The sequence below is a fragment of the Zingiber officinale genome, chromosome 3B (assembly GCF_018446385.1).
Source record: "Zingiber officinale cultivar Zhangliang chromosome 3B, Zo_v1.1, whole genome shotgun sequence".
NCBI classification, from domain to species: Eukaryota; Viridiplantae; Streptophyta; class Magnoliopsida; order Zingiberales; family Zingiberaceae; genus Zingiber; species Zingiber officinale.
In genome coordinates this window covers 95541676-95613764 of record NC_055991.1, presented here as the reverse complement: position 1 = coordinate 95613764, position 72089 = coordinate 95541676, and the positions used below count along the sequence as shown (strand labels likewise).

General features: G+C 38.3%; 1 protein-coding gene across 4 annotated transcripts; it reads left to right on the top strand.

The window, feature by feature from the left end:
* The first annotated feature begins 32088 nt into the window (after positions 1-32088).
* Positions 32089-47869, top strand: LOC121967133 (AT-rich interactive domain-containing protein 4-like). Of its 4 annotated transcripts, none has more exons than XM_042517174.1 (17): positions 32097-32160; positions 32239-32601; positions 32707-33016; positions 33101-33289; positions 35368-35421; positions 35601-35689; positions 35800-36076; positions 36152-36208; positions 42897-42928; positions 44834-44969; positions 45046-45219; positions 45593-46201; positions 46281-46418; positions 46525-46623; positions 46901-47001; positions 47075-47165; positions 47339-47869. In XM_042517174.1, exons 3-17 carry the CDS (start codon positions 32879-32881, stop codon positions 47462-47464), a joined length of 2310 nt encoding a protein of 769 aa, XP_042373108.1. In that variant the 5' UTR covers positions 32097-32160; positions 32239-32601; positions 32707-32878; the 3' UTR covers positions 47465-47869. The 4 variants fall into 4 exon arrangements, with proteins under 4 accessions (XP_042373111.1, XP_042373108.1, XP_042373110.1 ...); XM_042517176.1 differs by having other exon boundaries at positions 32700-33016; XM_042517175.1 differs by having other exon boundaries at positions 32697-33016.
* The last annotated feature ends 24220 nt before the right edge of the window (positions 47870-72089 follow it).

The window sequence follows — 72089 nt, the reverse complement described above, 5'->3', positions numbered from 1 at the left end:
CAAGATCTTGAAGCTTGCTTTAGTCCATAAATGGACCGATTGAGCTTACACACTAGATGCTCTTTGCCCTTTTCAATGAACCCTTCTAGTTGCTTCATATGGATGTTTTCTTCAAGACTTCCGTTAAGGAAAGCTGTCATGACATCCATTTGCCAAATCTCATAGTCCATATGAGCGGCAATGGATAAGAGTATCCGGATAGACTTAAGCATGGCTACCGATGAAAAAGTCTCCTCATAATCGATTCCCTCTTTCTGAGTATACCCTTTCGCAACAAGCCTTGCTTTGAAGGTTTCTACCTTCCCATCTATCCCTCTTTTCCTTTTGTAGATCCACTTGCATCCAATGGCTTTTACATCATTAGGTGGTTCTACAAGCTCCCAGACCTTATTAGAATACATAGATTCTATTTCGGAATTCATTGCCTTTTGCCAAGATACTGCATCTAAATCTTGGAGTGTTTCGTCATATGTTCGGGGATCTGGTTCATGTTTACCTGGGATTAAGTCCGAAGACTCACCCAAAAACATGAATCTCTCAGGTTGCCTCACAACCCTCCCACTACGACGAGGCACTGTCTCTGGCTGTGTATCATGTGTGACACGTGTTGCAGTTTCTTGTGGTACTTCATCTTGTACTGTTGGTACTAAAGTAGACGTGTCCTCTCTAATTTCTTCTAGAACTATTTCACTCATGGGTTTATGGTTCATTACATAATCTTCTTCTAAAAATCAAGCATTGGTGCTAACAATGATCTTCTGATTTTTTAGGATTATAAAACAAACCACCTTTCATTCCCTTAGGATATCCCACAAACAGACAAACTTCTATACGTGATTCCAACTTATTAGTATCTCCCTTCAGCACATGTGCTGGACTACCCCATATCCGGATATGATTCAGACTAGGCTTACGCTAATTCCATAATTCCATGGGAGTAGAAGGAACTGTTTTAGAAGGTACCATATTCAGAATGTATACTGCTATTTCTAAAACATATCCCCAAAACGAATTCGGTAATTCTGAATAACTCATCATTGATCTAACTATTTCCATAAGAGTCCTATTCATTCGTTCTGCCACACCATTCTGCTGGGGTGTACCAGGTGCAGACAATTGGGATTGAATCCCAACCTCTGATAAGTAATTCCTAAACTCTCCAAAGAGGTATTCGCCACCACGGTCAGACCGTAGTGTCTTGATACTTTTACCAAGACGTTTCTCCACATCAGCCTTATATTCTTTGAACTTGTCAAACCATTCAGACTTGCGGCGTATCAGGTAAATGTATCCGTATCTTGAATAATCGTCTATAAAGGAGACGAAGTATTCATAACCTCCTCTTGCCTGGATAGACATAGGACCACACAAATCAGAATGAACCAATTCTAACGCATCTTTAGCTCTATACCCCTTGGCCTTAACAGGTCTCTTGGTCATTTTACCTTCCAATCAAGATTCACATGTTGGAAAGTTTTCTAACTCTAATGAACCCAATAATCCATCGGCTACAAGCCTTTGAATCCTACTTAAGTTAATATGTCCAAGCCTTAGATACCAAAGATATGTTTGGTTCATTTCCGAATGTTCTTTTCTCTTATTAGAATTAGAAGATGTGTTATTAATTTCTATATTTTGCTTTGTGGGAGAAATTGGATTTAAAATGTATAAATTGTCAACCAATGCACCAGAACAAATAATCACCTTATTTCTCTTTATAACGACATTGTTACTAAAAGAGATTGAATATCCATCCAAATACAGTTTAGAAACTGAAATTAAATTCTTTCTAAAACTAGGTACATAAAGACAATTTCTTAAAATCAAATTTCTATTCCTATCAAATGATAAGTAGACGTCTCCCACTGCAACAGCCACCACCTTAGTAGCATTGCCCATGTAGACAGTTATCTCTCCATCAAATAGTCGCCGAGTTTCCTGGAACCCCTACAAAGAATTACAGACATGATCAGTGGCTCCCGTATCTACACACCAGGTACTGGTAGATAACACCGCTAAACATGTTTCAACTACTAGAGTATGAGATATACCTTTTGTTGGAACCCCAAGGTTGTTTTGGTGTGATCAACAAGTTAAGTTAGGTCCTGTGTGTATTTAACCTTGTGTCTAAGTGTGCAGGAGCTTAGGAGCACAGGTACTCGAGCGGAAGATGCAGCTAGCGAGAAGGACGGCACGCTGTGCATCCGAGGGACGAGGCGCTGCGGAAGAGTACACCGGCGGACGAGAAGGAAGCGCGCGGTGGTTCCGAGGGACGAAAGCCAGAGCGGAAGATTGCTCGGGGAGCAAGAGACGCAGCTAGCAAGAAGGTCAACGACCGAGGGACGAAGACTGCGGATGAGTACGCTGGCGGACGAGAATGAAACACGCGGAAATTCCGAGGGACGAGAAGCCGGAGGGAAGCACGCTCGAGAAGACCGGAAGTTGGGTTCGGGTGAGCCCTATCCGGATGGCAGAGATCACCCAAGCGAGCGGATCCAGAGGAGAAGAACCGGACCGAGGCGGGACTGAACCAGAGAAGAAGTCCCGGACGAAAAAGTCAACAACTGTTGACTTTGGGCTCCGGGGCGCCCTGAGCAGTAAAATTCACCAGATCAAGTTTTGACTCGATCTGAACGTTGGGGGATAAGTTTTATCCCCCCCAGGGCGCCCGGAACCCTTCCAGGTGCCCCGACCAAGGTTATAAATATAGCCTTGGTCCAGAAGCTTCAAATCAACTCAGAAATTTACATTCCAAACACTTGTGCGCTCCTGTTCTAGTTTAGCTTCTGTCTTTTGTGCTTTCACTGCTGTAAGAGGCTTCTCCGCCTGAAGGAGATATTTTAGTGCACGTTCATTCCTTGGATTAACAACCTCCTTGGTTGTAACCAAGTCAAATTGTGAGCCTCTTCTTTCTGCTTTTTATTTACTGCTAATTTACTTTATGCAAGTGTTCTATTGAAAGTTCGAGAAGGGTCTTTTCTGTTTATTTTTTTCAGGCTATTCAACCCCCCTTCTAGCCGGCCCAACGGTCCTACAAGTGGTATCAGAGCCGAGACACTTCAGGAGGACTAACCGCCGAACGAAGCAACGAGATGGCCGGATCTAACATCCACCCACCAAAATTTGAGGGGGACTTTGCAAGCTGGAAGAAGCACATGGAGGTATTTTTCTGTACCGATTTTGATTTATTACTAATAATGGAACTCGGTTTTGAAGCTCCCGAGGGCAAAGTGAAAAATCAATGGACAAAGAAAGAGCAGGCCGAGTACGTGGCAAAAAAGAAAGTAGAATTCCATTTGTTAACCGTACTTCCGCCACAAGAAGTCAACCGTGTCGGAACCTACAGCTCGGCAAAGGAGCTTTGGGAGAAGTTCCTTGAATTACACGAAGGAACATCCGAAGCCAAGCTTGCAAGACGGGACTTACTTCGCAACCAGCTCACCAACCTCCGTCTTGAAGAAGGTGAAACAATTGCACATCTACACTCGAGGATACAGGAGTTCATCACCGGACTTTCGAATCTCGGAGAAGAGCTAAGTAACCGAGATTCGCTCAGGTACGCTTTAAATTCCTTCCCTAGAAATTCAAAATGGTCATCACTAGTAGATGCTTTTTACATTTCGAAGGACTTAGAAAATATTTCATTAGAAGAATTTTTTTCAACATTTGAAGTGCATGAGTTAAGATGTGCAGGAATGAGGGAGCCAAAGAATAACATCACCCTCAAAGCTTCGAGAGACAAACCTGAATCGGAATCTTCTCTCGACGACGAGGAAATGGTAATGATGGTAAGACAATTTAAGAAGTTATACAATTCTAGAAAAACTAACCATCCACAGGGTAGAAAGAAAAGAATGATTCGCTGCTACCATTGCGACGAAGAAGGGCATGTCAAGGACAATTGCCCCAAGCTGAAGAACAAAGACAAGGAAAAGGGTAAGAAGCCTATCCAAAAATGAAAGGCCCTGAAGGCGACGTGGGACGATACGTCGTCCGAATCGGAAGTCGAAGCATTCTCCGGACTCGCACTGATGGCGAGTCATCAAGACGACGACTGCGATTCAAGCTCTTCCGAAATGAGCATCGAGAGCATCGATGAAGGGGGAGACACGTCGGAAAAAAGCAGCAGCTCAGGGGGAGAAACGGACAACGAGATCGACAAGGTAAGTCAGGTACGATCTCTTCCTCCCGATAAAATGTTTAAGTTCATTAAACTTTTAACAAAAGATTGCTGCAAATTAGAAAGTGAAAATAAAAATTTAAAAGTAATTCTAGCTAAGTCTTGTCCTTTAGAAGAATTAGATAAATTAAAAATAGCAAATGAAAAATTGAAACTTGAAAATGATGATTTGAAAATTCAAGTAGATAACTTGAAAAACTATGCATGTTCATCTAAAACCAATTTCAGAAGAATTAATAATTTAAATTGGTACTTTAAATATCACCCGGGATAAATTAGGAACATTTCAAGAAAATATGTCCATAAAAGCTTTTTAATTAATCCAGTAGGATGGAACCTATATTGGGTTCCTAAATCATGCCTAAACTAAATTGTAAAATTAGCGCTTTAAGTGAGAAAATTAAACAAAGAATTTCCTTATGAGGCTTTGTCAAGGAAGTGGTTGTTGCTCCAATAACCAAGAAGGCCTAGTGCCTCGCCACGACCTGGAAGCCAAAATATTGAAATAAATGTTTAATTAACTTACTAATAAAGCATTAATACAAAAATTAATTAGTGCTTTAAAAAGGTTATTCAAAACATTTTATTTTAGAAATTTACTTACTTAGAATCTTTTTTTCCCTAAGTCATTTTTTTTGTGCTTAAAGAATTCTCAAAAATTTAAGTTAGGATTTTTTTTAGGATTTTTCTTACTTAGAAAAATTCTCAAAAATCATTTCTTCCTAAGTTAAAAACTTTTTCCTGAAACTAGAAATCTCAGCTTAAATTACTTAGAAAAATTTTCTAGAAAAAATCTAATTTTCTTAAAAATCTAGAAAAAATTTTCTAAGTTTTAAAACCCTTAGATTGTTTTTCTTGGAACCCCATTTTTTTGTGATCAAAGGGGGAGAAGAGAAAGTATAAGTCTAGGGGGAGGTAGATAGATTTAATTTTTTTTTTCTATCTTTTTGCACTTAAATTGCAAATTAAGTTAATTTACTTAATTTTATTTTATGTCTATTTTAACCCTAGCTTAACTTAGGTTGATCACACCAAAAAGGGGGAGATTGTTGGAACCCCAAGGTTGTTTTGGTGTGATCAACAAGTTAAGTTAGGTCCTGTGTGTATTTAACCTTGTGTCTAAGTGTGCAGGAGCTTAGGAGCACAGGTACTCAAGCAGAAGATGCAGCTAGCGAGAAGGACGGCACGCTGTGCGTCCGAGGGACGAGGCGCTGCGGAAGAGTACACCGGCGGACGAGAAGGAAGCGCGCGGTGGTTCCGAGGGACGAAAGCCGGAGCGGAAGATTGCTCGGGGAGCAAGAGACGCAGCTAGCGAGAAGGTCGACGACCGAGGGACGAAGACTGCGGATGAGTACGCTGGCGGACGAGAAGGAAACACGCGGCAATTCCGAGGGACGAGAAGCCGGAGGGAAGCACGCTCGAGAAGACCGGAAGTTGGGTTCGGGTGAGCCCTATTCCGGATGGCAGAGATCACCCAAGCGAGCGGATCCAGAGGAGAAGAACCGGACCGAGGCGGGACTGAACCAGAGAAGAAGTCCCGGACGAAAAAGTCAACAACTGTTGACTTTGGGCTCCGGGGCGCCCGGAACCCTCCAGGGCGCCCTGAGCAGTAAAATTCACCAGATCAAGTTTTGACTCGATCTGAACGTTGGGGGATAAGTTTTATCCCCCCCCCCCCAGGGCGCCCGGAACCCTTCCAGGCGCCCCGACTAAGGTTATAAATATAGCCTTGGTCCAGAAGCTTCAAATCAACTCAGAAATTTACATTCCAAACACTTGTGCGCTCCTGTTCTAGTTTAGCTTCTGTCTTTTGTGCTTTCACTGCTGTAAGAGGCTTCTTCGCCTGAAGGAGATATTTTAGTGCACGTTCATTCCTTGGATTAACAACCTCCTTGGTTGTAACCAAGTCAAATTGTGAGCCTCTTCTATCTGCTTTTTATTTACTGCTAATTTACTTTATGCAAGTGTTCTGTTGAAAGTTCGAGAAGGGTCTTTTCTGTTTATTTTTTTCAGGCTATTCAACCCCCCTTCTAGCCGGTCCAACGGTCCTACACCTTTATTGTTCTGGTTCCTACGAGGACAGTCCGCTTTCCAATGTCCAGACTGTTTGCAGATGAAGCATTTGCCCTTCGGCTTCTTCATTCCACCTTTCTGTCCTGTACTCTGAGGTTTATTCACCTTCTTTGCTGAAAAGACCTGTTTCTTCTTCTTCTTGCCTTTCGACTTAGAAGTAGAACCATTTTCAACATAGTGAATCTGAGAACTGCGACGAAATATTCCTTCTGCTGCCTGTAGTTTTGTCAGAAGTTTCGCCAACGTATACTCTCTTTTGTTCATGTTATAGTTCAGGCGGAACTGCTCAAAACTTCTGGGTAGCGTTTGGAGAATTATATCGACCTGGGTTTCCCCATCGATTTCTCCTCCAAGGACTTGTATTTCATTCAGATAAGTCATCATTTTGAGGATATGATCCCTTATGGGTGTCCCCTCAGACATGGTGGCTGTCATTAGCTTCCTCATTGCTTCTTGCCTAGCAGTCTGACTCTGGTGCCCAAAGAGTTCTTTGAGATTGTTCATTATATCATAAGATGTTGGTAAATCTTGATGCTGATGTTGCAATACATTTGACATACATGTCAAAATGTAACACCGCGTCATCTTATCAGCTTTTACCCATTTCTTATGATACTCAATCTCCTCTGGGGTAGAGTCACCGTCAGGTGCATCAGGACAAGTCTCAGTTAGTACAAACTTATAGCTTTCAGCAGTAAGAACAATGTCTAGGTTTCTTTTCTAATCAATATAGTTGGGACCAGTAAGTTTGTTCTCTTTCAGTATAATGGCTAGTGGGTTGAAAGTCATCCTAAGAATCACAAAAATAAACTTTGGTCAAGACTCTAAATTTAGAATAATATTGATTCCTCAAACAATACTATTTTAAATTAACCAACGCCTCAAATCACCATGAATATTGCATGCCACGTTAGTGTGGACGTATACAAATTCAACATTTGTAAGAGAAGGGTGTAACCCATTAATTTTATTATCTTGTCATCCTAACTTTATGACAAATAAAATTAATAGTTGGTTTTACTTTGGTCACACAATACAATAGCAGTGACTCCGTTGGGGAGGATACTATTGAATGCGTCTAAGTGTATACCACTACTTGATACTAAGTCCATTAAATAGGATTGTGCCCCTTCAGTTGGAGAAGATCACACGCTCCTAAATAATTTCCTATAACCATCCATAAAAGGAAGTTTGATCTAGTGATCCACAACAAACCCATCCGTTGTGGAGGGAGGCACTCAGAGCCAACACGCAGGCTTGTTGCATCACTTACAAACCAGTAATGGAGACCATGGGATTTATTAAAATCCCTCTCCCACTTAGTTATTTAAAATTGAGGATTTTATCCTAAGCTAGCATACATCACATGCATATAAACATCACAGTAAATAAAAGCAATAAATTTGGAAATTAATTTTCCAACTATTATGGCATTTTCCATCACTATCTTCGGTATGCTCCAACCCTAGCTGCTGCCATCTTTAGCCACCGCCATCGGGTCGAGTTGTCACATCCATCTTGCTTCTTATTCCGCTGTGCCTCTGGTGCTCCAAATGTACCACGCCTCGCAAGAATCCATTTCACGACAAGAAAAGAATTTTACATATATCGATCCTATATTCCTCGAGGGAATGTACATGTAATCTAGATCAAAAAATAAAATTCTAAAAATAATATAGCTCATGTTGTATTTTATACATACAATCATGCATATAAATAATGCCCTTGACACGTCCAAGGGTCCAATCACACACAATATCAATAAGTCATAATAGTTGGAGCCTGCAACCAAAGAGTTAGCACATCCTACTATTTTCCTGCCTAAATTATGTATGACATGTGCATAACCTATTTGAATTCTAAAAATACACAGAGGCAAACCCTAGCTCTGATACCAATTGTTGGTTAATCCTAGGAGAACGTACTGGTTCCACTGTACAAAAATTTTTGTACAAGTGTCGAACCTTTCCTTAAATAACCTATTGTGTTCTTTAGAAGTTAAATTAGGAATCGCAGACATAACTTAACATCATTGATTCCAAATTTAACTTATCTGTTCTTAATGGTTTAGATTTGAATCGCAAGCGGAACTTAACACTATTGATTCAAATCTACCTAGATTATTAATTCCATAAATATTAATTTCCAAAATTGGCTTCCAGGACTGCATGGCGAGGTACATGGCCTTCTTGGATATGGGAGCAACCACCACCGCCTAGGCAAAGCCTTTTAAGGAAAGCTAATATTTATTTCCTTAAATAACTCTAGGTTATCCAAAAGGAACAATCGAATCACAAGTTCAAAAAAGAAGAAAACACAAACTCAAAAAACTATTTCGAAAAACTAGATCTAATTGCCTCTTGTATTTAGAATTCTTACAAAGAGAAAAACTAGCATGATGAGGAAAACAATTGCTAATTATACCTTCTCTTTGTATGCTAATGACCTCTAGATCTTCTGCCGTATTCCTCGCCTCGCCTTGGACGTCGTGTGGGCGACGATCCTCCAAGATGAACACCACCCAAAAGCTTCCTCCTTCATCTAAAATCCGGCCACCACCACCACCAAGGAGAAGAGAGCAAAGGGAGAGGAAGAAGGGAGAGAGTCGGCCACACCAAGAGATCACCCAAGCAAAAGAATAAGAGTTGTCTCTCATGAAGCCCCCTCACCCCTTCTTTTATATTACTTGCCCAAGGCAAATAAGGAAAAACCTTTTACAAAAAATAAAATCATCCAAGAGTTTTTCTTTTTCCCTTTTTATTTTTCCTTTTCTTTCCTCTTGATTGAATCAATCATCAATCAATGGTTGAGATCAATCCTATTTGGTTTAGGATTAAACTTGGCCGGCCCCTTGCTTGGGCACCAAACAAGGTGGTCGACCACCATGTTTTAGGAAAGGAATAATAATTTTTTTTAAAAAAAAATTACAAGAGAAAAACTCTTATAAAATTTTACAAGCTCTCTTTCCTAAAGTAGAAGTTAAAAAAGGAAAGTTTCTAAAAATTAAAACCATGTTTTAAATTTAAAAACTCTCTTATAAAATTTCCTTTTTTTAACATGGTGATAGAAAATTTAAATTTTAAAACTTCTTTTCCCTTTTTTCTTAAACCATGAGGATGGTTAAAAAAGAAAAATTTTAAAATCTTTTAAACTCTCTATTTAAACATGTGGCCTAATTCAAATAAGGAAATTTTAAAAAATTAAAATCTCTCTTTTAAAACTTATAGTTTTCTACAAAGAGAAGATTTTAAAAATTCAAAACAACCTCACTTTTTGAATTATTATGGTCGGCCCCTACAAGCTTGGTCACCAAGCTATAGGGTCGGCCCCTACAAGAGGATGTGGCCGGCCATTGCTTGGTCACCAAGCAATGGTCCGACCCCCTTCTTGGACACCAAGAAGAGCCTTACATTTGGATGGACTTGAGGCTATAATGAGGCTACGACAGGGACCTATAGGAGAAATTGGTTTTGGCTTTCCGATGAGCTTGAGTATCCCGTGCTCGCCCCGAACACACAACTCAAGTTCATCGATAACAACTCATTCCACTAAAGAGTTATTACCGCACTACCGTACCAATCCCAAATTACATTATGGGCTCCTTCTTATCATGAGTGTATTAGTCTCCCTGTGTTTAAGATTACGAATGTCCACTAATTAAGTAAGTTACTGACAACTCACATAATTAATATCTTACTCCAAGAGTAGTACCACTCAACTTTATTGTCATGTCGGACTAGGTCCACCTGCAGGGTTTAACATGGCAATCCTTATGAGCTCCTCTTGGGGACATTCTCAACCTAGATAACTAGGACACAGATTCCTTCTATAATCAACAATACACACTATAAGTAATATCATTTCCCAATTTATCCGCCATATTGATTTATCGAGCTAAACCTCACCCTTTGATAAGTCAAAGAAATAAATATTAAATATATGTGCTTGTTATTATATTAGGATTAAGAGCACACACTTCCATAATAACTAAGGTCTAGTTCTTTTACTAAGTCAGTACAAAAAAAATTTACCTAAATGATCCTACTCAATACACTTAAAGTGTATCAGTGTAATTTATTAGTCAAGATAAACTAATACTTAATTACACTACGACTATTCTGATGGTTTGTTCCTTTCCATTTTAGTCGTGAGCAACTTGTTTATAATTTATAGAGAACCGACAACATGATCTTCTGAGTGTGACACCACACTCCATGTTGTCTACTATATAAATTAATTGAACAATTACATTTAACAAATAAATGTAGATATTGACCAATGTGATTCTTTTATTTCAACAAATAAATGTTTACAAAAGCTAGGCTTTTAGTATACACTCTAACAAATAGCTGTTGCAAGGTGTAGCAGTTATGAGTCGAAGTAGCCATTCACAAGGTATAGCAGCACAACAAAGCAAAGGTGGTGAAGCATCAGAAAGACTGAGCAAAAATGATTTTTTAATCAAGTTGATATACACAATATGAAAACTATAGGTACTGGGTTAATCTTTGCTAGAAGATAGGGATGCTAGAAACACGACTTACCAAATTTGTAAAATACCGAAAATAGGCGAATATTAATAAGGGAATTTTCCAAATTTTTTGGAAATTTTTCGGGAATTTTTCGGAGCTCGTATGGACGTGTTATCGGGGATAAAAATGGGGTCCGGAAAAGCCTGTTTAGACTACCCCATTTAAATGAGGAAAAGTTGAATTTCTTAATTCCTTTTCTTTATTTATTTTCCTTTTTTTATTTTTTTCTTTACTTCCTCTCTTCCTCGCCGAAAACCCCTACACGCCCGAGCCTTCTTCTCGGTCGCCGACTCCTTACCCTAACCGCACTCGGCGGTTCCATCTCCTCCTGCGTGCTTAAGCCGTGACAAGGGGAGAAGCCGACGTCCATTTCTTTTTCTTTCCCCTGTCGTGCTCTACCCAATTTCTTTTCATCCTCGCCGAGCGACAGCGCCGAGCGCCAGCCACTCCTCCCTGTGCCCTAGGTCTCCGCCACCCTCTTCTCCCTACTCGAGCTGTGATTTCGGCTAAGAGGCCGAGCGCCGGTGCTGATTTTTCCTTCTCGCTGCGAGCCCTGCCGGTTGAACCCTTTCCTCACGTCGCCGCCTCTCCTCTGAACGCCGAAGACCACCACCTGCAGTGTCGGCCATCCTCCCTTTACCCTAGCGTCGTGCCCTAGATTGGGACCAACTGATTTCCGACGCCAGCCAAGGGTGCAGCCGACAGGGACACCGAGCAGACCATCCGTGCCATTTCCTCTGTGCCCTAGTATCAGTGGTCGATCCATATTTGTCATACTCTCTGATCTCCGACGATCTAGTAGGTAAGGGAGTGCTGGATTGAAGTTGGAATAAGAATCTATATTTAGTTGGAAATTTTAATCTCTTCCTGTTATGTTCAGTGAGGGATTTCAGTTGGAAGGGGGTTTTTCTGGTGGGTTTTTCTAGGTTTCCAGCAGCGGCTTTGGCTATTGGGATCCGACAACAACGCTACTGGGAACTGACTTCATTGACCTATCTGGTTGTAAATTAACAGAAGAGGGTTGTGAGAGGTGAAGGAGCAGTAAGGTATGATGTAGAGATCTTGATACATTTTATATCTGATGTGTTCTACGAATCTAGCATTATTTCTTAATTAGATGATCATGTGAGTCTAGGTAAGGAACATGATTATGATACATGTTGATTAGGTTTATGTGCTTTTGAATTAAGGTTTTTGCCCTAACTTAGGATTAAAGAATTTATTTAGCTATTTATAGGAATCTAGCTAAATAATCGTATATCTATTGGATACAGGACTTTGACGCGAGACGAGTATCTCGAGTCAGATTTGGATCATTTTATCGGAGGCGGGTACTTTTGACTTATGTCATTTGATATACATAGTAGTGAATTTAACAAGTTGTATTAATTATGTCCTTTATTTGTTTCGGTTAGTCACTACCCAATATCTGATACATGATTGATTGATTGCTTGATTTGCATCCCATGTATACTTTATTTGTTTATACATGCTTATAGGGGGTAGTGATATACCATGCTTCACCATGTTCAGGACCTAGGTTTTTATACCTTCTGTGTACCCTTGGATTGATTTGATTCGTTGACCTATGATGCACTATTATATATATGTGGATTAGGTCAGGATATTTTGTGGTTAGTGTCATGCACCATTTGCATGATTGCATGTTGTGCGATAGTCCGCTCCATTATTGTTGAGCACATCGCCAGTTACATGGATCTGCACACACCACCACTCATGGGTTAGTGGTCGATTCGGGCTGAGTGTGTTGCAGCAGGGACTCTGTTAGGCATCGTTGGTCCGCTCATGGGTAGTGTGACACAACGTGTTATCCGGCAGGGATTCCTCCCCGTCATCGTGTACCGGGAGTTGAGAGCATTGCGCTCCCCCATTTATGATTTGGGGTAGGAGGATAGGTGTACTCCGACAGCATCCCGTCCACTCGGTCACTCATCAGGAGTAGTGACGACAGAGTGCACGGTTGTCACAGCCCTACCCACTCGGCCTCACTATTCTGTGAGATGATCGACTGGCGTCAGGGGTGACCAGGACGCATCATTGGCATCATATGCATGATGCATTTATTGCTTGTGTTTGTGTTTTCTGCATTTATATGCTGCATATTGTTTGGATACCCATGTTTGACATGCATACAGGATTTCCCTATCACTCGGACTGTTTTTCCTTACACCCAGGTCCTGGTTAGTACAATTTCTCCCTGTTTACTTCAGATGCATTTTTATCCTTCTTATATCAGGAGACTGTACGCATGATTAGTGCTAGGTGTTATTTCCTTACTTTGTATATCAGTTGTACCTGCTGAGTGTTGGACTCACCCCGCCTCCATTGTTGATATTTTCAGGTTGATGCTGTCAGGAGAGAGTTCCAGTTGCTGGTCCCTGCAGACCTCGAGGATATGATTGGTTTTCTTTGGTTTCTTTTCTGTTTTAGACTGTTTTGAACTTGTTATGTTTTGGATTATTCTACTTATGGATATTGTATGGAATCCTTCCGTTTGATGGACATTTGGTATGATTTGGATTTTATTCTACTACATTCCTGCCTGGACGGCAGAAGAGGTGAGTTCGTCGGATTTGAGCTTTACGAGTGTAGTTGAGTAGGGTGGATTTCGAGTCAGAGTACTATTGTTTGTGATTACTATTATTAACTGCGTGGTTGTGATAGCCAGAGGCTGAATATCTATATAAACTGCGTGGTGATTGTTTTTATTTATTGTTATTATTCCAGCCGCCTGTGGCTGAGGTATATGTGTTATGTAGAAGTTTCAGATTGTCCGCCGTACAGGGGAGATGCTGCCGAAATTTCTTCGGACAGGGACTCCTCTGGGGCGTGACAATTTAGTGGTATCAGAGCACAGGTATACTATCTTTTGTTTTCATATTTTTGATGTTTGGGATAACCTGATACCAATTTATTTACTTGGTATCAGAGCGCCAAGTTTGGCGATACTTGTTGGATTTTTGTATTTTGGATTTTCGAGATTTATCTGATACCAATTTATTGGTATCAGAGCAGGTTATGGATACCTACTTTTGGTGTTCTAGATTTTTTGATGTCTATTTCGGTTTGTACGGATTTCCGTTATGGTTATGTTTCGGACTTCCGTTTCAGATTTATATGGATTTTGAGGTCAGAAGTTGGGGACTGGACAGCGATGGAACATCTCCAGACGGCAAATAGGTATGATGTTTATTTTATGGTAGTTAGGACATCTATTAACACTTTATCTTTATTACCTGTCTGGTTGTTGTAGCCATATTACATATGATGGGTTAGCCACTGATCTTAGTCGACCTTAATAGAGATCAAGGATTATAGTCTCTGGTGATTTTTCATATCATACCATCAATAGTTTTAGCTTCTGTTACTACTATTAGGAGATGGAGGCACATATCAGCCTCTGCTATTGTTAGCTGGGTAATGAATGATACCTATATATTCCTGTGGACTTAGCCAGTAGAGTTTTTATACTCGTATCTTTTGGATATTAGGGTACCCGATACGATGAAAATTGGTCATTGGGGAGTTATCATGTTTGATCATTGTTGAGAAAGGTTTGAGGTTGAGGGATGTTGTGATAACAGATATTGTGATATGCTGATTTCTAATGGTTTGTGAGAGTAAATGTTATATGGTTGTCTGATGATCTATTACTGGATATTTGTTTTGATGATCTATTAGTGTCAACTATTTTGATGATCTATTATTTGGGTTGTCGTTGATGGTGACATAGTGAGTGTCATGTATGATATTCACAGGTTGATGATTATAGTTGGTGATCAGATTATAAATTGGGTGCTAGAGAGTTTATGGTTTAGAGTGCCTATGAGATTTTAATAAATCTGGTTAGTTGTGGTTAGTTAACAGGATGATAAAATTGATGTTTACTTCCTCTGATATTGGACTATGTGGATAAATAATGATTTGATGTTTTGAATGTTAACTTGCTCTCATGGAGAGTAGAGACTGATTCATCTGATATTATGTGGGCTGATATTTTTGAAGATAAAAATGAGAGTGTCTTGATGTTCTTGAATTCTGACTTTGTCTTTTGGGTCGTACACATTTATACATATGATTTTTGAGGGTTTCTAGTAGATTATACCCGAGTGGTTAGATATACATGTCTGATTGTTTATTGGAGGTATTTGTCAATTAAAAACTATGTTGTGGAATGTGCACATATGTATGAGTGTTTTATTGGATGTCTTATCAATCTAATCTGAGTTGTGATATGTGCAGATGTGTTGGGTGTAATATTTGAGGTATCTTGTTTATTATATGAATGTTTTGAGAGTATACTCGTGTCGATTATGATTTGTTGGAAGTATTACGTTGATTATACTCTTGGCATAGGTGTACATTTGTCATGTGAGTGTTGTTGAGGTGTATTGTTGATTATACCTATGTTGATATATGCACACGGGTTTGATAGGTATTGTTGGAGGTATCACACTGATTTATACCTGTGCTATGAGTGTGTTTGGTGTGTACAAATTGGAGGATTATGTCGATTATACATATGTTGAGTGTGCATGTGTACCAGGTGTATGGTGGGTAGCATCATGATGATTCTACCTATGTTGAATGTAGAATGCTGAGTGTCTACATTATGTTATTGGTTGTATAACCCTGTCAACTAATTCTCCTATTAGTCGGTGACCAACCCACTAGGATGATGATAGAGTTGACTATGGATTTGATTTGTTTACTAGGTTGTTTATACCTTTGGCTGCCTATAGTGAAATGTGGTTGAGTGATCTCGTGCAGCCTCTAGTTGGATAGTTAGGTGCCTTGGACACTTATGGATCGTTTGTGGTGGAGCGGAGTTCCCACATATACATATTTTGGATTGCTTGTAGCGGAGCATTGCTCCCATATCTATTGCAGATACATGTTATGGATTATTTGTAGTGGAGTGTTACTCCTACATATTGAGGATTTCTTGGGGTAGAGCGTTGCTCCCACATATGTGGTATTTTATGTGATAGAGCATTGCTCTCACACTGGAGGATCTATGCTTAGGTGATTTATATCGTTGGTGATCAGATCTGTTTATTGTCGAGGATCTTATGGATTGGGAATGTCTGCGATACGGATATTATGTGTATTGATTTTACCATAGGGCTAGCGGAGCCTTAGATGTTTTCATGGACTAGATGATTTGGGTATCCCTAGGATATTGGATCAGAATTCGTTATCGTTATTGACGACGTGGTGTTTTATTCCTGATCTGAGGTGTATCACGCACATCATCTTTGCATAGTTCTAGAGATGTTTCGAGTGAAACGTCTAGATGTGAAGATCAGTAGTGCGTATTTTGATTGTCTTCTGTGAGATGTTTGAGACACACGGTCACCAGTAGGAGTATACCGTGGTTCCACAGGAGATCGAGGTTGTTACCGTTGGAAGTAGACGGAGTCTATAGAAGAGGCTCGCAACTTTCTTTGTTTGACTCGATATTTCCGGAGATACGTTAAGGGTTTCTCTCGGATAGCTATGTCACTGACACGCCTGACCTGGAAAGGCGTGAAGTTCACTTGGACTGAGGATGACAAGACCAGCTTCTAGGAGCTGAAGTGGAGACTAGTGTCGGCTCCGATTTTGAATTTTTACCTTCTAGAGAGGACGGATATGTCCTCTACACCGACACATCTATTCAGGGTTTGAGCGTTGTTCTGATGCAGCACGATATAGTAGTCTCCTATGCTTCTCGTCGGTTGAAGGAGCATGAGAAGATCTACCCTGTACATGATCTGGGCAAGTCGTCATTATTTTTGCCATGAAGATTTGGCGACATTATTTATATGGCGTTACATTTGAGATTCTACCATAAGAGTCTCAAAGATCTGTTTACTTAGAAGGAACTTAATCTCCGACAGAGGAGATGGATGGAGTTCCTGAAGGATTATGACTGTACGATTGACTATCACCCGGGGAAAACTAATATGGTTGCCGACGCACTTAGCAGGAAGTCCGGAGGGACTTTAGTTTGCCACCGAGTTTTGTTTACAGACTTGGTTCAGAGTTTCTCCGAATTAGACCTTGAGGAGCAGGGACAGACAGAGCAAGGTATTTTTGGTTACCATGGTTGCTCAATCCTCGATCAGGATGAGGATTCAGGAGGCCAGGTTGGAGATCGGTATTTACGGTCCATTGGCAGCCGGATAGTTTCCAGGCAGCAGACTGAGTTTCCCGAGATGAAGCGGGTATTATATACTTCCGAAGTAGATTGTGCGTATCTCAGTCTCATCTGGTCTTACAGGAGCTACTTCAGGAGGTTCACCGCTCTCGATTTGCTGTCCACCCAGGTGGTACCCGTGTGTACCAAGATTTGAGGTGTTTCGATTGGTGGAACGATATGAAGGAAGACATCGCGGATTTTGTAGCTAGATGTCTTGTCTGTCAGCAAGTGAAGGCCGAGCACCAGAGACCTGCCGGCTTACTTTAGCAGATTTCTATTCCTGGGTGGAAATGAGAACACATTACTATGGACTTTGTTATGGGATTGTTGAGGACACGACGAAGTCATGACGCGATTTAGGTAATCGTTGATCGATTAACCAAATCCGCGCACTTTTTAGCGATCCGGAGGACTGATTTCCTGGATCGATTGGTAGATCTGTTTTGCCGGGAGATTATCAGATCACGTGGTATCCCGTTGACTATTATTTCGAATAGAGACCCCGGTTCACGTCTCATTTTTGACAGAAACTGCAGCAGACCTTGGGCACGCAGCTCTGTTTCAGTACAACTTTCCATCCGCATACAGATGGACCGTTAGAGTGGACCTTTCAGACTCTAGAGAACTTGCTGAGGTCTTGTGTATTGGATTTTCGGAGGCAGTTGGGAGGACCATTTGCCATTGGTAGGGTTCGCCTACAACAATGGTTTACATTCGGCTATCCAAATGCCACCCTTGGAGCGTTGTATGGTAGGCCTTGTCGGACACCCACCTTCTAGATGAGGTTGGAGAGACCCAGGTGTTGGGACCTCATAGAGCTTAGCATGAGGCAGAGTTGGTCCGTACTATTAGACGGAGAGTGTCAGAGGCACAGGACTGCCAGAAGAGTTATGCTGACCCGAGTTGGAGACTCTTAGAGTTCTCCATTTGCGACCATGTATTTCTGCAAGTTTCACCCACGAAAGGGGTGAAGAAGTTGGCCTCAGAGGTAATCTAGCTCCGCGGTACATTAGCCCTTTCGAGATCTTGGAGAGGATCGGAGCGGTAGCTTACCGACTGGCACTACCATCGTCCCTGTCAGGCGTTCACGATGTATTCCACGTATCGATGCTGAGGAGATACGTGCCCGACCCGACGCATGCGCTGACAGATGTTTCAGTTCCTATTCAGCCTGACGTCACTTATGAGTAGATTCCGGTACGGATTCTAGACCGAAAAGAGCGTCAGTTGTGGAACAAGACTATTCGGCTGGTAAACGTCGGATGACAGCATCATTCAGACGAGGAGGTTACTTGGGAGCTCGAGGATACGATCCGAGCTCGATATCCCCATCTTTTCACTTGAGGTATGTGATTTATTTACCGTTCAGCATATATACTCGATATCTGTTGTTAGTACTGGTTGATGGTAGATAACGAAATTTGGGGACCAAATTTTTATTAGTGGGGGAGAATGTAAAATACAGGGAAATAGGCGAATATTAATAAGGGAATTTTTCGGAATTTTTGAAAATTTTTCGGGAATTTTTCGGAGCTCGTATGGACGTGTTATCGGGGATAAAAATGGGGTCCGGAAAAGCATGTTTAGACTACCCCATTTAAATGAGGAAAAGTTGAATTTCTTAATTCCTTTTCTTTATTTATTTTCCTTTTTTTATTTTTTTCTTTACTTCCTCTCTTCCTCGCCGAAAACCCCTGCACGCCCGAGCCTTCTTCCCGGTCGCCGACTCCTTGCCCTAACCGCACTCGGCGGTTCCATCTCCTCCTGCGTGCTTAAGCCGTGACAAGGGGAGAAGCCGACGTCCATTTCTTTTTCTTTCCCCTGCCGTGCTCTACCCAATTTCTTTTCATCCTCGCCGAGCGACGGCGCCGAGCGCCAGCCACTCCTCCCTGTGCCCTAGGTCTCTGCCACCCTCTTCTCCCTACTCGAGCTGTGATTTCGGCTAAGAGGCCAAGCGCCGGTGCTGATTTTTCCTTCTCGCTGCGAGCCCTGCCGGTTGAACCCTTTCCTCACGTCGCCGCCTCTCCTCTGAACGCCGAAGACCACCACCTGCAGTGTCGGCCATCCTCCCTTTACCCTAGCGCCGTGCCCTAGATTGGGACCAACTGATTTCCGACGCCAGCCAAGGGTGCAGCCGACAGGGACACCGAGCAGACCATCCGTGCCATTTCCTCTGTGCCCTAGTATCAGTGGTCGATCCATATTTGTCATACTCTCTGATCTCCGACGATCTTGTAGGTAAGGGAGTGCTGGATTGAAGTTGGAATAAGAATCTATATTTAGTTGGAAATTTTAATCTCTTCCTGTTATGTTCAGTGAGGGATTTCAGTTGGAAGGGGGTTTTTCTGGTGGGTTTTTCTAGGTTTCCAGCAGCGGCTTTGGCTATTGGGATCCGACAACAACGCTACTGGGAATTGACTTCATTGACCTATCTGGTTGTAAATTAACAGAAGAGGGTTGTGAGAGGTGAAGGAGCAGTAAGGTATGATGTAGAGATCTTGATACATTTTATATCTGATGTGTTCTACGAATCTAGCATTATTTCTTAATTAGATGATCATGTGAGTCTAGGTAAGGAACATGATTATGATATATGTTGATTAGGTTTATGTGCTTTTGAATTAAGGTTTTTGCCCTAACTTAGGGTTAAAGAATTTATTTAGCTATTTATAGGAATCTAGCTAAATAATCGTATATCTATTGGATACAGGACTTTGACGCGAGACGAGTATCTCGGAGTCAGATTTGGATCATTTTATCGGAGGCGAGTACTTTTGACTTATGTCATTTGATATACATAGTAGTGAATTTAACAAGTTGCATTAATTATGTCCTTTATTTGTTTCGGTTAGTCACTACCCAATATCTGATACATGATTGATTGATTGCTTGATTTGCATCCCATGTATACTTTATTTGTTTATACATGATTATAGGGGGTAGTGATATACCATGCTTCACCATGTTCAGGACCTAGGTTTTTATACCTTCTGTGTACCCTTGGATTGATTTGATTCGTTGACCTATGATGCACTATTATATATATGTGGATTAGGTCAGGATATTTTGTGGTTAGTGTCATGCACCATTTGCATGATTACATGTTGTGCGATAGTCCGCTCCATTATTGTTGAGCACATCGCCAGTTACATGGATCTGCACACACCACCACTCATGGGTTAGTGGTCGATTCAGGCTGAGTGTGTTGCAGCAGGGACTCTGTTAGGCACCGTTGGTCCGCTCATGGGTAGTGTGACACAACGTGTTATCCGGCAGGGATTCCTCCCCGTCATCGTGTACCGGGAGTTGAGAGCATTGCACTCCCCCATTTATGATTTGGGGTAGGAGGATAGGTGTACTCCTACAGCATCCCGTCCACTCGGTCACTCATCAGGAGTAGTGACGACAGAGTGCATGGTTGTCACAGCCCTACCCACTCGGCCTCACTATTCTATGAGATGATCGACTGGCGTCAGGGGTGACCAGGACGCATCATTGGCATCATATGCATGATGCATTTATTGCTTGTGTTTGTGTTTGCTGCATTTATATGCTGCATATTGTTTGGATACCCATGTTTGACATGCATACAGGATTTCCCTATCACTCGGACTGTTTTTCCTTACACCCAGGTCCTGGTTAGTACAGTTTCTCCCTGTTTACTTCAGATGCATTTTTATCCTTCTTATATCAGGAGACTGTACGCATGATTAGTGCTAGGTGTTATTTCCTTACTTTGTATATCAGTTGTACCTGCTGAGTGTTGGACTCACCCCACCTCCATTGTTGATATTTTCAGGTTGATGCTGTCAGGAGAGAGTTCCAGTTGCTGGTCCCTGCAGACCTCGAGGATATGATTGGTTTTCTTTGGTTTCTTTTCTGTTTTAGATTGTTTTGAACTTGTTATGTTTTGGATTATTCTACTTATGGATATTGTATGGAATCCTTCCGTTTGATGGACATTTGGTATGATTTGGATTTTATTCTACTACATGCCTGCCTGGACGGCAGAAGAGGTGAGTTCGTCAGATTTGAGCTTTACGAGTGTAGTTGAGTAGGGTGGATTTCGAGTCAGAGTACTATTGTTTGTGATTACTATTATTAACTGCATGGTTGTGACAGCCAGAGGCTGAATATCTATATAAACTGCGTGGTGATTGTTTTTATTTATTGTTATTATTCCAGCCGCCTGTGGCTGAGGTATATGTGTTATGTAGAAGTTTCAGATTGTCCGCCGTATAGGGGAGATGCTGCCGAAATTTCTTCGGACAGGGACTCCTCTGGGGCGTGACACGACTTAGGGATGCTAGAAACATGACTTACCAAATTAGTTGCTACAAGGTGTCGCAGCAACACGGAGAGTTACCTGCTACACGTTGTAGCAGCTACCTCTCCATGTAGCGTCTACACCTTGTCGCAGCAAAGGAAGGTCCAACGTAGAGCAGGCGGTTGTTGCAACCGTTGGCCTTCAACGTGTAGCAACAAAACAAACCGAAGGCGCTCAGGCAATGAAAATAATTTTAAATAATTGTTTTTTGCAAGTTGATTATCTTTGTACAAAAATATGGCTACTAACAAAAGGACTGACGGATTTAGCTGCCACAACTTGTTGTTGCTACATGTAGAGGTAGTTGTTACAAGATGTAGTAGTTATTAGTCGAAGTAACTTCCTCAACGTGTAGCAACAAAGCAAACCGAACGCGTTATAGGAGCAGAAATTAATTTAAATCATTTTATTTGCAAGTTGATAATCTTTGAACAAAAATATGTCTACTAAAAAGAGGACTTACAGATTTAGCTGCCACATGTTTTGGTAGCTACATGTAGAGCTAGCTGCTACAAGGTGTAGCAGTTATTTGGCGAAGTAGCTGCTACAACGCGTCGCAGCAACCCAAAGCAAAGGCACTACAATAGCGGAAATAATTTATAATCATTTTTTCATAAGTTTAAATAGGGAGACGACAATTAAATATTTATAGGGTTAATCTTTTTAAATAAATACGGCTAATAAAAAAATGACTTACCAATTTAGCTGCAACATGTTGTGGCAGCTACATGTAGAGGTAACTGCTACAATGTGTAGCAGCAAACCAAAGCAAAGGCGTTGCATGCCTACACCATTGCTAATAACTTTTTATCAGTTTTTTAAGCAAAATATCAACTACAAATAGGTGTAGCCAGTTATTAGTCGAAGTAGCTGCTTCAACATGTAGCAGCAAAGCAAAGCGAAGGCGCTGCAACATCGGAAATTTTTTTAAATCAATTTTTAGCAAATTGATATACAGTTACATAAAAAATGACTACTAAAAAAATGACTTACCGAGTTAGCTGCCACAAGTTGTGGCAACTACCTGCAGAGTTAGCTGCTACTAACTGTAGCAGTTAGGTTGGAAAAAATCCCAAAAATCCCGACCCTTCCCTAATCCCATCCCATTTTCGACCCGAAAATATCCCGACCCGACATTTTCCTGACCCGAAAGTTCGGGATTTTTCCCGTCCCGATCACTATCGGGAAAGGGATCGGGAATTTTTTTTTCTCCCGACGGGAATCCCGTCCCGACCCGATTATATTATAATATTATTTTTTATATTAAAAATATTATTTTTTATATTATTTTTTTTATATTTTAAGCATTTTACCATTATGTTTATTTTTTTTTTGTCTCTCCATTTTTCTCATACTTCATCATAATTTTGTTTCTAAATAATTTATTGGCAATGTGTGAAGAAGATAGTTAGTTAGTTTATTTTAGCATATGAAAACTGATAAAATGATATAAAGAATAATTTTTGTGATATTTTTTCTGTAGGTTGAATCCAAGCATTTCTAAGGACTAAGGCCGTCATATCATCAATTCATTATTGATACAATGACTGACATGATAACTTTTATTTTTGGATTTTTCTTGTATTAGGTATAAAGTATAAACTAAGTAGTAGTTTTAGTTTTTTTTATTAGTTTTAATATATTTATGATGTCCTAGGAAGATATTTTAGTTTTTAATGGTTATATACCACGAAATCGTTTTAATTTATTTGTATTGTACTAAAAAATTGTTTGAGTCTCCATAGATTTTTTTTTAAAAAAATATTTTTCGGGATATTCTCGGGTCCCTACCCAATCTTGAATATTCGGGATCCCGAACATTCGGGTCCCGACACTTTTCGGGTACGGGATCGGGAGAAAAAAAAATCTCAATTCTTATCGGGGCGGGTATTGGGTAAGGGGGTTATGGGACGGGTCCCGATCTGATCCCACCCCTAGTTTGAGAGGGGAAGAGCTATAAATTTTAAACAGCACCTTTTAAGTTAGGAGAACCAACAACCACCATTTTATCTTTAAGATAAATACTAAGTAGAGATTAAGGGCCACGTTGGGCCTGATATGATCTAATATCAGGCTCACGTTGGGTCTGATATGATATTATATCATGCTCACGTTGGGCCTGATATGGTATTATATCAGGCCCAACAGAGGCTGATTTTTTTTTCAAAACTTGCTACCACCCCTAAAGAGTTGTAAATCAGGTTTTGCTAGCACAGTTGGAGTCCTTGAAACTCCGAAATCCCACTTGAACTGAAATGAGTCTAATTAGAGGTGTCTAGGTCCATTAGTGGATTTCAACCAAAATTCACTGATGACCCTACCTTATTTGGATTTACTTGAAATCACGTTCCCTGTGAAGGTTTGAGATGAGAGAAGCTATATATAGTGTCAAAACTTATTTATACACCCTGAATTAGAAGTTCTTGCTTCGTGTCATTTGGCACAGAATGGTGAACCTGTTAGTACTCATATTTTATCTTAATATATTCTAGTGATTCAAAAACTTTATTGCAATTATTAAGTCAAATAGTAAGGAGAGAGTCACGCTATATTACGATACTATTAGTTGCATTTCACTCCCCATGCTTTAAACTTATACCCCATTGTAGCACGTTTTAAGTTTATAGAAGGGGGAGATAGAAGCAACTTTAATATATAACTTTATATATATATATATATATACTCATATCTTATCTGAAATTATTCTAGTTATTCAAAAATTGAAATTTTTTCGCTTATAGTGTATCGATTTATTTTATTCTATATATTGTTAGGACCAAATATGTAGCTAGAGGGGGGTGAATAGCTTGGCACGCTCCTCGTGCTCTTCGTTGCTTGTTTCTTCAAAGATATGCAGCGGAAATATAAGAAACAACATATACAACGCTAACACAACGGATTACTTGGTATCCATCTCAAGAAGAGGTGACTAATCCAAGGATCCACACACTCACGCATCCTCCATTATGAAAACGCTCCTTTTCGGTAACTACCGAAGGCGGAGAAGCCTTACAACACTCTCAATACAAGAAGAAAGCAAGGGAAGACAAATACAAGAAATATCTTACAAGATATGCAATGAAAACCCTAACCCTAGCTTTTTTTTTCTTGCTGTAACTTGCCTCTTGACTTGGACGTGCCTCCAAGATCCTTCAAGAATTGGCGTGAGAGTGGAGAAGAAGGCTGTGGAGAACTGCTATGTAGAAGAGAATTGAAGCCGTGGAAGTTCTGCCGTGAGAAACGCTCGCCAACAGTTATATCCTACGCCAACAGTCAAATCCCGATCAATTGGATTGCTCCCAATCGATCGGGGAGGCTTTGGATCGATCGGTCGATCGATCCAGAGCGCCTCTGTGCTTTCGGGAAATGCCTGGATCGATCGGTTGATCGATCCAGGGCTTATCGCGCAGAATTGCGACTCTCAATCAATCGACCGATCGATTAGAGGCTCTAAATAGATCGGCCGATCGATCCAGAGCTATTTTGTGCGATCGCCGCTCTCCCAATCGATCAACCGATCAATTGGGCATGAGCCAATCGATCGGTTGATCGATCCAGCCCATGTGGACTTGCCCAATCAAGTCCAAGAGCCCCTAAAACCAACATCCGGTCAACCATGATCTGTTGGTACATCACGCCTAGCATCCGGTCATCCTTGACCTGCTAGGTCTCCCTCACCAAGTGTCCGGTCAATCCCTTTGACCTACTTGGACTTTTCCCCTCATGCCAAGTGTCCGGTCATTCTTGACCCACTTGGACTTATCAACACTAGATGTCTGATCAAACTTGATCCATCTGGATTTCTTGTGCCTGGCTTCACTCACCAGGACTTTTCATTTGCCTGGCTTCACTCACCAGGACTTTCCATACTGCCTAGCTTCACTCACTAGGTCTTTCACCAGGCTTCACTCACCAGGATTTTCCAGCTGCCCGACTTCACTCACCGGGACTTTCACCTAGTTTCACTCACTAGGGTTTTTCCTTCTGCCTGGCTTCACTCACCAGGACTTTCACCTAGCTTCACTCACTAGGATTTTCCTTCTGCCTGGCTTCACTCACCAGGACTTTCCAGCTGCCCGGCTTCACTCACCGGGACTTTCACCTAGCTTCACTCACTAGGATTTTCCAGTCTGCCTAACCTCCCAGTTAGGACTTTCACCTGGCTTCACTCACCAAGATTTTCTAGTCACGTATCCAGTCAATCTTGACCTACTTGACTCTCTATCACAATCTCACCACATGAACAATTGCACCTGCAATCTCCATGTCTTGTCTCCATGTATTGTCAAACATCGAAACCCAAACATCAAGACTCGAGCTTGACCCAATTCAAGCTCAATCAACCAGGTCAACCTTGACCTAGGGAATATTGCACCAACATATATTACTCCATTTTTTAGGGTATTTGATTTCCTCAAATTCTCGTTCAATAAGAAGGTTTGAGAGGGGAGGAGCTATAAATTTTAAACAACAACTTTTAAGTTAAGAGAACCAACAACCACCATTTTATTTTTAAGTCAAATATAAGGTAGAGAGTAAAGATATGTTACGATACTATTAGTTGTATTTCACTCCCCATGCTGTAGACTTAAACCCCATGGTAGCACATTTTGAGTTTATAGAAGGGGGAGATAGAATCAAGTTTTTTAAAACGAAACCTATCAGACCCACGTTGGGCTTGATATGGTCTTATATCAGACCCATGTTCGGCATGATATGGTATTATATCAGGCCCGCGTTGGGCTTGATATGACATCATATCAGGCCCAACAGAGGCTGTTTTTTTTTTCAAAACTTGCTACCACCCCTAGAGAGTTGTAAATCAGGTTTTGCTAGCACCGTTGGAGTCCTTAAAACTCCAGAATCCCACTCGAACTGAAATACTGAAATGAGTCCAATCAGAGGTGTCTAGGTCCATCAGTGGATTTTGACCAAAATCCACTAATGGCCCTACCCTACTTGGATTTACTTGAAATTACGTTCCCTGTGAAGGTTTGAGAGGGGAGGAACTATATATAGTCTCAAAACTTATTTATACACCCTGGATTAGAAGTTCTTGCTCCATGCCATTTGGCACGAAACGGTGCACCTCTTTTTTTTCAATGATATATATATATATATATATATATATATATATATATATATATATATATATATCTTATCTGAAACTATTCTAGTTATTCAAAAATTAAAAATTTTCGCTCATAGTATATCGATTTATTTTATTCTATATATTACTCCTTTTGTTAGGGTATTTGATTTCCTTAAATTCTCATTCAATAAGGTTTGAAAGGGGAGGAGCTATAAATTTTAATAACACCTTTTAAGTTAGGAGAACCAACAATCACAATTTTATTTTTACAAATACTAAGTAAAGATTAAGGGTCACGTTGGGCCTGATATGGTCTTATATCAAACCCACGTTGGGCCTGATATGGTCTCATATTAGGCCCACGCTGGCCTGATATGGTATCATATCAGGCCCAACAGAGGTTGAAATTTTTTCCAGACCACGCTACCACCACCAAAGAGTTGTATATCAGGTTTTGACAGCATCGTTGGAGACTTACAAAATATAGCAGTAACATCACTTTCCATAACTATTTTGTTACAATTCTATGTATGTACTGCATACAAAACATATGGATCAACTCCTTCAATTTACAAGTAAGTCAAGACCTAGGCGCTGGCGGTATTCTACAGGTCTTCTGATTATGACCCAGTTGTTTGCACCTGCTGCATTTTATTTTTACCTTCCCATTATGTTTCGACTCGATTCTTGCCTTCTTTCGCCTACCCGACTGCACAAGGCTATGGAGGCATAAAACTATAATATTGTTTACTCCCCTAGGCCAAAATTTCTTGCTTCGACAGGGGTAAATACGATTCATGCATGTCGCATTCCAATTCTGTGAATGAAAATAATGTTCATAGTATGGGAGTGTATCCTTGTTCCGGTGAATGATGATGACAATTGCATGTTGATGTGCGTAGGTTATATACACTTTTATGCATGTCTTGACGCACATCTACTTGTATTTCATTAGCATAATCTATGTTTATTGCACCCTATTTCATTGTAATGTCATACTTCAATTATATTTTGTTCGGAGATCTGCTCTTTGCTTGTTTTAATTGACAGGATGCTATTTAGAGCAAAAATGGAGCTAAAACGCACACGGGAACAACTCCGGAAGAAATCCAGCTTGGGCCGTGTATACAACACGGCCATGTGGCCATTACATGCTTTGGTCGTGCCAGCACCAGATGTGAGGAAAGGTCACGACCGTGTGACCCACACGACCGTGCCATTATCCTCGTGGCCAAGCAGCACACGGTCGTGCCAAATGGCACGGCCGTGCCAACTTTCCACAGGCAAGGAAGGCCACGGTCGTGTGGCCTCGGCAGAGAAGAAGAACGCCACGGCCGTGTGAGCCACACGGCCGTGTGACTCAACCAGAGAGGGAGTCGTGTGAGGCTGTGTGAATTCCACACGGTCGTGTGATGAAGAACACGGGCCGTGCCACGCCAAAACAGAGCTGTGTTGAATTCTAGGCAGATTATAGACTGATCGTAAAATGGCCATAACTTTGCAGTCGGTTGGAGTTTTTGGATGATCTTTATACCTAAACGTAGAAGACTTCAAGATCTACATCTTTTCTTCAGGTCCAACAGAGAGGGAGACTTGTCTACCCATGCTAAATGGCACAGCCGTGCCTCCCAACCATGGGATCAACTGGACCTTCGCCCAGACTGCAAACCAAACTTTGAACCACCATAACTTTCATCTCGGTTGGATCCAAGGCTCGATCCAAGTATCAGATTGAAGATAATTTCAAGAGACACAACTTTAGTTCATGGTGAATCATGAGAAAACCTGGTTTAATGAGTGAAAAACCTGGTTTACCGGCCCTCTATTTTCCTAGTTTTCCTGGGCAGTTTGGAGGAGGTATATAAGAGTCAAGATCTCCATTCTTTGACTCATCTTGGATCTTGGGTTTGGGACTTCGTCCCTCTCCTTGCGGAAGGGTTCTCCCCTTAGGGGGAAACCCTAGAGCTTCATTCTCCTCCATCCCTTGGCGATCCATCCATCTCCGGAGCAAGGAGGCATCCCCAAGACATCGGAATCATCGGCAAGCATCTTTTCTTCCCCTTCTTCTCAAATCTAGGGTTGTAAGTATGCTTTTCTTTATGTTTTGGGGTTGTTCTTCCTTAGCAATAGAGTAGATCTCTAGATCTAGGATATAGGAAGTATTTGTGATGTGGTGGTGATGTAAAACTATGTAGATTTGCCATGTTTTCTATTCAATGACTTGTTGATGCCTTGTTCGTGTTTGATGTAATGTGTGTGTGAATCTTGTTTATATCTTTTGCATATTTTATCAAATGGTTGTGTAGAATTGTTAATCCTGTAAGGGGAATACCCTAAATCGATTATCCGAGGGACGTACGTGACAAATATGCCCGTGTAAGGACGATTTAGGGTATCACCTTGAAAGGAGAAGTAAATCTCCACAAGGAAGTAGGAGATCGGGCATAATCACTATTTCTATTTCTATGTTATTATGTGTTAGTGTGTTTCTATGTTGATTATCCGAGGGGCGCACATGACAGGCAAGCCCGTGTAAGGACAACATAGGAATCATTCCCATTTAGTAGCATAGGATATGGAGTAGGAGATCATGCCGGTTTATCCACTGTTGGGGAGAGTCGGTAATGAATCTAACTTCCTACAAGAACATGAACATAGAGGATAGGAACTAAGTAATCTATGTAACATCACCTAGCATTACAAGGAAATCGAAATTCTAGAATCCATCATCCACCATCCTCTAAGCTCAATCCCTCTTAAGATCCATTCTCTCTCTTTTCTCTTCTCTTTCTCTTACCCTCTTTTCTCACCAATCTTAGGTTTGTCTAGATAATTCGTTGTGCGAAGTTGACTAGTGCTTAATCAACAGTCCTTGTGGATACGATATCTTTTATTATTACTGACGACATAACCGTACACTTACGGTTCGTAACACATGTGAGCAAGGCAATCCTGAAATTTGAAACTCCCCGCAGTTACAATATTTTCTCTTTAAATCAACAATGTATGAAGCACCTCATATCTCTACTTCCATTTCAGATTGAGAGTAGGGGTGGAATTTATATCGTTTAGCTTTCTCCCTCCTTGATTCTATTTCTTTGGTAGCATGAGGTGTCAACGCAACATACCATTTTGAGACTTCCTCCCTACAGTTAAAGAACCATTGAGCTACATTTCTTCTGATGTTATCAATTAACCTGTTTATGGGGAGTTCACATGTCTCCTTGAACAAAGCATTTAAACTCTTTACACAATTGGTGGTTAGCATTGTGTACCTTCTGCCACTAAAGTGTGCATTAGCCCATCTTTTTGGGTCAATGTTCTGAAGCCACTTATGAGCATCTGGATGTTTTTAAGCATGGACTGCATTATGAGATCATATTGGAGTGTTGTGTTTGCTCGAGCTGCTGCCCAAACACATGCCTAAACCTGACCTACTGCCAGTATCTGTTACCATATTGCAAGACATGTGGTGGCAACAGAAAGCATGATGGGTGGTAGGGTAGACTTTCCTAACTGCTGATATATTGTCGCGATGTCTATCTGATACTATGGTCATTGACTCTGGATCAACATCAAAGAATCTCTTCGTATGATCCAAAAACTACTCCCATGCAGACTCACATTCAACTTCAGCAATTCCAAAGGCTACTAGGAGGATATTGTCATTAGCATCAATTACTGTAGTCATCAACAACACACCCGGATATTTGCCTCTTAGATGTGTGACATCAATTCCAATCAATTTACGAAGATAAGACCTGAATACTCTTCTACAAGCTCCAAAACCTCAAAAACAGTGTTGTAACTGATTATCCCCATTCCTTTGTAGTGTCACATAGGTTTTAGGATCCCTAACTCTTAACTCACGTAGATATAGTGGAAGATCTCTATATGCTTGGTCATAATCTCCAACGACTTTCTTCATCGCTTTCTCTCGAGCTATGTATACTTTTCTGTATGATATGGTCACTCCAAACCTAACTTTTATATATGCTATAATCATATTTGGCTTGTATTGTTCATTAGCAAGAAATTACTCTTCAACAAAAGAAGCTACATAGGAGGAAGTGCATGCTTGATGATCAACAGTTTCCCTAATGGTGTCACATTGGCGTTTCTTTATATATTTCGTAACAATGAAGTCTACATCTCCCAGGTAACTACTCTCCATGTATACGGTTGATTGAAGCAGACGACTTTTACTTTATTTTTTCGAGTGTCAACTGAGTTATATCTCATATGTTTAATCATGGCATGTTTCACAAGTGCATTCTTGAACTCTTGTCGAGACGGAAAAATCTGTCCAACAAAACATTCATGCTCATCTGTTGTCTCTTCAATTGGCCTTTGGAGCAATCGAGAATTTAGAATATATGGATCATCAGCTATTGAGAACTCCTCCTCTAAGTCACTGTACTCCTCTGGATCTATTTCATATTGTTTAATTTGCATATCATCATCGAAGAATTCTTGTACATCTGTATTATATTGTAAATCCTCTCCAATTCAGTTATAATACCCTTCCTCCTCACTCCAAGTAGGCTCAAAGTAATCACCAAGTGTTATACAAGGATTCAGAACTTCATCTTCTTAAATACTAGCTTTTTCATTTAGATTAAATGTGAAATTACTGCTTGTATTTCTATTTGTGTTAGGCACACAACTATACTGCAAAGATGATAAAATATTTGTTCTGGATAATTCTCCTACATTAGCTCCATATCCAATGTTAGAATTTATATCAAGTGCATTCCATATTTCAGAGAGAATTTATTCAATTATACGATTGCCCCTGATAAATAAATTACAAACTAATTTAGTAAATTTACAACTACATAATCAGGTGTTGTTGTTAATTTGTAATTTTGCATAATTCAACCCACTAGGAAGGATTGAGCGAGGAAAATATTTATATGATATAAAAATAAAGTTTTAACCACAGATCATGTTGGGCCTGATATCATCGATATCAGACCCCTATTGAAGCAGACAATTCTTGTAAACTAGGTCCCACCACTGACAGAATGCGAAGCCTAAATAAAAAATGGTTAGCCCAATTTAACTAACAACCTCAGAAACTAACAACACATTAAATGGTTGTAATCAAACAAGTTTAGGTCCATAACCACGACTTTTTTCATCACCCTTTGCAACAATACTGTAATTTTTTTTACCATCACTATCCTATTTTACAGTAATAAATCTATACATACATGTTTAAATCTTTAAATGTATTCTTCTACTAATTTCGCTCTTGCTAGAAGTTTGTCCTTCTCGGCTGACGTTCTTAACTGCAGTTGTCTTTTGGACTCCTCTTGAAACTCTTACGGCAATATCCCAAAACCCTACCTGGTCTTTTGCAATTCCGCCAACCAGCACGAGCAGGAATGACAAGCGCAGGAGGTTGATATTTCTTTCATGTTTATAACACCACACAGAGGGTGGAGGGAGAGAGACAGTGAGAGGACGTGTATCCGAACCACAAAATAATTTTCAAATCTATTTGGGGCTTGGATGCTTAGAAAATGATGATTGAAAAAAGTGGTTGGCAAGTAGCCAGGGGGATAATCTGGGAATTAAATTTTTTAATCTGTGCTTTTTGGTATAAATCCAATTACAATATGTTTTTTTGATAAATATAATATCCAAGATACGTCTTTGATAAATTACCGCGTGAAATAAAAATCCAACAAGCCCGGAGCACGCCACTCCAGCGATCCAGGTCACTCAAATGATCGAATGATCGTCGTACGCTCGATTCGGATCTCTGTTTTTTTCCTTAACTAAAATTGAATTAAACGTTTCTAATTGTTTTGTTTCGTGCAGTTGGAGCGGTAATAATACTGCAAATCACCAGTCATGAATCGGATCAAGAAAATCCAAAAATAAATAAATAAATAAATTAAAGGAAAGATCCAAACCTCGACGGCGATCAAGCCATCGAGGTTTGCACATTCTCCATCACAATGTATTCTGCTTAATTCTGATTCTTTTATTGGCCGTTTTTGATGGCTCGTTTAACGCCGACTTGCTACAATCTATAATTTCTTGTTTACTTTACTCTCCTTTTGGTGGATGCCGTACTTCCCTTCCCGTTCCCGAGTTATTTTGAGGTCGTCAATCCCGCGAGATGAGTTTCTGATCTAGAATCTGCTGGAGGACGACTTGCGGAGGTTACAACTGGAAAAGGTAGCATTTTGATAGGGATTCTCTCATTATTTTGGATCTTTTAGTTGGTCTTATATTTAGGCCTCTCACTTTTTTCTTGTCTTTTCTTTTGTGAGGAGAATGCAGGGAAGCACCCCCCTTGGATTCAGAACTGATTTAGGGTTTTCTCTTGCAATTTTCACTGTTTTGGATTCGTCTTCTCCTTGTCGCCGTCAATTGGGTTGGGCGTAAGGCTATTGGTGGTGAGAGGAAGACCGGATTGCTTGAGTCGTGGATCCTCTCATCATACATCGGAAGGATGTATCAATCTCCAGGATCCTCTAAGCAACCTTGTAGGCTCATTGCGGTCTTATGTGGGAAGTTTGCCGACGGGCAGGAGGGAAAGTGTCAGCGTCTTTACCGGTTTCCTGAACTTGTTTCAACAGGGCGAATCGAGGTTTGTACTGCTGTTCAATTTTGCGAAAACTTGTTGTTCGAGTGCTCTTTTTATTTTCCTACTGATTTAGCTCGTATAATGCAGATCCATACACTCGTTAATCCGACGCCAGAAAGTTTTCGTGAAGCTCAGAAATCATTGGAACCAAATATCCTGTTCTTCCAGGGGCAGCAACTTGAGAATGAGGAAGAAATCGGGAATCTTGTTTGGGCAGACGTTGATGTTTCAGAGCCTGACATGTTCACTTCCCTCATTGCTCCTCCACCCACAATTGTAAGTAGTTCTTGTAACATCAGAACTTATGCACGTTTTGTCTACATGTTTGATTTTTTTTTAAGGGTTTAAGATGCAGTTTGTTTAGGTTCCTGCCTGGAGTCGTTCTGCTTCAGTGTTGACCTTTTGCGGTGCTAACCCAATCCTTCTTTATCTTTTGTTTTGTCCTTTAGGTGCTTCTACTTCTTCCCTATTGGGATACAATCAAAGTTTCACATTGGAAAGATATGGAAAATATCATGTGTTTAAAAGGATGTATGATATCTCCATTGTCATGAAACATTTTGCGTAGAACCCAAGAATAAAGCCATGAGGGTGAACAATATCATGCCATTGTAGAGATATATGAACATTCTTTGGGCACAACAAATGGTATTAGAGCCATAGTCCAGACCAGATGTCATGTGAATGGCCTTGAACGAAGTTGCGAGAGGTCTGGAGGTCGGGTGACCGGATGCTCATGGGGAAGTGACTAGATGTTTGCGAGGAGGCCCAGACTACGAGAGTAATGATGGTCCTTCATTTAAGGGGAGGATTGTTGGGATACAATCAAAGTCCCAAATTGAAAAGATCATGGGTTTAAAAAGATATATGATATCTTCATTGACATGAGACCTTTTGGGTAGAGTCTAAGAGCAAAGCTACGAGGGAGGCTTAGACTCAAAGTGGATAATATCATGTCACTGTGGAAATATGTGAACATCCTTAGGTCGCAACATTCCCTTTATTCTTGGATCTTCTTCTTGTTCTCCTTCTCCCTATGTTTTATCTTTCATCTTGTATTTTGTGTGATGACTCCTTTCCTTTGTTTGTGCATAGCCTTCTAGCCAAATGGAGTTTGCTTTGTGTTGTCACTGCTGCTCTTTACCGATAGGCCTTGGTATGTTGTATATTCGGTCATAGATCGAGCATGATGCAAATTTGAGAAGCACCTAAGACTGTCTCATTATATATCACATATCAGTATAGGGCATATGCCCATGTCTTGACAATGACTCAGAATGCTACATGACTTAGTATTTTGACATGGAGTGAGATCTAAATCATTGCATATTAGCAAACCTGAACTTGAAGGATTCTTTTATACATCTCTTACAAATTTTCAAATACTTGTGCAACTGCAACATTAACAAAAAGAGTGCAATTTTGTAGGGTTATGCTAGTTATTTTCTCATTATTTCTTGGATCATATTGGAAGGGCGTTGATTTTATTGTCTACTTATGTAGTATTCTCTTTCTCATCAATGAGTTTAATCACCTGCAAATATGAATCTACAATGTTAAACATGCCAATTTCTATCACTGGACATACTTTATTTTCACTGCTAAATTTTGGTGTAATCGTGGGGACTGTTAACTTTGTGGCATTGCTAATTGTAGGATTTGTCAAATAGTTCTATTGAATGGTTGATCTGAACTCATATAACAAAACCTGCATCAAAGATATGGATTTTCAGTATTAAGATTGCAAATGATGCATAATTCATTCTAACAAAACTACTATGAATTCTAAAATGTCCTATCAACCATATTTCATTCTTGCGGTTTAGTTATGTTGAGGGCAGTTTAGATCTTCAATACCTTAAAATGTTCATTTTTTGTAATATTTTTATGAAATCTTTTGATATTTCTTAGTTTCTTACCTATGGAGTTTTACAAATTATAGTACATTTATGTTGTTATGCACTCAAAGGCAGAACCTGGAAAGCCCCTTGCGTTCTGATGTATCCTATTGAATGTCTGATATTTCTTTGGACCATCCATTATTTGGCCTCTACCATTCAAATAAGGAGGATCAATATCCAAGTTTTGATGTATCCATTAAATGAGAAGTTCTATGGGTGCCTAATATACGTGTAGATAAAGAAACCCAATTTACTTTTGAGAGATTTATTATTGATTTTTTTTTAAAGTCTGCAAGATGTTCATTTTATTGATGATAGGATCTGTTTATCCCAATTTATCTCTTTTCCTTGCAATAGAGACCATAATTATTTTACACCATATGTGCTTGTCATTAATTTTATATTAAATTTATCCTCCACATTTTATTGTTTTATTTTCAATTATGGACACAGGTTTATCTGGAGGTTCCTGATGGGGAAAATATAGCACAAGCACTTTACTTTAAGGTGGAGGAAGTTCCATAGCTCTACACTGAATGCCTTCTATTATCAATTTGGAAAGCTAGAATTTATGTTTCTATATCCATACTTTGGACTACCCTTGTTATTTTACTTTGCTCATCAAATTGGATCCCATGTTATTTTCATGCAGATAAATGATTGATTCATTCACTCTTGTTTGTCAGGGGATTCCATATGTAATGTACTGGAAGAACGAGTTCTCATCTTATGCAGCTTCTCATTTTCACCAATCGCTACTTTCAGTAGTGCAGAGGTACTTTTCTGTGCTTCCAGTTTTCTTTTTTTACTTTGACTAGTGAAAGTTCTTTTGACCTTAAGGAACTAAATTTACTAAAGTCTTATTCTTGGGTTTCTCCTGTGCAGTTCATGTTGCCATGCGTGGGATGCTTTTCAACTTGCCCATGCATCTTTTCGGCTCTTTCACGAAAGGAACAATTTAGTTTTGCATGCTAGTGCTCAAAATTGTAGCAATAAATTTGAACCATATTTACTGGGTGACGCCCCTAAAATAAATGCTATAATTCCTGAAAGTCTTCTAGAGGATGGAGAAGATTTGTCTTCTGATACCCTTCCTGTGACAAAAATTTATGATGATGATGTGGATGTGAGGTTTCTTGTTTGTGGATCACCTTGCACATTGGTGAGCTGGTAACTTATCTGTTGCAGTAGTGCCTATTGCCTGTTCAACTATCTATATGACCGCACTGTTTTCCAGGAAGCATGCATGTTGGGTTCTTTGGAAGATGGACTTAACGCCCTATTAAACATTGAAGTAAGCATCATGAATTAATGTTTTCTTGTAATTCTTATCTGCCAAGTTTATATGTTTTAAATTTTTTGAAGGTGGAGAACCTGACTATATGTTACTGATATGAATATGCACAAGGGTATGATTATATATTATAGTTGTGTTGGCTAAACAATCACTCGGACTAGACTATGTCATTGCTGTCAAAATGAATAGTCTGATGCCCTTTTTCTTCAATTGAGTTCTCAAATAAATTTCTGTTTGTTCCTTCTAGATGTGGTGAATCCAACTGAGCAACAATGCCCTGATATACATTTTGTATGTTTTATAAGTTGATGGCAAAGTTGATAAAGCTTCCTGCAAGGATTAAAAAAATCTGGTAGTGATGATCTTTAGGGAGGATCCTGGCTAGCCAGATACGGAAAATGGCATTGAGAAAGGTCGGTCATAGATTCGGCATCTGACCTACACAATTCTCATGTGGAATCCAAATTTGTACAATGTATAATGTGGAAGTATGGTGTAGGACCTGTTGCATAGATAGGCTATCTAATATTTTTTTCCTTCATTTGATGCAAGAGCTAAACAAAGAGCAATATGTCAAGATACCTAGTGATTGTTCAAGAATTTGTACATAGAAGACAATTGTGACGAGTGTATCAACTATCACCAAGTTATTATGTCTCCAAACTGTGCTATTCCAAGGAATTCAGTACTTGGGGCAGTTTGATTCTGCCTGAGCTTGATGAGCAGGCAATCAGAATGCTCAAAAGTTGCTGATTTTTTTTTCCTAAAAGTAATCATTGAGCACACATTTGCTTGCCCGTGAGTCAAGATGACAACAACAAAATATACAGAGTGATTTACCGGACCATTTGACAAACAAGAGGAGTTGACGCAATAGGAAAGGAGATTTGTATGTTGAAGTTTTACATATCATGTTTAAGTTCCATCCTTCTTTTGGGGATAAATGTTTAAATTTTACCCTTGATATATGATGTGCCAAATTCTTTAAGGAGAAACACATTAGTTCACCCAAACACGGTTCTAGTAATACATTGTATATGTGTTACTAAACTTGACATCCATCATTTATATTTGTCAGTTCTTATTTCACTTAGACTAATTTTAGATGGAATTTTATTGCAATACAAATTTATTGACAGTAAAAGTGAGTATACACAACAAGTACACTTCAAGATCTTTTCCTTTCTTAAAGTGCTTCCATCTAATTAATGACATTTGGGGGAAAAGGTTTGCTCAATTCTTTTTTAGTTCTTCAAGATCTTAACATTTTCATAAATATTTTCTTTGTTTTACTCCGTTGTCATAGTTGTCAACCGCAAATATTTGTGTCGAATTGTAAACAGTTGTGTACGGAAACAAACAACTATGTACAGAGTAGGAAATCCTTAAAATTAAGGGGGTTTAGTTAGAAAGATATCTTATATTTAGGAATAAGTTAGTTTTTTATTCTCTCTCCTAGTTTCCTATTTTATCTATTATAGTTTTGTATATATACTGTGTATTCCCATTTTTGAGTGAAAAAAAAAGAGAAATCAATTTTTCCACATGGTATCAAAGCCCTAACCTTCATTGCTAATTCTTTTTTTTTTCACTGCCTTTCTTCATCATGGTTAATTCTCAAACAATCGTTTCCTGCAATCCTAGTTAATCTATTGTGTCCGATGACCGCAGTTCAATCCAAAAAATTGGCGATCGGCTGAATATTTAGGCCTGAAATGGTTTTAGGTTGTCCGTACTTACCTCAAGGACAAAGGGAAACTTAGCCATATCCTTAGGACGGGACCTACCACGATTAATCCAGCCTTTAAGGCATGGAATGAAGAAGACTCTATGATAAGTCTTTGTTATGGAATTCCATGGAACTATCCATCAGTAATACATGTATGTTTCTTACTACTTTAACGAAATTTAGGAATGTCGCACTTACTCAAAAGTAGGGCTGAACATTCGATCAAAACCGAACCAAACAAATCGAAAACCGAATAAACTAAATTTTTTTTGAACCAACTAAATTAACCGAATTTTCCTAAAAAACCGAACCGATAAAATATCAGTTAATTCGGTTTTCGACCGAATTAACCAAAATTTTAAAACCTTATTTGGTTTTAAATAAAAAAACAAGATTTTGTTTAATTAATTATATTTTTAACTAAAAAATAATCAATTTAATATTCTTATTCAGTCTATTCGGTTTAATCGAATTATGAAATTTGAAATTGAATCGATTTTTTTTTTAAACCGAATTAACCGAACCGAATTTCTAAATTTAGTCGGTTCAAGTTAATTCGGTTTTACCAAATTTTTGCCCCTACTCCAAACCCCGTAATGCTCTCTAAGTTTATGAAAAGTCAAAGTTGGTGCTACTAAGAAGGGAGATAAAACAGTCATATGCCACTGTTTTGCAAAATCTGTGGCAAGAACTGGATTACTACCAAGTAATTGAGATGAAATGTGTTGCAGATGATGATGTTTTTATGAATTTTATTGAAAAGGATCGTGTATATGAATTTTTGGTTGGCTTAAATTTTGAATTTAATCAAGTCCAAACCAAATCATTGGCAAAGACCGGATACCATCACTAGTAGAGACAATCTCCCTACTCTAGGCTGAGGAAAGCCGACGAAGTGTGATACTTGAGCCCCAACCCATGGTTGGATCAACCCTTGTTGGCAAAATTGATTCGCAGGAGAAAGATGAGGGTGGTTTGCCCCACCAAGCCGAGAATGTGGAAGTCGGGGGGGGAGGATTGTTGGGTTCTCTTGATAAACCGTTTGGCGCATGCTCTTTGACTCTCTCAGGTATCCCTTCACTAAGGCTAGATCCTCTGGTCCAGGATCTTCTGGATCAAGGGAGACCCTGCATGTTCATAAATGGGGTGAGCTGGGTCCAATCATCTATCCCACTAATGAATGGACAAGGTCCAGGACTGGTCCAGGGATCCGGGACTAGAGGATCCCTATCCCCCTTCACTCCCATTTTGCATGAATACCTCAAACAGTTTCTTTGATAACTCATGGATAATACACTCCGGTACCACTAACCACATGATTCCCAATTCTCAATTTTTCCACACTTATAATCCTAGCTCAAGTAACAAAAAATTTGTAGTAGCTAATGGATCTTTAGCTATTGTTTGCTGGTTTTGGAGATGTTCACCTTACCCCTAGCTTTATCCTTAAAAATGTCTTCCATGTACCAAAACTATTTGCTAGCTTTATTTCCATTAAAAAAATTAACCATTGAACTTTACTGTCATGCCATTTTTTCCCCTTATTGTTTTTTTCAAGATGAGGACTCGGGAGGAGGATTGGACTTACTAAGGAACATAGCGGTCTTTACTTCCTTGAATCTACTAAGAAGATTAGGAATAATTTGCTTTATCATTTCACAGTTCTTCCAATAAAGACAATGGTTTTATCACAAACGTCTTAGTCATCCCCCTTTAGGGTTTTAAAAATCATGTTTCCTCATTTTTTTTCAAGGATCGGATGTTTTTTAGTTTCAATGTGATATTTGCGAATTACCCTTTCCTATTAGCAATAAAAGAAGTTCTACTCTCTTTCATTTGATTCACTGTGACATATGAGGTCCTTCTAATATTCCCGTTTCGAGGACTTGATGGTTTGCCTCCTTAATTATTGATTGCACTCAAGTTACATGGTTGTTTATCCTCAAACAAAAATCTAATGGCAACATTGTATTCCTAATTTCCACTTAATGATTCAAAATCAATTTGGAGTGAAAATCAAAAGCTTTAGGATTGACAATGCTAGAGATTACCTCAACTAAATCTTGTCCCCCTATTTCCAATTCTAGGAGATTATTCATGACTCGTCTTGTGTTTATACACCCCAACAAAATGGAATAGCAAAAAGGAAATTTGACATTTACTCAACACTCCTCATGTCATTCTCTTCCTCAACAATGCCCCTAAATCCTTTTAGGGAGAGGTCTTTAATGTCACATACATGATTAACAGACTTTCCTTACATGCCTTAGACAACAAGAGCCCATACAACTTCTCAACAATTTCTATCGTCTGAACCACGAATGGGCTTTCTCCTATGATTTTGAGGTGCACTACCTTCGTCCATATCCACGGTCGACTACGAGGTAAACTAGACCCTCGTGCTATCAAATGTGTGTTCCTTGGATACTCATCCACTCAAAAAGGATACAAGTGTTATCACCCTTCATCTCAAAAGTTTTACACCTCGGCCGATGTTACCTTCTTCGAACATACCCTGTTCTTCTCCAAGTCCTATCCTCAGGGGGAGATTTCAATGATAGAAGATAACACTTGTGAGTCATTTAAACCCATTAACGCCCTCGATCTTTCTCCTACCCAAATTCGTACCGAATCACCTTCTATTCCTATTCCATCTAGTGAGTAACCTCTATCTTCCTTTCTATCAAGTGCCCCTTGTGATACTCCAAGGATTCCTCAAGTGTATTCGAGGAGAAAGGTTGCACTAGAAGTGATATAGGTCCAAGAACCTAATCCACAAACCTCTAATCTGACCCATCTTTACAATCTACCACCTATTAAACTAACATACAGCCTTAACCTTCCCATTGATATTAGAAAAGGTAACAGAGAATGCACCAAACACCCTCTCTACCCTCTATCTCACTTTGTTTCTCTTAAACATCGATCACCAACTCACAAAAAATTCATTGTGAGTCTAAATACCATGATTGTTCCTAACATTATTTTTGAGGCATTGTCAAAAAGGCAATGGAGGGATGCCATGAGGGAGGAAATAGATGTATTAGAAAAGAATAAGACACGGGAGGTTATTGATAAACTAAAGGGGAAGAACATTATTGATTGTAAGTGGATTTTCACACTAAAATACAAAGCAGATGGATCCCTTGAGAGATATAAAGTTAGGTTGGTGGCAAAAAGATATACTCAAACTTATGGGGTAGATTATTAAGAGACCTTTGCTTTAGTTGTAAAAATGAATATTGTTAGAGTTCTACTATCTTTGGCTACACACTTCAACTGACAACTCCTACAATATTATGTGAAGAATGCATTCACCATGGAGATTTAGAAATTTACATGAACATCCCAAGGGGGGATATTGGTTACATAGTATGTAAATTGAGGAAGGATCTTTATGATCTAAAAGTAGGGCATGGTTCGGAAGATTTGCAAAATTCATGAAGAAGTTTGTGTATAAACAAAGCTAAGGGGGCCATGCTCTCTTCATTAAGCACTCAACTGCAAGGAAGGCGACTGCTCTTCTAGTCTATGTAGACATCATTGTAACTAGAAATGATGAAATGGAAAAACATGAGCTAAAGCAAAAATTAGTGGAGGAGTTTGAAATAAAGGAATTGGGCAAGCTAAAGTACTTCCTTGATATTGAGGTAGCATATTCTACCAAAGGAATTTTTATTTCTTAGCAAAAATATGTGACTGATCTATTAGCTGAAATAAGAAAAATTGGGTGTAAGCCGAATTCTAGTCCAATGGATTCAAATCACAAGATAGGAGAAGCTAAGAAAGAACCCATTGTTGACAAAAGGATGTATTAAAGGTTGGTTGGTAGACATATATACCTTGCTCACACTTGGCCCTACATAACATATTCTGTGTGTAATCAGCCAATTCATGCATGATCCAAGAGAATCTCACCTTCAAGCTTCTTACAGGGTATTGCATTACTTGAAAGGCACTTTGGGAAATAAAATCTTGTTCAAGAAAAGTGAGACTAGCTTTAGAAGCCTTCACAAATACAGACTATGCAGGTTCTCTAGTGGATAGAAGATCAATTACAGGATATTGTTCTCTCCTTAGTGGTAATCCGATGGCATGGTGGAGCAAGAAGCAAAATGTGGTGGGAAGATCATCTACAGAATAAGAATTTAGGGTCATTACTCAAAGATTATGTGAACTACTTTGGTTGAAGATTATTCTGGTTAATTTGAAAAATTATATGGGAATGACCCATGAAACTCTATTATGATAATAATTCAGCTATCAATATTGCTCATAATCCTATTCAACATGATAGGACTAAGTATATTGAAATTGATAGACTTTTCACCAAAGAAAAATTTGAGGAAGGATTAGTGTGTATGTCATATGTTCCTTCGGAACTACAATTGGCTGATATGTTAAATAGGGATTGGACACTTCAAGGATTGATGATCTTATAGTCAAGCTAGGAATGGAAAGCATCTATTCCTTAGCTTGAGGGGTACAAAGAAAGAAATAAATAACTGTGTACACAGTAGGAAATCCCTTAAATTAAGGGGGTTTAGTTAGAAAGTATCTTATATTTAAGAATAAGTAAGTTTCCTATTCTCTCTTCTAGTTTCCTATTTTTTCTGTTGTAATGTGTATAATACTTTTTATTCCTATTTCCGAGGGGAACAAAAAAAGAAATCAAATTTTCCATAGGGACTTAAGTCATATGTTCTTGAAATAAAAGATTCTTCATATGTGAGATGTCTTGCTTTGAGTTGTGACACTAGAGAGCTCAAATGGATGTGTGTTCTAGATCGTAAGTGGAATTGTCTTGCAGGCGTAAAGAAGTTTATAAATACTATGATTGAGATTGGAATGGTTTTTACGAGGAATTCCATCACATTGCATCTCAAGTGTTCTATATTTTGGAATCATAAGTTCACTATTGCAACCTATCTCATATTGTTTTATTTCTTGACTCAGATTCGTGGGAGCAAACTTCACAATCGAATCAGGTATTGATAGCACATCGCTTCAACTCTATGAATTTAATTTATATGCATTTTTTTGGTACTGAAATCTGACCTTGGTGAGCATTAAGGTTTCTCAAATAGGAATCATTTGAGTTCTTGTGAATTAATTTATTGCATGAACTTCTCCTTGAGATGGTGTATACAATAACACGTAATAGAGGGAACAAAGAGGGAAAATAAGAACACTTGAGGTTGATTTTAAAGCGAAGATGAATTGCTTTGCATGATCCTTTGCAACATATTGCAAACTGAGACCACAGGAATGTTTTCTTCAAAAAAGAAAGAGTACAAGAAGACAACTTATTGTTAAGGTCTTCACTAGTTTAGGTTGCGCCATGGTTTAAAATCTCGTATTGTACTTGGTAGCATAGTCGAAATGTATTATTTTGATAAATTATCAAATTTTAATAGTAATCAATATAGCTAATCTCTCACGTGCGTTTTTGTCTATCATGTCAATGAAAAATTGTGTCGTGTTGTCTGTTTATGTGGCTTGGTTTGTTATGGCACATTTCAAGAAAAATGGAAATGATGTTTGTTATCTTTTATAACTTATATCGGCACAATACCATTAAAATTGTACTAATCTAACCAGGGATAAAAATTCTAGCATGGAATGATAACCTTTTTCTTAGCTATGTAACTGAAAATGAGGAAGAATGCCAATGAGTGTCATTGAAAGTGGAAAGAGGAATAGGAAGATGTGTCCCATGGAGATGCTCATGCTGAAATCACTAGGAGGCAGGCCATGTTGTTGGTTGTGGAGGATCCATGTATTTTGCATCCTTGATGGTTGCCCTTTATGCATGGAGGAAGACGAGAGATAGATAGAGATCATAGAGGATGTGAGAATGGGAATTTGCAACCTCCCCTTAAAGGGAAAACACTAGATATGCCTAGCCCTAAAGTGTCTTGATACCATTTGGAATTTTGGGGATAGGAAATATTGGATTGTTCCATGATAAAGGATAATTATATGTATTTATGGATTCAACCTAAAAACTCTAAATGTTAAACCTTAAGTACCCATGTGGGACTAAACCCACTTGACCCACAATATCTATACTATTAACAATGAGAATTTAGTACCCATGTGGGACTAAACTCACTTGATCCACAATACCTATTCTATTAACAATGAGATTTTTTTTAAAAAAAAAAATATTTCTAATTGTCTATTTTTCTTTCTCTCTCTCTCTATGTCGAATGGGATAATCTCCTTTAAGATTGGCAATTTCAGTAAACCTATTTCTGAATTTTAGTTTATCATTAAATCTTACATCTGACAGAATTTTGATTTCTCTCAATCTCAGTTAACATTTGCTCGATATCATGTCGTTCTAAGGGATAAAGTTCAATCCCAATAATATGCCTTATTACTGAACTCCTTAGCAGATTGTAATGGATGGGGTATGATCTTAGTTTAACATCTGCACCACTTAGCATCAAAGTTGCATCGACTTGGGTCCATCTTTAGGGATTTGGCTTCTGATCTGCGAAGTTCTCACTCATCTTTTCATATCATTGTTCAATAAAGTATAATTTCTTCTTTCCCAACTTAATATAGATTCATTTCATGCTTTGAGGAGTCTCAGGTGTTTTCCTAGAGCTAAATTATTACCTGAAAATTCTTTTTATCTCCCAAATTGTTTCACTATGAGTTTTATGGCTTTCTATCTTGTATATACTTTTATGACATTAAATTAATTAATAGTTGCAAACATATATCTGAGTGTATCATTGACTGTTAAGGTCTGCGTGAGACAAATTCTTGAGCATAGGACTGGTTGTGTTCCTTGTGCTAAGTGGAGCTTGCTTTGTCATGTTTCCCCATTATTTAAGTCTTGCTAATTATTCTTTGACTGTTTGATGATCATAATGTTTCAGTGCTGCGCCGCCTCCTCTGCAAGTTGGCTCACTTTCTCGTGGTGTTGTTACCATGCGATGTGATCTTGTGACTAGTAGTTCGGCACACATATCACTCCTTGTGTCAGGCAGTGCACAAACCTGTTTTGATGATCAGGTAAAACCTTAGATTGTTGTACTTTATGTGAATTGGCTAAACTACTGTCCTTAAATTGTTTTCTACTTATCTGCAGCTACTGGAAAGTCATATTAAATGTGAACTTATTGAAAAGAATCAGCTAGTTCATTCTCTTCCAGATTTTCACAAAAGCAAGCCACATCTGACAGAGCCTCTGCCTTCTAAATCTGTTGCTTGTGGAGCTTCTGTTTTTGAAGTTTGTATGAAAATTCCGTCCTGGGCTGCTCAGGTTCATTGCTTTTTGAAGTAGGACAATTGCAGAAGTTATTACTTTCACTTTTTTTTGTCTCTTTTGAAGAAGTTGAGCAAGGGAAAAAAGTTATATACATAATTATCATACTTCTGGCTACACAATCTATGTGCTTCAACATGACAAAGTTGCGTGGTGAGCACAAAGCGAATTATTCTTTTGCCTTTTACTAAAGAAGTGTCACTAGACTCAGTGGCATTAGTTGAGGACCTTGCCCTTTTTCACATTCTAAAAGCCATAGCTATTTTAAATGATGGGATGAAAGATTTTGAACATTTAACTTCGAACTACTGCAACCAATTATTTGATATAAGAACATTATCTTTGGATGCCTGATAAAGATGTGATGCAGGTTTTGAAGCAGCTGGCATCGGATGTAGCCCACCGTAGCTTGGTAACTCTTGGCATTGCATGCATACAGGGTGTACCAGTTGCGTCATTTGAGAATGAAGATGCTGATCGTCTTCTATTCTTTTGGCGGCAGAAAACAAAGGAATGCCACATCTATGAATTCTTTCCTCCTCTACCTGCTCTTTCATCTCCTTCAAGGAAACGAAGGTCCAGGCCTTCAGAAACTAAACTGGATACCTGTAACCATATCATGGAAACAGATGGGTCATATTTTCTGAAACATGATAGGGATGCCTTAGAAGATGTTGGCTCATGGGATGGGATTCCTAGCCCTTATAAAAGATTTAGGATTGCTACAATGAAGCCCATTCCACATTTTCGCCGGTACCAAATGTTGCCTTTTTCAGTTGGCAAGGATGTGAATGATGGAAGCCATGCAAAAGTTAAGCTGCAAATTTTACCTTCCACAAAGTGTAATAATATTCATGCTCCTTTGATGCACAGAAAATCTATATCAAATTCTTTTCGTAAGCAACAAAGTGTAACTCTAAATCCTTTGCCATTGAAGAAACATGGATGTAGGAGATCTCCAATTCAAGATTGTTCTGAAGTGGGTTTCTGATCCTCTGTGAGTTTGAATAATGTAGTTTATCTTTTGTCTTACCTTGTTTCCATGTGTTTGTAACTAGGAGGAATTCCTTGAGGATGTCATGCAATTTCTAAGCCACAGAGGGCATAGTCGGCTTGTCCCACAAGGAGGAATTTCTGAGTTTCCTGATGTTGTACTCAATGCAAAACGTCTAGATCTGTTCAACTTGTATAAGGAGGTTACATATATTTTAAATCTTTCGGAGGAACTGTAGAATATTTTGGTGTTTATTATATGCTAATTTTCAAACCAAAATTTCGATACATGTACATATTACCATGCAGGTAGTTTCAAGGGGAGGTTTTTATGTTGGGAATGGCATAAACTGGAAAGGACAAGTTTTCTCAAAGATGCGAAACTATACAATTTCTAATAAAATGACTGTGAGTTCTTATTTTCATATGATTTTGCAATTACTGTTTCTAGTCTATGACATAATGCTCTAGAACTTTTTGTTTCTACCACAGTTCTATCTTTAACATGTGTCCAGTACTTTTTGACTCTATTGGAAAATTATATTTCCCTAAATTAGGTAGCTCATTTCAGTATTTTTGTATCAAGGCTGTCTCTGTTTACCAGTGTATTCCCTTTGTAACTCGTCGACTTGAATGGCATGAATAAGACTTTGGGAGCTGTGTTTAAATTCTTCATACAATCCAGGGTGCTGGCAATACATTAAAAAGACATTATGAAACATATCTCTTGGAATATGAGCTAGCACATGACGATGTTGATGGAGAGTGTTGCTTATTGTGTCACAGGTATGCTTTGCTTATTTTGTTTCTCAACTCCATTATGCAAAATTCTGAGATTGGTATTCTTATTCTTCTGCAGTAGCACTCCTGGTGACTGGGTGAATTGCGGCTTATGCGGGGAGTGGGCGCATTTTGGTTGTGATAGACGACTAGGTCTTGCTACTTTTAAGGTACTTTGATCCTTTCATAACTATTTAAGTTATTAGAGGCTATTACCGTGAAAATCAGAAATCATTTTTATCCTGTGATTGATTGCGGTTATTTTGATATCTTTGCTCAAAATTTGTCACCAATAGAACAGTGGCACGACTCTGATTCGCACATTCGTCAACTTCTGTGACAGGATTACGCAAAGACAGAGGGCTTGGAGTACATTTGTCCCAACTGTAGTCTTACGAACACTAAGAAGAAATCCCAAAATCATGTGAATGGAGGTTCCAGTACTGCTGCTCTTTCAGAGCATACATGATTATTTCTTTCTTTCTTTTTTTCATTTTGCACAAAGAATAGCCCAAGCTTACACTCCCTCTCAGAGTGTTAGTTCCTGCTGTTTACCAGACTTTATGCTTTATTTTATTTGGAGGTGTGGATTGAGGAAGAAAAGAAATCAAAGGTGGGAACAATCTAGTTTTTGGAAGGGAAAATAAGGGGAAAGGAAGAGAAAAAGAAAGAGAAGGAAAAAAAAAAAAAAGCTAACCTTGTGTAACCTTGTGACCGCAAGAATAGTCGTTGGTGGTCGTGAAGTCGCTCGTGGCTACGTGGGAGAGATTTGGCATAAGCTTTTTTTAACTAGGAAGGAAGAAAAGTTTGTTCTACTAGATTGTGATGGACAAATGAAATTTAAAAAATAGTCCATGATTCTTAAATTCGTTCATTTTATTTTACTATAGTTAAATAAAATAAATGGTAAGCAATTTATCTTTTCTTATGAAATAAATAGTTAAAAATTTTATCTTGGAATTTTTTTTCAAACTTTTTATTTTAACTCTTAGTTGGGTTAGTTTTTAGATTTTAAAATTTTGAATATGGTCAAGAATATATTGGTGTTGTTGTTGGATGAATATGAATTTCATCATTAGAGTTTATGTTAAATTTATTTAAAGTTATATAAATTTTAAAAACTCAAAATAACCTGTGTATGTGAAATCAAAGTTGAAGGGCATGATGTGATTAAAAAGCTTCTAAGAGTATATTTGTTTTGATTTGGATTTATTTAAAAGTTTTGATCTAAATTCATTAATGATACCATTAATAAGTTTTGATAAAATTCACTGATAATACATTCCATTTTTAATGTTTGAGATAAGTGTGCACACAAAAAAAAGAGTATTTTTAAAAAGAGATATGTGATTTGATATGATATGTGATTTGGATATTAATAAAAGTTAAATATATAATTTTGTAAAATGCCAAAAGAACCCTAGATATTATTCATCCTATATATTCTTTAATGCAATATTGGTTTTCTTATTTAGAAAAGCCTACGAGATATATATATATATATATATATATATATATATATATATATATATATATATAGATTTCATATGCTGAGCGATATTTTGTGCGCGACCGTGAGCGATGCGCAAATGTGGTGTTGCCAGCTTGATTTCGTTACAAAAAAATATGTCATTTATTCTCTCTCCTTCCGCCTTCTATTCAAAACTTCTGCGTGGGAAATTTTTCAAATTAAAATCTCCCTTGCCGCTCTCTCTCTCTCCCTCCGTCTCCGTCGTCCGTCGGACCTCGCGCTCCCGTCGAGAAAGTTTCATTGGCGTCTTCAATCTCACAGTTGTTGTGAGAGCTTACCACCTCTCTCCATTCTCATTGGTAATTCATTTCATTTTAATTTGTTATTCCCCAACGTTATAGCATACATATATTAGAAGGATTAATGCTATAACGGGCAGGGACAACGTCGGTTACAAACGCCTGTAGGCTACAACCACGTATGTGCGTTAGCTGTTACACATTGTAGCAGCTACAAACGTGAAGCAACCACTTGGTAAGTCATTTTTTTGGTAACTACATTTTCTAGCAGATATTACCCCTACAAATATTTAAGTTCATGTATATCAACTTGGTAAAAAATTATTTTTTACTGATGCAGCGCCTTCGCTTCGCTTCTAAACGTTGCAACAACTACTTCACAGCAAACTGTCTTTGTAGCTGCTACAACTTGTAGCAGCTAACTTGGAATGGTGGTTGTAGAAGGAAGGATTTATGCTACGACGTGCAAAGCTGACGTCTGCTACAAACGCCTGCAGCCACTTGGACTTTTCTTTGCTGCTACAAGTTATAGCAGCTACTACAAGGTGTAGTAGTTAACTGTCGAAGTAGCTGCTGCAACGTGTAGCAACTACTTCCACAGTTAACTGCTATACATCTTGTAGCAGCTACATAAAGAGTTAGCTGCTACAACTTGTAGTAGCCGTTTAGTAAGTTATTTTTTTAGTAGTTATATTTTCTAACAGATATTAATCCTAAAAATATTTTTGTAGCTGTATATCAACTTGCTAAAAAATTATTTATGTTGTTGCAGCGTTTTTGCTTTGCTGCTACACGTTATAGCAGCTACTTCGACAAATAACTACTACACTTTGTAGCAACTAACTTTCCATGTAGCTGCTACAACTTGTAGCAACTAACTTGGAATGTTAGCTGCTACAACGATGTAATAGTTCTTTCTTCGTTTACGCTCAACAAGATGTTACTCTACATTTTCAACCAATAATAGATCATAGCAATCTCAATTTTTTATTTAGATCAATTAAATGAGATTCTACATGTTGTAGAAGCAACTGCAGCACGTTGAAGCAGCTAGTCGTCAAAAGTTGATACACGTTGTAGCAGCTTGTCAAGAGTGGCTGCTACACTATGTAGCAGTTACTTCTGATTAGCAACTACTCCAGAATAACTGCTACAACGCGTAATAGGTACTGTTGATCTCCAAATACTCTTTTCTTACCAATTACCTTTTTGCAATTATTGTGCAAATATATATACTGTGCAATTATATTTTTACCCTCACTGACCAAAGGTTTAACCCCTAAACTCGCCGTGTGAAAAATATTTCTAAAGAATTTCAATCATAGTAGATCGGTGCCCACACGATGTCTTCGTCAATCAATCTCACCGCGATGACTTGTTTCTCATCTAAATCTTCGCATCAATCGTAAGTATTCTGTTAGGGATTAAAGTTTTGAGTCATCTCGTTTTGTTTAGGGGTTTGAATTTTTAGGGTTTTGATTCGTCTCCTATATGCTACAATGGGGTTTAATGATTTTAGGGCTTTCGGGTTTAAGATTATGGTTGAGGAAATAGAGTGTTTAAAAAAAAGTTTATCTTTATTGTAGCAACTACTGTAGTTGAATCCTATTAATTGATACAACGTAGTTAAACCCTACAGTCCTGATTGACTTCTCACTATTGTAGCAGCTACTTGACCCTAACTGCTACAACATGCAGAGAATAAGAAGACGAGAAAAAGAATAAGAAGTCAGTTCGGCCTAAACATAATCTAAAAGCCACATGGGATGAATCGTCGTCCTCCGACTCTGAAATCGAAGTCTATGCTGGACTATCCCTAATAGCAGACCATCAAAAGGAAGACGAAACCAGCTTAGAGATGAGCATTGACGAAGGGGGAGGATCATTAGAGGAAAGCTGCGATGAATGGGGAGGGTCATTAGAGGAAAGCTACGATGAAGGAGGAACATCATAACTTAAGGTAAATGAGGTACATGCTCTTTCACCCGAACAATCTTTTCAGTTCATCAAAGTTCTTTCTAAGGATTTAGTAAAACTAGAAAAAAAAAAATAATGCTTTAAAAAGAAAATTAGCAAAAGCATGCCCATTAGATTTGTTTGATAATTTAAAAATAGAAAATGATAAACTAAAAATAGAAATAGAATACTTGAAAAATCTTGCATGCTTAAAAACTTAAAATATTAGGAGATATAATAATTTAAACTGGTATATTAGACATCACCAGAGACAAATTAGGAATATTCCTAAAAATTATGTACCTCTTAAATTTTTGATTAATCTAATAGGTAGGAACTTATATTGCAGTTTGGATCCTCTGTCCCCAAATTTCTCTGTCCCCGTGTCCCCTTGCCGATCGGACGGACCAGATTACATCTCAAGGATGTCTTACACATTACGAGGATACTGCACACATCTTAAGGATGTCATGATGCCTTGAGATGTAATCTGGTCCGTCCGATCGACAGGGGACACGGGGACAGAGAAATTTGGGGACAGAGGATCCGAACTGCTTATATTGGGTTCCAAGATCATACCTAGACTAAAATTCTTTTAATTATAAAAGAGTTAAATTGAAATTAATTTCTTTAAAAGGTTTTGTCTAAGAAAGTGGTTGTTGCTCCAATATCCAAGAATGCCTATGTCTCGCCACAGCTTGGAAGCCAATTATCGAAATAAATATTTAATTAACTAACTGATAAAACGATTTACTCGGTTAACAAAGTTAGATTTTTTTTTACAAAATATTTTTTCGTTAATTCTTCTTTAAATACAAAGTATGACTTTATGAAAGTTTTTAACCATTCTGTTTACTATTTTATTAAGTACCCCTCAAAATTAACTTCAAAAACTTTCTAACTTTTTATGTTACTCTTTTAATATGATCAAAGGAGGAATAGATACAAGTTTAGGGAGAGATTTTTAAGGGGGAGATTTTAAAATTTTGAAACTTTAACATTTTGAATTTTGTATTTTAACTTTAACATTTTGAAGTTTGCAAATTTTGAATTTTGCAAAATTAAAAAATTTGAATTTTGCAAACACTATAAAATTTTGAATTTTACAACATTATACTTAATGATCCTAAAAAGTTAGTATTACAATTTTTTTACAATACTGTTATTGCATTATTTTTATCCTAACTTGAACTTGGGTTGATGCACATCAAAAATGGGGAGATTGTTGGAATCCTGAGGTAGTTTTGATGTAATCAACCAGGTTAAGTTAGGTCCTGTTATCTTTTGATTTTTGTGTCTAAGTGTGCAGGAGCTTAGGAACACAAGAAGTCGAGCAAAAAACGTAGCTAGTGAGAAGGATGACACGGAAAGGAAGCCGACGGGCTCGGTGCATCCTCATAATCAATTCCCTCTTTCTGAGTGTACCCTTTCACAACAAGCCTAGCTTTGAAGGTTTCTACCTTCCCGTCTGTCCCTCTTTTCCTTTTGTAGATCCACTTGCATCCAACGACTTTTACACCATCAGGTAGTTCTACAAGCTCCCAGACCTTATTAGAGTACATAGACTCTATTTCATAATTCATTGCCTTTTGTCAAGATACTGCATCTATATCTTGGAGTGCTTCGTCATATGTTCGTGGATCAGGTTCATGTTTACCCGGGATCAAGTCCGAAGACTCTCCCAAAAACATGAATCTTTCAGGCTGCCTTACAACCCTCCCACTACGACGAGGCACTGTCTGTGGTTGTGTATCATGTGTGACACGTGTTGCAGTCTCTGGTGGTACTTCATCTTGTACTGTTGGTATTGAAGTAGACGTGTCCTCTCTAAGTTCTTCTAAAACAACTTTGCTACTGGGCTTGTGATCCATTATATAGTCTTCTTCTAAAAACTGGGCATTGGTGCTAACAATGACCTTCTGGTCTTTAGGACTATAAAATAAATCACCTTTCGTTCCTTTGGGATACCCTACAAACACGCGAACTTCTGTACGAGATTATAACTTATCAGCATATGGTTTCAGCACATGTGTTGGACTACCCCAAATCCGAATATGTCTTAGACTGAACTTTCGCCCATTCCACAATTCTGTGGGAGTAGAAGAAACTGATTTAGAAGGTACTAAGTTCAGAATGTACACTGATGTTTCCAGAGCATATCCCCAAAACGAATTTGGTAATTCTGAATAACTCATCATCGATCTAACCATCTCCATAAGAGTCCTATTCCTTCATTCTGCCACACCATTCTGTTGGGGTGTACCAGGTGCGGACAGTTGGGATTGAATCCCGGACTCTGATATGTAATTCCTAAACTCTCCTAAGAGGTATTTGCCACCACGATCAGATCGTAGTGTCTTGATACTTTTACCTAGTCGTTTTTCCACATCAGCCTTGTACTCTTTGAACTTATCAAAGCACTCGGACTTGCGGCGCATTAGGTAAATATATCCGTATCTTGAATAATCATCTATAAAAGAGACAAAATATTCAAAACCTCCTCTTGCCTGGACAGACATAGGACCACACAAATCAGAATGAACCAATTCTAACATTTCTTTGGCTCTATACCCCTTGGCCTTGAACGACCTCTTGGTCATTTTACCTTCCAAGCAAGATTCACAAGTTGGAAAATTTTCCAATTCTAACGAACTCAAAAGTCCATCAGCTATAAGCCTCTGAATCCTACTTAAGTTAATATGACCAAGCCTTAGATGCTAAAGATATGCTTGGTTCATTTCCGAAGGTTCTTTTCTTTTATTAGAGTTAGAAGATGAGTTATAAATTTCCATGTTTTGCCTTGTGGAAGAAATTGGATTTAAAGTATACAAATTGCCAACTAATGCACCAGAACAGATAATCACTTTATTTCTTTTAATAACTACATCGTTACTGAAAGAAACTGAATATCCATCTAAAAATAGTTTAGAAACTGAAATTAAATTCTTTCTAAAACTGGGTACATAAAGATAATTTCTTAAAACCAATTTTCTATTTCTACTAAAAGATAAGTAGACGTCTCCCACTGCAACAGCTGCCACCTTAGTAGTATTGCCCATGTAGACGGTAATTTCTCCTTCAGATAGTCGTCGGGTTTCTTGGAACCCCTGCAAGGAATTGCAGACATGATCAGTGGCTCCCGTATCTACACACCAGGTGCTGGTAGATAACACCGCTAAACATGTTTCAACAACTAAAGTATGAGATATACCTTTGTTTTGGTTCCTACGAGGACAGTCCACCTGCCTGCTTGCAGATGAAGCACTTGCCCTTCGGCTTCTTCACTCCAGCTTTAAATCCCGTACTCTGAGACTTATTCACTTTCTTTGCTGAACTGACTTGTTTCTTCTTCTTCTTTCCTCTCGATTTAGAAGTAGAACCATTTTCAGCATAGTGAATTTGAGCATTGTGACGAAATAATCCTTCTGCTGCTTGAAGTTCTGTCAGTAGTTCCGCTAATGAATAAATCCTCTTATTCATATTATAGTTCAGGCGAAACTGCTCAAAACTTCTCGGTAGCGTTTGGAGGATCATATCGATCTGGGTTTCCCCATCAATTTCTCCTCCAAGGATCTGTATCTCGTTCAGATAAGCCATCATCTTTAGGATATGATCCCTCACAGGAGTACCCTCTTGCATGGTGGCTGTCATTATCTTTCTCATGGCTTCTTGTCTAGAAGCCCTATCCTGATGACTAAAGAGTTCCTTGAGATTGTTCATAATATCATAGGTTGTTGGTAAATCTTGATGCTGATGTTGCAATACATTTGACATTGAAGCCAAAATGTAACACCGCGCCATCTCATCTGCTTTTACCCATTTCCTATGATATTCAATCTCCTCTTGGGTAGATTCACCAGTAGGTGCTTCAGGACAAGGCTCAGTCAGTATAAATTTATAGCTTTCAACAGTAAGGACAATGTCCAGGTTCCTTTTCCAATCTATGTAATTAGGTCCAGTAAGTCTATTCTATTGAAGTATGATGGACAGTGGGTTGAAAGTCATCCTAAGAATCATAAATAACTTTTGGTCAGAACTCTAAATTTAGAATAATATTGATTCCTCAAACAATATTATTTTAAATTAACCAACACCTCAAAACACCGTGAATTTTGTATGCCACGTTAGTGTGGACGTATACAAATTCAACATTTGTAAAAGGAGGGTTTTAACCCATTAATTTTATTATCTTGTCAACCTAACTTTTTGACAAATAAAATTAATAGTTGGTATCATTTGGTCACACAAATAATAGCAGTGACTCCGATGGGGAGGATACTATTAGATGTGTCTAAGTGTATACCATTACTTGACACTAAGTCCATTAATAAGATTATGCCCCTTCCGTTGGGGAAGATCACACGCTCTTAATTAACTTCCTATAGTCATCCAAAAATGGAAGTCTGTTCTAGTGATCTGCAAACAAGCTCATCCGTTATGGAGGAAGGCACTCAGAGCCAACGCGCAAGCTTGTTTGCATCACTTACAAACCAGTAATGGAGACCATGAGATTTACTTAAAAATCCCTCTCCCACTTAGTTATTTATAAATGAGGAATTTTAACTATGCTAGCCTACTAAACTTGTAAACTAGCATGCACACACAGCACAATATAAAAGCAATAAATAGAAAATCTAATTTTCAACTATTATGGCTTTTATCTCTAGTTGTCCTCCGTGTGTTGTCATCCCAAGCTGCTGCCATATTTGGCCACCGCCACCGGGTCTAGCTGTCGCCTCCATCTTGCTCCTAGTTCCGCTGCGCCTCTGATCCTTAGAAGGTTCCACGCTTTGCAAGATTCGATCCGCGACATTAAATAGAATTTTACATTTTTGATCTTATATTCCATAAAAGGAATGTACATGTATCTAGATCAAAAATAAAATCCTAATAAAACTAAATACAACTCCTGCTGTATTTTAATACAATCATGCACACACATATAAATGCCCTTGACATGTCCAAGGGTCCAATCACACACATAATAATTAAAAGTCATAATAGTTGGATCCTGCATCCACAAAGTTAGCACATCCTACTATTAACCTGCCTAAATTATGTATGACATGTGCATAATTAACCTAATACTAAATACACAAAGGCAAAACCCTAGCTCTGATACCAATTGTTGGTTGCTACTCGGAAAGCCTAGAGGTTCCATTGTACAAAAAAATTTGTACAAAGGTCTGAACCTTTTCCTAGCTACCATGTGTTCTTTTAAATTAAATTTTGGATCGCCTGCGGAACTTAACACGTTTGATCCAAAACTTAATCTATTTGTTCTTTTAGGTTTTGACTTGGATCTCCTACTGAACTTAACACGTTCGACCCAAGTCACCTTAAGTTATTAATTTCATTAAATATTAATTTCCATAATCGGTTCCCAGTACTGACGTGGCGAGGCACATGGCCTTCTTGGATATGGGAGCAGCCACCACCGACTAGACAAAACCTTTTATAGAAATCTAATATTTAATTTCCTAAAATAACTTTAGGTTAACCGAAAAGAACAATCAAATCACAAGGAAAAATAAAACAAAAAAAAAACACAACCTCGAAAAACATATTCGAAATACTAGAACGTAAGCCTATTGTATTTGGTATTATTTCCATAAATAACTAGTATGATGCGGAAAGGAAAAATTACTAGTTATACCTTCTAGAAAGACCTCTTGATCTTCTACCGTATTCCTCTTCTAACCTCGGACGTTGTGTGGGCAACGATCTTCCGAGATGAGAAAACACCAACCACCTTCTTCTCCTCCTAGCTAGGTTCGGCCAACAATAAAGAAGCTTCACCAAGGAAGAAGATCAAAACACCAACCAAGCTCCAAGAGATGCTAGCTTTTTCTCCTTCTCAATCTTCTTCTCCAAGTAGTATCCGGCCTCCACAAAAACTCCAAGCAATAGGGATGTTTCGGCCACCACAAGAGGAAGAGAGGGAGAGGATGATGATGGCCGGCCACACCAAGGAACAAAAGAGGGAGAGAAATAAAAAAGGTTCACCTCATGAAGGCACCCCCACCCCTTCTTTTATATTCTTTGGCCTAGGCAAATTAGGAAATTTAATTACAATAAAATTTCCTTAATTTCCTTGACATGATTTAATTGAGAAAAATAAAATAAAATTTCCCAAATTAAACTATATTGGCCGGCCACCACATGGAGAAATAAATTAGACAAGTTTTAATCAACAAATTAAAACTTCCTAATTTGTTTCCGAAAATTTTAAAATTAAAAATTTCTCTTCAAAAATCTCTTCATGGTTGATAAAAAAAATTTCCATAATTTTAATTTTACAACATGTGAATAATTTTTTTAAAGAGAAAATAAAATATCTACCAATCTACAAATAAGGAAAGAGATCTAATCTCTTTCTTTAATCTTTTGTAGATCTTTACAAGAGAGATATTTTAATTTTAATTCTCTTTAATAAATTATATCTTCCACATAATAAAAATTAAAATTAAAATTCTTTTTAATTTAATATGGCCAGCCCCTCTAGCTTGGGTTCAAGCTAGGGCCGGCCACCCCAATTCATACTTAGGCCGGCCCTAGCTTGGTTCCCAAGCTAGCTTGGCCGACCCCCTTTAGGTGGGTATAGAAAGTGGGTATAGGTGGGTATAGTACTCTATAAATAAGAGGCTACGATAGGGACCGAGAGGAGGAATTAGTTTTGGTCTCCCGATAAAATTAAGCATCCTGTGTTCGCCCCGAACACACAATTTAATTTTATCAATAATAATTCATTCCACTAGAGAACTATTATTGAACTACCGCATCAATCCCAAATTACATTTTTGGGCTCCTTATTATTATGAGTGTGTTAGTCTCCCTGTGTTTAAAATATCGAATGTCCACTAATTAAGTGAGTTACTGACAACTCATTTAATTAATATCTTAATCCAAGAGTAGTACCACTCAACCTTATCATCATGTCGGACTAAGTCCACCTGCAGGGTTTAACATGACAATCCTTATGAGCTCCTCTTGAGGACATTATCAACCTAGTATCTCTAGGACACAGCTTCCTTCTATAATCAACAACACACACTATAAGTGATACCATTTCCCAATTTATCGGGCTTATTGATTCATCGAACTAAATCTCACTCATTGATAAATTAAAGAAATAAATATCAAATATATGTGCTTGTTATTATATTAGGATTAAGAGCACACACTTCCATAATAACTGAGGTCTTTGTTCCTTTATAAAGTCAGTATAAAATAAACGACCTCAAATGGTCCTACTCAATACACTCTAAGTGTACTAGTGTAATTATACAGTCAAGATAAACTGATACCTAATTACACTACGACCTTCTAATGATTTGTTCCTTTCCAATTTGGTCGTGAGCTACTGTTTATAATTTATAAGGTACTGATAACATCATCTTCTGCATGTGACACCACATGCTATGTTATCTACAATATAAATTAATTGAACAACTACAAACAAATGTAGATAATTTAACCAAATATGATTTTTTATTCAAAACAAATATTACAAAAGCTTAGGCTTTCAGTATACACTCCAACACCTGTCACACATTCATACACTCTTTAGGAACATCTCCATCCGGAAACATCCTCACTGCATGCCTATATGTTCTTTAGGAACATCCTTATCCAAGAACATTTTTGCCAAACCCTTCATTGGCTGGATACATGCCCACCTTCATTCGCCTGTGTAAGCATCGAAGGGGTTTTATTGGCCACTATAGATGCGCTCTCATCTATGTTGCTATACAAAAAATAGACTACGAGACAACTAGTTCTATTGGTCATAACCCACGTGAAGGACAAGGTGGAAAGGAGTCAGAACATTTTGGTGTACCCCATATAGTGAGGGGTTGATTCTTGAAGCTTATGCTGATACAATACAGACTATGTAGGATCTCTGATTGATAGATGTTCCACAATAGATTATTGCTTGTTCCTATAAGTGATAATATAGTCACATGGAGAGCAAGAAACAAAATGTAGATCAATTAAGTGCATGCAGAAGCAAAGTTCTAGACTATAACTCAAGGTATGTGTGAACTATTATAGTTGAAGATCATCCTTGAAGATCTCAAAAATCAAATGGGAGGAGCCTATGAGATTATATTGCGATAATAAATTAGTCATCAATATTTATTATAATCTAATACAGCATGACAAGATAAAACACGTCGAGACCGATAGACACTTTACAAAGGAGATGTTAGTCAGTAAATTAATTGTCTTCTGTCTGTGTCTACAAATGAACAACTTGTAGATGTGTTTACAAAGGGACTTCTCAAATTATATCCAAGCTAAGAGTGAATGATCTCTATTCACATGCTTTAGGTGGAGTGTTGGAAGTTAACAACTATTTTAGGATAAATATAATTGATCGTGAAAATCTTGAAATTTCTTAATATAGGAAACTCTTATAATTTAGGAATATAATATTTTAATTAATTATTATTTTTTCAATTTTTATATGTAATCAATGTACAATGTAATATATATATATATATATATATTTTATTACTTTGTTCATCCATCTATAGACAATCCGTGAGTACCTAGTATTATTATTTTTTTTGAATTTTCACTTCCTTTAGCCTAAGCACTAAACCCTAAAAAAAAAATTTAACACTAAGTATCCATGGGTTGTCGATACAATATAAAAAAATACTAATTTAGTGACAGAATTAGCAACAAATATTTAATTCTATTTATAAATTAGTGTCGAAATATTAAATTCATCGTTAATTAGCAACCAAAATAATATCCGATCCCTAATTAGCGATAGAATATTACTTCAATCTCAATTGAGTGATAGAATTATTATTCTGTCGCAATATCGATCACCACCATTAAAAAAATATATAGTTAATCTATTTAATTAGCAATGAAATTAAATTTCTAACACTAATTTAGCGATGGAATTAAATTCCTGTCACTAATTTAGGATGATTAGAGTTTCATGATTGAGAATTTTTTCTATCCACTTCTTAGTTTGATCTCCACTTTGGCGCAATCTCCTCTCTCCAACATGATATCCATTTTTCGGCGTGAGGTAAACCTCTCCTCTCCCCTTCAACCTTAGCGAGACTGCAGTCAACCTCGTGTTGAGCTCGCAAGGTCGGGGCCTCGCATTGTGCTCGCAAGGCCGGGGCCTCTCATTGTGCTCGCTAGGTCGGGGCCTCGTGTTGTGCTCGTGAGGCTAGGGTCTCACACTGTGCTCGCAAGGCCGGGGCCTCACACTGTGATTGCGAGGCCAACCGAGGCCTCGCGCTATGTTCATGAGACCGATCGTGGCCTGGTGGTATGCTCACAAGGCCGACCGCCTCAACTTTGGCTGACAGGGAGCTTAGCTTAAGCCTAGCCATACAACCATGGGCGGCCGACTTGGTTGTGTAGCCATGGGTGGCCAGCCGTGCAGTGCTGACCGGGTGATTAGTCATGTAGCCCTAGCCAGGCAGCTGTTCGTGTAGTGGTAGTTGGGTAGTCGATCATGCAGTGCTAGTCGTATAGCCCTGGTCGAATGCCCGGGCACACATGTAGCCCTAGTTGAATGCTCGGGCACACATGCAGCCCTGGTCAAGAGCGCATACAACCCTAGCCAACCAACCTTGCAACCCTGGCCAACCAACCATGCAACCCTAGCCCGACAACCTCGCACATGAGGCTTGCGAGGCCATAAGTGCATGCAGAGCTCTAGTTTTTGGATAAAAATTATCAAAAATATTGTATGTTGTTTATGTACGTCTCTATTTGATTGTTGACTTAATAGTATTTTGTGTAGGTTTCTTTATTTGGCATGTTCTTACACTTTTTGAAGATATTCTTCTTTGTGCACCGACTCTAGGTATGTCTTGAATGATTATTTATTGATAGTATTAGGTTAATAATGATTTAATTAAGCTTAAATTTAAACTATTTGTATGCTTAGTTGTTAGTTTTATACATTTAATAATGTTGTAAATTTATTTCTCATTAGGTTACAATGTGTATCAATAAAGCTTAGATGTACAATAGGTTAGAAAATAAATTTATCACTAAAGAATATTTTGATAGAGTTGAAAAGTTTATAGAATTTGCTAAGCTTCATCCAAACTACATGAATAGTGACCAGTTACAGTATCAGTGTAATCATTGTAAATGTAGAAATATAATTTGATGTGATGATGATACCATGAAAGTACATCTAGGTAGAAATGATTTTATTCCAAATTACTATAACTGATACTATTATGGAGAGCATTATTTGTTTGACCCAATTGGATCTTTTATTATTTCGTCGTCTAAACCTTCTGTTGCTTTATATCTAATGATAATGTAATGCAACCAATGATTTACAACATGATGAATTCAATTGATCATTCAAATATAGATAAATACTAACACCTAAAGTTTAGAAACTATATGACATGTTAAAGGGTAGTGAAAGAGTGTGGGAAGATATTCCTTTTGATCATTTTCAACTATCAACTACTGCAAGAATATTGAACATCAATATAGAACGTTATTTCTTAAAAATATATTAGAGATGACATTTATCAATTGATATCAGAGTTGTTCTCTATTGAAAACATAATGATTGATAGTTTTTACAGTACAAAGAAATTGGTTAGGGGGTTAGGTTTGCCTGTGGAAAAAATTAATTATTGTATAAACTACATGATCTTTTGGTATGAAGACAATGAAGTTATTGAATGCAGAATGTATAATCACCCTCATTATAAGCAACATAGTCCCATATCAGGGAAGAAAAAGAAAATTTTATCATGGAAAGTTATGCATTACTTATTGTTAACTGTTAGACTTCAATGCTTATATGCATCTGCCTCAACAACAAGCTATATAAGGTGGCATCATGAGCATGTACACAAAAGAGATATAATGTGTCATCCTTATGACTCACCTGCATGAAAATATCTTGATACAATATTTCCTCCTTTGTAATGGAACCATGTAATATATGATTGAGATTTTCAGCAGATGAATTTCAGTCATTTGATCAATTTTGGACAACAACATTTATCTTAGCATTCATATTAACATCATATAGTTTTCTGCCATAAATGTGCATAAAAGATGACATGTCCCTCACTGTGTTTATTCTAGGCCCAAAGAATCTAAAAGAGAAGACATATATTTTTTTTACAACCTATGATTGCCGAGTTGAATGAATTATGGAATGTAGGTTTGGAGACTTAAGATATTGCAAGTAAAACTAATTTTACCATGCATGCTTCTTTATTATGGATGATTAGTGATTTTCTAGTATACTCAATGTTGTCAAATGGAGCACAGGTAATAAATTAGCATGTTCACATTGTATGATAGAATATGATGCATTTTCATTACTTTACAGTGGGAAAATATTTTGGTTTGATAATCATCATAAATTTTTACCAAAAAAGCACCCTTTCAGGCGAAATAAGAAAAAGTTCATAAAGAATGAAGTGGTCAAAAAACTTTCATCCGCAATTAAGTCAAGAGAAGAAATACTTGAGGAAATAAACAACTATGGATTTATACTAGTAGCTTAGATGGATTCTGATGATTTAAATAAATACATTGCGAGAGTATACAAGTGTGGTTGGAAGAAAATAAATATATTTTGGAAGCTTCCATATTGGAAGTGTCTACTTATTCAACATAATTTAGATATAATGCATGTTGAGAATTTTCTTTCCGATAATATATTCAAAACTGTGATGAATGTTCCGGGAAAATAAAGACACAGAAAAATTACATAAGAAATTGAAATAATTAGTTAGCAGACATGAATTGCATCAGAATACAACAACCAATAATTTTTCAAAGACTTGTTATACATTGGACAATGAAGGTAAACAAACTTTATGTAGTTGGTTGAAAGAAATCAAATTCCCTAATGGGTATGACTCGAATATGGCTCGATGTATGGATATGAACAAATTAAAATGTTTGTAATAAAGATTCATGACTATTATGTGTTCATGCAAATACTTATTTCAATAACTTTCCATAACCTACTTCCTAATGATATTTGGCAAGTGCTTAGAGAATTAAGTCTATGTTTCAGAGATTTAACATAGAGGATTATTATGATGGTCGATATACTTCAACTAGAAATAGACATTCCTCTTATACTATATAAACTTTAGTACATATTCCCACCTATTTTTTATTCGGTGGAACACATATCAGTTCATTTACCTTAAATGAGGTGCGACTAGTTGGTCCTATGCAGTACATATGGCAGGAGCCATTTGAAAGGTTTTTTAGGAGATTAAAAAATAATATTTGTAACAAAGCAAGAGTAGAGTGATCAATATGTAATACTTTTTTGGTTGAAAAAGTATTCTATTTCTACTCATATTATTTTGTTGATAATGTGAAAACTAGACATCGTAAGTTCTCTTGAAATTATGATGATATTCAATTGATAGACCTACAGATGGTTTCTATTTCTAAGTTTCCTAGTATGTCAATCAGTGCATCTATTTGTAGATAGTTAAATCTAAAGGAATATTATGCATCACAAATATACATACTCCTAATCAGTAACAAGGTTAAACCCTACATAATGTGAGTTAACTTCTATATTCAAACATTTATCTCCTTTTGTTTGATTGCTAAACCATATGTCTTAAAATTACCTTCCTTGATAGTTTGTACGAATAACAACTACAACTACTAAATCCATCAATAGGTCCAATTAAGGTTGAGAAAAAGTTAGAGACGAAATTTACATTCTGATTTGAAATCTATATAAGTTGTAAACTAATTAATTTTTTTTCAAGTGTATTATATAATTGATAATTTATATCATAATTATTTTTTCTAGATGAAGAATCATAGAATATCAAATGTGTAAAATGAAAGGATAATGGATCTTGCATCAAGACCTCTTCGTAACATAAGAGACTACTCTAGTTAGTATATTAATGGCTTTAAATTTCATGTGGCACAATGTGATTCACACACACTGACCTATAATTTAGGTATTTGCATAAATGGATTTATCAACAACACTAATATTGCATTTGATTACTATGGTAGACTTGACGAAATCATTGAGGTTGAATATCCTACTTTATCCATAAAATATATGTTATTCAAATGTTTATGATATGATCCGACTCCAAGAAAAGGTACTAGAATACATTCAAACTAAAGTTTAGTTGAGGTTCATGCAAACAAAAGATTTAACAAGTTTCAACCCGTCATTTTTGTGGTACAAGATGGTCATGTATTCTATCTTGAATACTTGATGAAGAGAAGAAGAACTAGTGAATGGTTAGAAGTTTGTCGAATGGTCTAGCAATGAGGAGCTTGATGTACTATTAGAGTCTAGCAATGAAAACATATAAACTGTAATGTTAATGATTAAGATTGTAATGATGATTAAATTTTAGGTATAATCTTACTTTTTACATGTAAATCTTACTAGTTCTACCATGTAAATCTTACTTTTTTTAACTATTAATGAACTATTTGTAGACTGATACTTTACAAAGACGTCCCACTTGTTGGGAGATATTTCACAATACACACAAAAAGAAGGATGACACCTTTGTCGATCCTCAATCAAAGGCTATAAATGTAAGATTTTAAATTTTATTACTATTTACATTTAACAATTATTAGATTTATTAACTGTACATTAGATATTAATATTACTTTTTTTTTACATAGGATGAAATCACTGATCGAGTTTCTCAGGCATTTTAGCATGCTATAGAAGGAGAGGAGTTACATACTCTATTAGATGATGTACTAGATGATATCTATTATAACATTGTTGATGGAAAAAAAAAGAACTTCCTCTTGTTGGTACTCCAAGGTTGTTTGATGTGATCAAACAAGTTATGTTAGGTCATATTGTGTTTAACCTTGTGTCTAAGTGTACAGGAACTTAGGAGCACAGGGCGTCGAGCAAAAGACGCAGCTAGCAAGAAGGATGGCACGGGAGAGAGCCGACGGGCTCGGTACGTCCGAGGGACAAGGAGCTGTGGAAGAGTATGCAGGAGGGCGAGAAGGAGGCGCGCGACCTTTCTGAGGGACGAGAAGCCAGGAGCGGAAGCTTGCTTGAGAAGGCCGGAAGTTGGATTTGGGTGAGCCCTATTCCGGATGACCGAGATCACCCGAGCAAGAGGAACCAGAGCGGAAGACTCGAACCAAGGCGAGCGAAACCGAAGCGGAAGGCTTGGACTGAAAAGGTCAATGTGGTTGACTTTCCAAGTCCAGACGTCCAAAATCGAAGTTTATTCGGATCGCGTTTGACCACGATCCGTTGTGAAGGGGATAAAATTTTATCCCCCTCCAGGCACCTAGAACCCTTCCAGGCACCTCGAACAAAGCTATATAAGCAGCCTTGCTCCCAAATCTTTAGAAGAACAAGAAAGATCAATACAACACTTGTACGCATTCACTGTTCTATTTTAGCTTTCATTGCTATAAGAGACTTCTCTGCCTGAAGGAGAAATTAGTGTGACTTCACTACCTTGGATTAACAATCTCCCCGGTTATAACCAAGTAAATTCTCGGTGTCACTTTCCTTTTAGTCTTTTATTTATTCTTATGCAAGTGTTTATTTTGTTTAAGTTATAAGTTGAGAAAGGTTGTTTTGTTTTTGTACAAGGGCTATTCATCCCCCCCCCCCTCCCTTTTAGCCGACCACCAAGGGTCCTAACACCTCTATGACTTTGTCTCCTAGGAAAAAGTCACATATGATCGTATGATGACTCATAGGCTAAAGGGTAATCCCAGTTCTTCTTCATCTACTTGACTGGAAGCATTAGAACAAGAAAATAAAGAATTAAGGGATCAGGTCACAACAATAGAGTAGTCGATGGAAGATCAATTCAAGACGTCAATAGAGTAGCAAATACAAGGATTCATAGATAGATGGATTCTAAATTTTCAAATGCAGCATTATTTTGACTTACAGGAGAATCAAGACCATAACTCTCCTGAAAAGTAGTTTCTGAAGTGTGTTGACCTTCAACTTAACTTTTTATTTATCACTCATAAAAAGGCAAAATATTTCTGTTAATTTTAATAGTATATGTATCTCTAATTGTATTACATATTTTTAGAAATAATGTAGATAAAAGATTAACATTTGAAGAATTATATTTGATACTATATTCTATCATTAAGGTATGTATTCTTTTAAAAAATATAGATCCGCTACATTAACGGTCCACCTAGTGTCTGCCTCACGGATATAGAGAGAGGTACATGTAGGTACATAGGCGTTAGGCACATGGTGGGGTAAACCCTAAGTCGTCAGTTTCTAAGAATCGACCCTTGGCCATTACACCAGACGTGTCATGTGCCCACCGTCTGTGCTACGCCCTGGGGGCGGTATGTATTCTTTTAAAGCATGCTAAACTTGTGTTCATCAATTTTTCATTTTTTTGATAAGTAGTTTAACTTTAGATTCATATTTAAGAAAGATTGTTTCAAAATAGGAAATGTAGTGTAATTTGAATCATGTGTTTACTTTTTTAAATAACCTATTGTATTATACTTATTGTAGGTTGTGATGAGGAGACGTGATGATGATTGATGTATTAGTTTTTGAGATTTGAGTTGGGATGTAATGAATTTGAATTATATTATTTTTGAATGATGTATGTATCATGAATGTGAATGTATTTGGATCTATTAGCGTGGTTTGTAATTGGATTTGAATGTGTTTGTGAATGTTGATGTTGGGTAATTTGATAGTGTTGAATGTGAATGTTTGTGTTAGAGATGTGTTTGTTGGTGCAAAATCCCTCAGGTCAAGGTTGACCTGGTTAACCAAGCTGAGTCTTGGTTTGGGTTTAGATGTTTGACAATAAGATATTGATCGAAGAAGAGTCAAGTAGGTCAAGGTTGACCGGATACTTGACTAGGAAGTCCTAGTGAGTGAAGCTAGGCAGAAGGAAATCCTAGTGAGTGAAGCTAGGTGGAAATCCTGGTGAGTGAAGCCAGGTGAAAGTCCTAGTGAGTGAAGCTAGGCAGAAGGAAGTCCTAGTGAGTGAAGCTAGGCAGAAGGAAATCCTAGTGAGTGAAGCTAGGTGAAAGTCCTGGTGAGTGAAGCCAGGTGAAAGTCCTAGTGAGTGAAGCTAGGTGAAAGTCCTGGTGAGTGAAGCCAGGTGAAAGTCCTAGTGAGTGAAGCTAGGCAGATGGAAAACCCTAGTGAGTGAAGCTAGGCAGAAGGAAGTCCTAGTGAGTGAAGCTAGGCAGAAGGAAATCCTAGTGAGTGAAGCTAGGTGAAAGTCCTGGTGAGTGAAGCCAGGTGAAAGTCCTAGTGAGTGAAGCTAGGCAGAAGGAAATCCTAGTGAGTGAAGCTAGGTGAAAGTCCTGGTGAGTGAAGCCAGGTGAAAGTCCTAGTGAGTGAAGCTAGGCAGATGGAAAACCCTAGTGAGTGAAGCTAGGTGAACGTCCTGGTGAGTGAAGCCAGGCAAGGAAGGAAATCCAGATGGATCAAGGATGATCGGACATCTGGTGTTGGGAAGTCCAAGTAGGTCAAAGGATTGACTGGATACTTGGCAAGGAAGGAAATCCAGATGGATCAAGGATGATCGGACATCTGGTGTTGGGAAGTCCAAGTAGGTCAAAGGATTGACTGGATACTTGGCAAGGAAGGAAGTCCAGATGGGTCAAGGTTGACCAGACATCCGTGGAAGTCCAAGTAGGTCAATGGAGTGACCGGATACTTGCACGACGAGTAAAAGTCCAAGTGGGTCAAAGGGATTGACCGGACACTGGTGAGGGACTAGCAGGTCAAGGGTGACCGGATGCGAGGCATGATGTACCAACAGGTCAAGGTTGACCGGATGTTGGTTAGGGAGGATTGGGACTTGGTTTTGGGCAAAATCAAGTCGGATCGATCCGTGGATCGATCAGCTATGGATCGATCGGTGGATCGATCCATTCTTTCCAAGGAAGCTCGGATCGATCCGTGGATCGATCAGGTCCCGATCGATCACCGATCGATCGGGACGATGCCGCGCGATAAGCGCCGGATCGATCCGTGGATCGATCCAGCGCTTTCTCAGAAGCTCGGATCGATCCGTGGATCGATCCAGCCTCCCGATCGATTAGTGGAACATCGATCGGGATCCGACCGTTGCGTCGGGTTTAAAGCCGCAGCGAGCGTGGTCTTCGACATCCTTTACAAGCTCTTCTCATTCATTCCAGCTCCTCCACAGCTCTCTACAAGCACGTGATCGCCAGTTCTTGAAGGTTCTTGGAGGCTTTCCAAGTCAAGAGGCGGATCTATTGCAAGAGGAAGAAGTTAGGGTTAGGGTTTTCACTGCACATCTTGTAAGCTTTTGCTTAACTTGTATTTCCCTTTCTTCTTCTTGTATTGAGAGTGTTGTAGGGCTTCTCCGCCTTTGGTAGTTACCATAAAGGAGTGTTATTCATAGTGGAGGGTGTGTGCGTTGGTGTGGATCCTTGGATTAGTCACCTCTTGTGAGGTGGATACCAAGTAAAATCCTAGTGTTAGCGTTTTGTGTTTGTTTCTGTATTTTCCGCTGCACATCCAAGAAGAAACAAGCAACGCCAAGCAACGAAGCGCACGAAGCTAACGCGACTAGCTACTTTTGGTCCTAACAAGTGGTATCAGAGCGAGGCCGCTCTTCACCGGAATCATCGCCGGAAGGGTCAAGCGTAACAAGAAAAGCTAGAGGGTGAAGAAGTTGAAGCAAATTCATCAAAGTCAAAGAATTCACAAGCTCAACTTCAAGATGCAATTCCAAGATGGACTTGGATTTGACACGAGGGTGGCTCCACCATACACCTCCACGAGCTTCGATTTTTGGAAATCAAGAATCGAAAATTTTCTTATGATGGAGATAGAGCAATGGTTTGCTCTAATGGAAGGCTTCAAGGCTCCAAGAAATTCAAAGGGTAAAGTTCTCAAGAGGAGCAAGTGGAGCCAAGAGCAAGTCCAAAGGTGCGAGGCTAATGACAAAGTGACCAAGCTTTTGGTCAATTTATTGCCAAGCACCATCCTTTGCAAAATTGGAGAATTTGAAGATGCAAAGGAATTATGGAGCAAATTGGACAAGCTTCATAAAGAGATCCCCTCCACTGTACAAGATCATGAAGAATCCAGAGAAGGTGACTCTTTGGAGCAAGATCAAGAGGAGGACTCCGAGGTTGAGAGATGCTCAACCTCCGAAGAAGAGGAAATCCAAGAAGCTTCATCCTCAAGGGAATGCAACGAAGGGAACAAGGAGGGAGCATACTCCTTGTTTCATATTCAAGATGATGAAGCCTCCACCTCTAGGATTGAGGGGGAGCAATCCTTGGTGACACCGGATCAAGAAGAAGGAGAAGCTTCTACATCCGGGTCAAGAGAAGAAGAGGAGGAAGAAGCTTATACCTCCACAAGTCAAGAAAAATCAAATGGAGGAGAATCAAGGTCCGATCAAGAGGAAGCTTCTACCTCCGGATCCAAAGAAAAAGATGCCACCCCTACAAGCAAAGGTATAAATATTTCAATTAATAATAAAATCATATTATATGCTTTGAATGTAGGGAACATGGGCACTACAAGAGCAAGTGCCCTAAATTAGCCAAGAAGAAGGGCCAAGTGGCACAAAAGGGCAAGGTGAAGCCCAAGGAGACCATCCCCAACACAAAGAAGAGCAAGGAGCATATTATATGCTTCTCTTGCAATAAAAAGGGGCATTACCGGAGTCAATGCCTCAAGGGGAAGAAGATGGTCAAGGCTCAAGGAGGCATTAGTCAAGGGGGAGTCTCCAAGGTAAAGAAGAAGGTAACATTTATTGAGCCTACTCCTTTAAATTATGGTAAGAAGCATGATAGTTCTAATTTTTATCATTTTAATGCGATTTACCATAAGAATAGGAAGCATGAGGGCTTTAAGGAAAAGCATGTGGCCCTACATGCCAAAACTACTACACCTAAGGCTAGGAATGTAGGTAAAAGTCTAGGCAAGAACTCTAAGGATTGTAGATACAAGCCTAGAAACAAAAATGCTCATGGACTTAATGAAAAACCAAATTCTAAGGATTTAATGATAGAAAATCAAGTCTTGAGATCAAGACTTGATAAAATTGAAAAGACCCTAAAAAGGATGGAAAATATCCTAAAAGGGCAAAATGAGCAAAACCTAGGGCTAGGAAAGTCAAAGCCATCAAATAGTCATAGAGGTTTGGGATACAAACCAAAGGCTAAGAAGGATGTGCCTAGTTATCATAGGGTTCCATATAGTTATGGAACAAACCCTAGGTTTAGTGGTCAAGTCAAGAATACTAGGGAAGTCATCCCTAAGAGTATTTTTGCAACCAAAGTGACTAAGACTTCTAAGAAGTCTAAGAAAGTCACTAACAAGGTCACAAGGGAGGCTATCCCTAGGGTTGACCTAGAAAATGTGACCAAGGCTTCTAAGAAGCCCAACAAGGTCACTAGGAAGGTATCTAGGGAAGTTATCCCTAGTGAGTACCTAGAGCACCCAAGGAGCACCAATAGGTGTTGGGTTCCTAGGAGCATTTTCTCTACCCCATAAATGGGTTAGAGAGTGTCAACTCCGATTAGAAGGGTAGTTAACCCAACTTTGAGGAAATTGACACTCAAGGAGCATTTTCAAAGTTTTTGTTAACCTTTGAAAATGAAATGGGACTATTATTTACTCCTTGAAAGAGTAAAATGTGCCTAGTGGTGAAAAAGTGATTTAATCTTTAAATGGCACATATTGGGAAATTCATAAGAACTACCAAGTTGGGATTTTGGTATGTTCTTAGAAAATTTAAGGCAATCCGGGCCTTAATATAAAAGTGCTACTCTTGTGGAAAAATGAAATATGCCAACATTTAAGGAATATGCTTAATTTCAATTGGCATAAATTAATCAAGGGAATTAGAAATGCCAATTTAGGTTTTGGCATTTTCTTGAAGCACTTTAGGGCAATCTAGGTTTAAGTTGTAAGTTTAGCTAATGGTTTAAGGATACTTAGATAGTTAATCTAGGTATATTTTATTTATGCTAAATCTTGCCATGATTGTTTGCCCAATATATGCCATGACATCACGTCTATTTTTGCATTCATGACTTATTATGAAAAAGACAAAAATACCATGTCATGACATTCATACATCATGTAGCTATAGGATATCTTTCTTTTGAAAGTTATTTTATTTTGATGTATGCCATAACATTATCATGCATTAAGTTTAATTCCTTGTAATTAAGGACAAATGGCATTTAACAACACTTATTAACAAGTGACATCCTTGGTGGATGTCTAATATATATCTAAAATGCCTAGATAGATATGCATGATCCCTAGATTAGGGCAAAACCAAAATCTACATCTCACAAGACCTATAAGATGACTTGTATGTGTTTTAGTGCACATTAGATACAAGTGAGATGTTAGGATGATGAACAAAACTCAAGATGTTGATTTAGTGCATTCTTTTGAGTTTTAGGTTCATCAAAACACATAGTTATGTGTTTTCCCATCATTGGGAAAGCTAATGTACAAGTCATGTGCATTAAGCCCAAGGAATATGGTGGGATATTGGTTTTGAAAATGTTTTCAAAATGATTTTGGAAAACCTTGGTGAAGGCTATCTTTTGATAGTAATCACCATTGAATAGTTAGACACAAACTTGAAGAAAACACTAAAGTTTTTGGAAGTTTTCAAGTTTGTGTCAATCTTTGAAAATATGATGTATTTTCATAGAAAACTATTTTTCCTTGATAGTATATGCCCTAACTAAAGTCTACACAAAATTTCATAATTTTTGGATTTTGTAGAATTTTCTAGGGGTTTTTGAAGTTGACCGAAATGGAATTTCAGCAACTATCAGAGCTCGATCGATTACCGGATCGATTGAAGGGTCTGAATCGATCCATGGATCGATTGAGAGCAGGCTTCTCGCGAACAGAAGCCGTCTAGATCGATCCACCGATCGATCGAGCCCTCCTGAATCGATCAGTGGATCGATTCAGAAACGTTCAATCGATTGGAACCCAACTCCAATCGATCCAAGTTGCTGATTTTGGCTGGGAAAGCCTGATTTCAGCACTTTGAACCTATTTTAGTCAATGTAACCTTTCCAAACCCCTAAATATACATTTATATACATAAGGAGGGTGTTTTCATGTGAAAACAAGGATGGATTGGTTAAGGAAGGCTAAGTTGAAGTTTAGGTTGAGGTTTGTTTCAAATTTTGAATATTTGAACCTCAAAACTTCTACAATTGGGTTTCCTAAAGGTTTAGGGATTCCAAGTCATTGTTGGTGCAATGACGAAGTTACCACCATGTCTTTAGGGGAGGGACTCTTTAAAGACATGAAAATTATTTTCATAAACCTTGGAAGGTGGTTAACCTTCTGTTAAGAGAATGCTCATGGATGAGCA

Coding starts and splice junctions, on each gene's coding strand:
- LOC121967133 (XM_042517174.1), top strand. CDS start 32,879: ATGTATCAATCTCCAGGATCCTCTAAGCAACCTTGTAGGCTCATTGCG. Junction 35,422..35,600: donor CACAAGCACTTTACTTTAAG/GTGGAGGAAGTT, acceptor CTTGTTTGTCAG/GGGATTCCATATGTAATGTA. Junction 47,002..47,074: donor TGTTGCTTATTGTGTCACAG/GTATGCTTTGCT, acceptor ATTCTTCTGCAG/TAGCACTCCTGGTGACTGGG.